The 72,089-nt window shown below is 42.2% G+C and overlaps 1 protein-coding gene, 1 long non-coding RNA gene and 1 pseudogene across 4 annotated transcripts; all 3 read left to right on the top strand.

Annotated features, from left to right (window-relative positions):
* Positions 1 to 15,400: 15,400 nt before the first annotated feature.
* On the top strand, positions 15,401 to 16,581 carry LOC118653310 (annotated as a pseudogene).
* A 12,794-nt stretch (positions 16,582 to 29,375) lies between these two features.
* On the top strand, positions 29,376 to 51,811 carry GEMIN8 (gem nuclear organelle associated protein 8). Of its 3 annotated transcripts, none has more exons than XM_036305720.1 (4): positions 29,376 to 29,473; positions 38,314 to 38,358; positions 38,989 to 39,427; positions 51,400 to 51,811. In XM_036305720.1, the coding sequence occupies exons 2-4, from the start codon at positions 38,347 to 38,349 to the stop codon at positions 51,654 to 51,656; spliced, it is 708 nt and encodes a 235-aa protein (XP_036161613.1). In that variant the 5' UTR covers positions 29,376 to 29,473; positions 38,314 to 38,346; the 3' UTR covers positions 51,657 to 51,811. The 3 variants fall into 3 exon arrangements, with proteins under 3 accessions (XP_036161613.1, XP_036161615.1, XP_036161614.1); XM_036305721.1 differs by lacking the exon at positions 29,376 to 29,473 and adding an exon at positions 35,407 to 36,063; XM_036305722.1 differs by lacking the exon at positions 38,314 to 38,358 and having other exon boundaries at positions 29,399 to 29,473.
* A 483-nt stretch (positions 51,812 to 52,294) lies between these two features.
* On the top strand, positions 52,295 to 53,404 carry LOC118654008. The gene is made up of 2 exons (XR_004966943.1): positions 52,295 to 52,679; positions 52,830 to 53,404. It is a non-coding gene; the product is annotated as an uncharacterized LOC118654008 (long non-coding RNA).
* Positions 53,405 to 72,089: the final 18,685 nt, after the last annotated feature.

Below are 72,089 nucleotides of genomic sequence, written 5' to 3' on the forward strand. Positions count from 1 at the left end.
TCAAGATACCAATGGCATATTTCACAGAATAAAACAAATATTCCAAAAATGTGTATGGAACCACAAAATACCCCAAATAGCCACAGCAATCTTGAGAAAAAATAACAAAGTTTGAGGAATCATGCTACTGATATCGAACTACACTACAAAGCCATAGTAATCAAAGCAGCATGATGTTGGCATAAAAAACAGACATATAGATCATTGGAACAGAATAGAGAGCCCAGAAATAAATCAATGCCTATGGTCAATTAATATTCAACAAAGGAGGCAAGAACATACAATGGGCTAAAGGTGGTCTATTCAATAAATGCTATGGGGAAAATTGGACAGATTGTGCAAAAAAAAACACACTAAGTTAGACCACCTTCTTATACCATACACAAGAATAAACTCAAAATGGATTAAATACTTAAATGTAAGACTCGAAACCATAAAAATCCTAGAAGAAAACATAAGTGATAAAATCTTGGACATTTATCAAAGAAAATTTTTTCCTAATATACCTGCTTGGGCAAGGGGGGGAAAAAGAAAAATTAAACAAATGGCACTACATCAAATTTAAAGGTTTTCTTGCACAGCAAAAGAAGCCATCAACAAAATGAAAACACAGCCCACTGAATGGGAAAACATATTTGCCAATGATACACCAGATATGGGGTTAATATACAAAATATATAAAGAACTTATACAACTTAACACCAAGAATACAATCTGATTCAAAAATGGGCAAAGAGTTGGGCCTTCAAGACTCAGTGGTTGACTGTTGACCTATGAACCAGGAGGTCACGGTTCGATTCCGGGTGAGGGCATATGTCCAGGTTGTGGGCTCAATCCTTGTGATGGGGCTTGCAGGAGGCATCCAATAAATTATTATCTCTCATCACTGATGTTTCTATCTCTCTCTTCCTCTCCCTTCCTCTCTGAAATCCATAAAATATATATTTTAAAAAATAATAAATAAATCAACAGACAAGTATTGGCAAGAATGTGGAAAAAAAGGGAACCCTCATGCCATATTAGTGGGAATGCATATTGGTGCAATCACTGCAGAAAACAGTGTGGAGATTCCTCAAAAAAATTTAACAATGGAAACTGCCGTATGACCCAGCAATTTCACTTCTGGAAATTTATCCAAAGAAACCCAAAACACTAATTTGAAAGAATATATGCACCCTATGTTCATTTAAGCATTATTTACAATAGCCAAAATTTGGAAGCAGCCCAAGTGTCCATCAGTAGAGGAGTGGATAGAAATGTTGTGTGTGGGGAGCTGATATAGGGTTAAGCCTCGGGCTGACCTGTGGGCAAAGTCACAAACAAGTCCCAGCTTAGAGGGCACAGTCCTCTTAGCATAATTAGGCTTGACCTTATAACACTCCCTAGATCTTATCTGGGAAGCTGATGGGCTGAGGCAAGTGCAGGAAGTGGCCAAAACAAGTGAAACTCACAAGAACTGTGTAACTATGGAAACCACTACCTTGTTTACCTCTGACTATAAAATAAAGGCTCAGCTTGCCTTGGCATCTTTTTCTGTGGCCTCAGCCAGGCACAGGGAAGACCCACAGAGACTAAAGAGAGCTATGCTGATCATCTGAACACTGTCTCTGTGTAAATCGTTCTTCGCCGACTCCGCCCACACCTTTGGGAACCCCTGGACCACTGGGGCTGGACCCCGGCAGTTGTGGTACATTTACACAATGGAATACTACTCAACGGTAAAAAAGAAGGAAGTCTTACCATTTGCATCCGCATATATGGACCTGCAGAGTAGTACTGTATGCTAAGTGAAATAAGCCAGTCAGAGGAAGACAAATACCATATGATTTCATTTATATGTGGAGTCTAATGAACAAAATAAACTAACAAACAAATATAAAGACTCATAGATAGAGAACAGACTGACAGCTGTCAGAGGGGAGTGGGATTGTGGGGCTGGGTGAAAAAGGTGAAGGAATTATGTAAAAGAAAACCTCATAGACACTGACAACAGTATGTGGAAGGCAGTGGGGAAGGGGAAGTAGAACAGGATAAAGGCAGGATAAATGGTGACAAAATTTGACTTGACTTTGTGTGGTGATCATGCAATACAGAACATGGAAGATGTATTATAGAATTGTACACCTGAAACCTATATAATTTTATTAACCAATGTCACCCCAATAAATTCAATTAAAAAAATTCAAAGTTACAAAAGTGCATATAGCAAAAAGTCTCCTCTCACCATGTCTCTACCTACCCATTTTCCCTACTTTGAACAACTCCTGCTATGACACTGAATTAAATTTTGAGGCTGAAAGACCTTAATAGTCCCTGATTAAAATAAAGCATTATCACCAAGTGCAAAAAAAGCTAGGGAGATTCCAGTATGTACAATCTATAAATATAAAAGCTTAAGCAACTGTTAAAACTGGATGATCTGACAGTAGCAATGATGCACACTGACCACAAGGAGGCAGAAGCTCAATGCAGGAGCTGCCCCCTGGTGGTCAGTGCGCTGCTATAGCCAACCTACTGTGGTCCCTCTCCCTCACCCCCACTCCACGCCCTGCCGGCCCAATTGGGGATTGGGACTGGACCAGACAGCCCCAATTGGCCCGGGGTTCAAGTATGGATATAAAAAGAGAAGGGAAAAATGGATTCATATTTGCTTAGGTATATAGAAAAAAAAAACATTTGGATGATACACATGTATCTGAATTACATTTTTCTGTTGTAATCACTCTCCAAAGAACTTCACACTCAGATATGAAGCATGCATTATTAATTAAATGACATTCTTATAGCCAGTAATTGAATTACTCCATAGCTCCTGCCTGCAGTAATTAACATCCATCAAAATAAAAGAGGAGGAATTGTGTTACCTTTATTACAAATGGTTTGGTTTCATGGGGTTTTGATCAAATTAAATAGAATCAAACTAACAAGTGGTTAAAGTAAGTGAACATCATCACCCTTATATTGCCCTTATGTATTCCCAGACATGACTGAACATTGAGAGTCCACTTTATAGTCTACATATTTCTCATTAACAAACTCCCTCCTTCTCAATGTAAACCCAGGAATGTGACAGTGTTTTCAAACTGATGAACGGTATTCTCATCAGACTATATTTAGCAGTTGTTTTGCACACAAAAAAACTACTTAAAAGTAAGTTAGGAGCAACCAACTTAAATCTAAAAATGATTCTGCAGCCACTGTGCCAATTATAGGCATAATCAAGGAGCAGTTTGTGTGTAAAAATACTCATAAAATCAGAATGGTGTCAGAGTTGGTCGATAGCTATCAATTTTGATTATTGTAAAGCAAAACAGTAATGCAGGGAAGCACTGGGCAGGGCAAAAACTGAATCAAAGGAAAGTTTTCTCATGAATAGGCAAGCAGGTTGTCTCTCATAAACAGATGCAGAATTGCATGCAGAAAAATCAATAAAGAGAGACAGACCACCCCCAAAATAAAAGAGCTTTCCACCCTGGTGCTCCATCAATATTCAGAGCATCATGAACCACAAAAAAAGTGATGCAATCTATATTTGTAACAATATTTATGAGAGCTGTGGACTTCAACAAAAACATAGACTACTTTTCTTCTTTACTTAAACTCACAAAGACAAAATCTGCCTTAACTGGAACCTCCCTCTTTTTAAACCCCGTTCCTTCACTCCACTCCACTGCACAAACACACATGCACCTGCAGCCAACACGCACAGGTTTGCTAAAAGCAGCTTAGATGAGCTTGTTCTAGTGTAAATAGCCTGAGGTAGTCCCATTTATGTCTGTTATGCTAGCTAAATTAGTAATAGTTCTGTTGTACTTCTCAAAAATGTCCTGATTTGGTAGTTTCTTAACAAGTATTTCTCTCTCAATACATAAATTACAGTCTACTAGATAGAAGAATTCATGGGTGTATAATGCCTTTATTCTGAACTAAAGGCAAGACATCATTGTGGAGCTGAGGTGCTTCCATGAGTAAGACTTCCTAATAATAAAAGTAAGTTGTCCCTGAAGAAAAACAAGTTTCACACATACAAACAGCTCTTTAATTTCATCAAAGATAATAGAAAAATCGAACTCTAGAAATATCAATTATGGAGCAGTAGGATCAGGTGGATGGAAGAACATTCTAGAAGTCAATAACCTAGCTTTGTCCTCAATCTGGCTTTTACCTGCCTCAAAAGGATCTTCTAAGCAATCGTCCATCAAGATGATAAAGTACTTAAAGAGGCTGGCTAACAGAAGTGGTGGAGGCTCTATACCTAGAGATATAGCAGAAGAAAATTAATAACCACCTCTCCTTAGTGCCATGTACATAAATCTTTTGGACCAGCTGATTTTTCAACTTACTTTCCAGTCATACAAATCTATGATTCGTTAGAACTTTGAAATTATCTGTAGGCAATATGCTTATGCAAATGTTATAGCATTAAGTACATCCAGGGAAAAGGTGATCTTGTGTAGATGTATATTTGTAAATAGGCAAATTAGAAAAATAGTTTACCAGCTCAAACAATAAAATTATTTTTAAAAAATAAATTCTGGTTACTCAAGAAAAACGTGTTCATTGAGGAAAACCTGCAAAACATAGATATAGCAAGAAACTAAAATCACTCAATTCAACGTGGTTAACATTTTAGCTTATGTCTTATGTACAACTAGATAAATCATGATGAATGTATATACCCATGCAACCTCAAATCAAATCAAGAAGTACAACATTTCCATCTTCCCCAGAAGCTCACATATAAGTTCTTTGGTTAATCTCTTGCCATCTTGCCCCCGCTCCATCCCTCTGAAATATGTAAGTCTGTTGCATGCTTCAATGTCTCTGGATCTATTTTGTTTGTCCTGTTAGTTTGTTCATTAGATTCTACATATTAGTGAGATCATGTGATACTTGTGGGACTACATCAAATTAAAAAGCTTCTGCACAGCAAAATAAACCAGCATCAAAATGAAAAGGGAACCCATGCCCTATTGATGTGATTCAGTGATTGAGTGTTTACCCATGAACCAGAAGGTCACAGTTTGATTCCCAGTCAGGGCACATGCCTGGATTGTGGACTCTTTCCCCAATAGGGGCCATGCAGGAGGCAACCAACTGATTATTCTCTCTCATCATTGATGTTTCTATCTCTCTCTCCCTCTTCCTTCCTCTCCCTGAAATCAATTTTTTTTAAATGAAAAGGAAACCCACTGCATGGGAGAACGTATTTGCCAATGATACATCTGATAAGGGGTTAATTTCCAAAATATATCAAGTACTCATACAACTCAACAAAAGGAAGATGAACAACCCAATTAAAAATTGTCAGAGACCCTGAATAATAAGACATTGGGGGATAGGGGAGGCTAGGGGACTGTCTAGGGCGGGGGGATAAAATGGACACATATGTAATACCCTTTGTAATACTTTAAGCAATAAAAAAAAAAAAAAATTGTCAGAGACCCTGAATAGATAATTCTCCAAAGAGGACATACAAATGGCTATGAGAAATATGAAAAAAATACTCAATGTCACTAATTATTAGAGAGATGCAAATTAAAACAACAATGAGGTACCACCTCATAGCTGCCAGAATGGCTACCATCAATAAATTAAGTAATATATTTGATAAATTATGCCACGGTACTTACACAGAGCTGTTTTAATAAGAAACATATTTCTAAAGGCAAAAGGCGGGTTTATCTTTATTTCAATCAAACATTTTCTATGGTCACAAATGCTGCTGATTGTCCACTACCCAGAGGTAAGGTAGCTGATTGCAGGTGAGATAGTTATTTTGTTTTGTTTTGTTTAGGGATGAATAAAACACTTAATTTGAATCATGAAACTTAAAGTTATCCCATCATCTGTGAGGAAAAGCAGACATCTGTCTGGTGACCTCTAGTGTAACCTGCACTGTCTGAATTTTTCAGGCGTTTTGACAACCCTATAATTCTCAGAATTTTCCCAGCCTACTCTGAGGAAGAGGTTTGATTGTTACGTACAAGAATGTTCTTTAAGTACTCAACTCAGCAACAAGAAGCAGGCTGAAATAAATAAGAGAGATGAAAAGGATACAAATAACATATTTCAGCCAAAGAATGATGTTCTGAATAGGCAATTAGTGACATTTGAAAAGCAGCAGTAATGAACAAGGATTGGAAATGAAGACCACTACAGGAGAGGCAAGGACAACTTGTTGGGTAAACAAGACCCTCATCTCAGTAAAATGAGGTGAAAGTTGGGCTCATCAATGCAATAATCCCACATGAGTTATAAGAGAGAGAGAAAAATCTGAGACGGTTGTGGATAAAGATGGAAGACAAACCTGGACATTAAACAGCAGCTCAATATAAGTGCTGCACTGCCATAAAATAGTTTGCATTGGTTTGGGGTACTTAAAAGTGATAGCCATATGTAATTGAGAGAAGGAGCAGAGGGAAAGACCTCATATATTCCCAGGAAGTTTCTGTGTGGATCGACAATGTAAAGTGATATAGCTATCAAGTAAGGGTCTGAAAGAGTCCCTTCCTAAAAAGAAAGGAGTACGGCATTGAAGAAATGCTTAGCTTCACTTTTTTTCCACTCAATTTTCTTTTTAAAACAAATGCATTATATTTAGAAAATGATGCTTAACTGTCATTTAAGCTCTTCTTTATGTGCAATGCACGAACTAAGCACTTTAGACATTATCTCATTTTATCTTCACAACAACCCTTCAAGTGGGTATCATTATCCCTAATTTCCTAGTACATATAATACAAATATTAGCTAGAATGACCCTTCCTTTTGAGATATACAGGGTGTCCCAAAAAAATGTATACACACTTTAACAGCTGAGAGCTCAATTAATGTTTCTTTCTTTTCAGATTTAACCCACTGGAATTAAAAATGGCAGCCAAAGTGTGTATACATTTGGGGGGGCACCCTATATGGGTGTTAACTTCTTGGTGTTAACTTCTACTTACTGAAAAAACAATGCTAGTCTCATGATCCCTAAACTTCTTAGGGGCTTACCTTCTCATGGTTTCCCCTGCCTCTGAGCTCCTGCTTTTGCTAAATGAGTTTAGCTTAGTAATTGCCTGATCATCCCATCTTTTTATCTTTTCCATTCAGTTCTACTCTAAACATTGAGCCCCTCCCTTATTTAATTCACACACAATCACACTAACATGCATCCACATAAACAAACACACACAAATCCAACCAAGCTAGTTGTGCTTGGAGCAACTTTTATCAAAGATCTGGAAAGATAGAAAAGGTCTACAACACAGTAACAGAAGTAACTTCGAAGTCATATTAGCTCTCCCTGTTCCTAGAGTCCACTTGGCCACCCCAACATTCCATGTAGGCCCAACCTTTCTTACTGGCTCTTCTTTCACTTCTCATCAGGGCCAACAAGAGATGAATCGTTTCTCCCATGTTCTTATAGAAAATGCCTGGCCCTTCCTGTAGTCTGCATTCCCTTTCCAGACCCTTCTCTGAGACCTATACAGTAGGTCCTGCGGTTACGTCGGAGATCCGTTCCTACAGCGCGACATAACTCGATTTTCGCCGTAAGTCTGAACCCACCTACATAAGCTCCTATGTCACTCACATGGAGCACATACACAGCAGTAATGAAGTGAAACAGTAAAAAAAAATTTAAAAGAAAGATAACAATTCCTGACCTTTACTTGTGGTAAGTAAATAATAAAAAACATAAAGCACATATGTACACACGTCAAAATGACAGAACTTTTTTTTATAAATAAATGGGAGATGGCGACGTAATCACAAAATGATGTACGTCAAGTCCGACGTAACCCGAAGACTGCCTGTATTTTCATAGCCAAATTATCCACCAAGGCATTTTCCCAAACAGAGTTCTCTCCCTAAGAGGATTTAGATATCAGCAAATAAGAAATACAGGCAAGGGAACCGAAGCCTGAAGAGATTTAGAAATTTGCCCCCAGGTTAAGGGTGCAGGAAGTAGTAAGTGGCAGAGTCTAGATTCATTCTCTAGAACTGCACCATCCAATGTGGAAGCCACTCATATCATGTTGCTACTGATATTGAAATTGTACTTAATTGAAATGAATTAAAATTTCAGTCCCTCACTCTCACTACCCATACCTCAAGTGCTGAGGAGCTCATGTGGCTCGTGGCTATTGTACCGAGTAGCTCAGATATAGAACAGCTCCATCATTCAAGAAAGTTCTATGGGACAGTGCTCTGCAGACTGTATAGTTCCCAGACTTTGCTGTCTCTGGCCTAGCTGCCACATTGGAGATGGTCACAGATTCATCTCATTCTTTTTATGTTGGACTGCCATCTGCTGTGCTATTTACAAATTCAAAGAAACACAGAGCATAGATCCAAGTACAGAGTCTGCAGAAAATCAGCTGAGTTTGTCTGTCATCTGTGTGAAGGCCACTTCTCTGCACAGGTGTCCAGCCTTTCAGTGACGAAATCACCAGACCGTGCTCTTGCCATGCTTCTGCTGGCCTTGGAAGACTGTTGAGACTGCTTATCTTCTGGAAACAAAGGCCTCACTTCATAATCAAGGCGCTGGCTGCTTTATGAACCTTACAGAAAGAGCAGGACTTTTAAGGAGGGGCTGTGTTTCCAGCCCCTCATCCCCTTAGATCAGTGGTTCTCAACCTTCCTAATGCCGCGACCCTTTAATACAGTTCCTCATGTTGTGGTGACCCGCAACCATAAAATTATTTTCATTGCTACTTCATAACTGTAATTTTGCTACTGTTATGAATCGTCATGTAAATATCTGATATGCAGGATATATTTTCATTGTTACAAATTGAATATCATTAAAGCATAGTGATTAATCACAAAATACAATATGTAATTATATATGTGTTTTCCGATGGTCTTAGGCGACCCCTGTGAAAGGGTTCTTTGACCCCCAAAGGGATCGCGACCCACAGGTTGGGAACCGCTGCCTTAGATGATAAAGTGCAGCTGCCTCTGGGAGAAAGTGCTCTTAGTGGTGCTGTATTGATAATGATGTGCCTACTCCCTCTGCACCCGCCCACTCTGAGTCCTTTCTCCTGTTCTCTCAGTTCTCTTGAATTATCCGGTTCAATTACTCAAACTGCCACCATTTCTTCACTTTGAGCTTTGATAGCAAGAGCAACAATTCATCAGGATTGAATGCCTTTATTTTTTTTAAGTGATACAAATGTTGCCAATGCATTTTTTTAAAATCCTCACCTGAGGATATTTTTCCCATTGCTTTTCAGAGAGCGTAGGAGAGAGGGAGGGAGGGAGGGAAAGAGAGAGAGAGAGAGAGAGGTGACACATTGACTGGTTGCCTCACCCACACCTAACAGGGGTTGGGGAGTGAACCTCCAACCCAGGTACCTGCCCCTGACCAGGAATCAAATCCGTGACCCTTGGGTCCTGGGTTGATGCTCTAACCATTTAGCAACACAGGCCAGGGCTGGATTGGATGCATTTAAATCAGTGGTTCTCAACTTGGCTGCTCACTGCAATTACCAGGAGAGCTTGGAAAAATCCCGGTCCTCAGGTCCTCAGAAGATCAATGACAGAATCTTGAAGGATAGGTCCCAGGCATCCACTTCATTAATAGTCCCCACATGGTTCTGATATGCAGCCTGGTGGTCTGGCACCACTGAGTTGCATGCAATGACTGTAGAGGTTCCCAAACTTGGATGTGCATGAGCATTGCCCCGGAAGCTTTGTAACAATACAGATTCCCAGGCTTCTCACCCACCAACTGAGTCACAATCTTAGAGCCTGGGATCAAGCTACCTGTATTTTTCTAAACAGGCACCAGAGAGTTCAATAAAAGATAGCTTTGCAAACACTTGCCTAGGGGCAATTGCTACTCTATAGGGCCAGGGCCAAATTGCTCCGTATCAGTAGGCCTCTCTCTCCTGCACTTTGCACCCTCTGACAGGCTTCCATCCCCCCGACCACCGCCCCCCACCACCACCCCCGCCAGTACTACAAACACCTCAGCTCCACACCTGCAGTCCTGCTGGTCAAAAAACCCCAGGGCCCCTCCTGCCTCCATCAGGTTTGGTTATCTCTGCTTTCTAAAAGAAGAAAACAGAAGGGGAAAAACAAAAATTTGACTCTTAAAAATAAAGATTAAAAAAATAAAAAGGAAACTGAAATAAAACTGGCATCTAGAAAATGCTCAGAGAATCCCTTCGCAATGGACCTTTCTGCATTCATCATATAACTTTCTGCCTCAAGATTAGTCTTGTTTCTCCCTAGCACCCAACCCATTTTGCAATTGAGTCCATAGTCCAGCACCTTGCCTTATGTGCAGTAGGTACTCAATAAATGTTTGAATATATATGATTGGGCAGAAGTTCTCTGTATTCATAATTTAACATTCATTTTTTTTTAAGGTCTGGGTTGTTTCTTTTTACAGTCAAAAAAACAAGTCCCTTTTGTAACAATCAAATTCGTTCAGTGGCATATCTGCACCCAGAAGTGGTAAAGCAGAATTTAGGGAAATAATTTAAATTAGCAGAAGATAGACCCTGCAAGCTGTCTAATTAATGCGTTGGGAATTAATGTCACTCTAATTTTAAGTCAATTTTCTGAAGTAAGTGGAAGAGACCACTCAAACTTTCCCCACCTATTTGTATGAATTTTGCTCTTAAATGTATATAAATGAACCAGAAGACCAAAGAAAATAGAAACAAATGTAATCTCCTTGGAGAAACCCCAGCAGTTTCAGAGTCCAGGGGCTGCTGGGCATTTATTAAATCTGCTTATAGGTGGTTTTTCTTGGGCTCAACCACTGCAGGTAGTTCAGGCCTGCTAATGACTCAAAGATGTTCATCTAGGAACCCTGTAGAAAGAGGCAATGATTATTGCCAGGGAAGGAGAGAGTTTTCCTTCCTTCCTTTTGCTTATATTTTGTTTTTTATACAATAAAAATCTATTTTAGGTAATAATAAATTTAAGTGTCCCAGCTCAATAGTGAACGTTGGGAGTTTCATTTTTATTCAGGTAGCAGTTAGAGAGGACCTTTCCATCTCTGTTTGAAGATGAATTAGGTGGCCAAGCTTGTGTTCATTACTTGGTTGGAATCCTCTTTATTGGGAGCTTTCTGCCAGTTTAAACCTTTGATGATAAAGATTAATCCATTCGAGAATATTTTTCTCCATCACACAATGTTTCCCAGTTGCATATTTCTTCATGCATTCTTCATGGATAAAGACCAAAGTGGATCTTGAAAGCAGCGTAAGAAAATAATCCAAACATTAGAAAATCTGTATGCAGGAAAATCTATAATTGTAAAAATTAGTAAACAAGTGTCCCTAGATAGAAGAATGGTCTAGAAAATTATAATATAGCTATTTGAAAGAATATTTCTAATCCATTTGAAATATTGATTATGAAAGATAGCAACCTGGAAATACATATCAAATAACATTAATATATATCAACACCACAATGATATGCCCCTTCATACTCACTAAGATGGTTAGCATAAAAAAGATAGGTAATAAAAAGTGTTGGTAAGGATGTGGAGAAATTTCAAAACTCATACATTACTGATGGGAATGTAAAATGGCATGACCTCCTTGGAAAGCATACTTGCACTTCCTCCAAAGGTTAAACACTGACTTACCATATGACCAAGCAATTTCACTCCTATATATATACCCTCCAAAACTGAAAACAGATGTTCAAACAAATACTTGTACACAAATGTTCATAGCAGCACTATTCACGGTATCCCAAAGGTGGAAACAACCCAATATCCATAATCTAATGAATAGATAAACAAAATGTGCTATATCCATACAATGGGATATTATCCAGCCATAAAAAGGAATGAACGATTGCCTGGCTGGCATGGCTTAGTGGTTGAGCGTCAACCTATGAACCAGGAAGTTAGGGTTCAATTTCCAGTCAGGGCACATGCCTGGGTTGCGGGCTCCATCCCCAGTAAGGAGCGTGCAGGAGGCAGCCAATTGATTCTCTCTCATCATTGATGTTTCTATCTCTCTCTCCCTCTCTCTTCCTCTCTTAAATCAATAAAAATATACCCCCCAAAAAAGGAATGAACTACTGATACATGCTACAATGTGGATAAACTTTGAAAATATTATGCTAAGTGAAAGAAGCCAGACACAAACGACATTATAAATTAATTATTTATATGAAATGTCCAGAACAGGCAAATCTATAGAGACAGAAAGTATCTGGGGCTTGGAAGGTTGGAGTAAATGGGGAGTGACTACTAATGGGTACAGGGTTTCTTTTGGGTGTGATGAAAATGTTCTAAAGTTGATTGTGGTAATGATTGCACAACTCTGTGAATATACTAAAAACCATTGAATTATATACCTTGAGTGGGTGAATTGTATGGTTTGTGAATTATATCTCAATGAACTGTTATAAAAACATACCTAGTTATAAGCACACTATGACTAGAGAAAAGCATATGCATGGATAAAAAATTCAAATTTTAAATATTTTAATATGATATAATTATAATGACAAAATTAAAAATGAATCCAATTAATGTAGAGCTATCAGTACAGGGATTTCCAAGCTATTTTTGTGAGTATCCCATACTGTCTTCAGAAAAGATTCACTTTATTTACTTATAGCACTTGGTGACTCTCCCTAAAAAAGAAATGTAGTATTCTAGATTAGAAAGGTGACTGACAGGTGCACAGTAGATCTGCAATAAATATTAGCCAAGTAGGTATTTCTTGGGCTATAACCTGAGCCCCCTTCTACCTACACCCTCTCTCTCACTTTTATTCTCTCCCAGAACTTTGACTTCTTCTGCAATAATCCCCAAATGTATTTCCAGCACGGAACTCTTTCCCAAGTTTCAGACCCCTGTAGTTAACAGCCCCATGTTAATAATAAATATAAAAAGTTTATTAATAAACTGTTCATTGCTATTAAGCCCTCTTCCCTTAGAATCAACACTTATAAAAATATTTTTGACTTTTTAAAAATATTTTTATTGATTTCAGAGAGGAAGGGAGAGGGAGGAAGAGATAGAAACATCAATGATGAGAGAGAATCATTGATTAGCTGCCTCCTGCATGCCCCACACTGGGAATGGAGCCCACAACCTGAGCATGTGCCCTGACTGGGAATCGAATTGTGACCTCCTGGTTCCTAGGTCAATGCTCAACCACTGAGCCACACTGGTTGGGCTATTCTTTACTTTTTATTTGAACCAATACAAGCTTGTTTATTTGAACACTCCACCTCAACACAAGTGTTAAGCTCTAGTAGTAAGCCGGGAAAGGAACATGAAAGGTGGGAGAAGGAAATTAACAGTGTCTGTAGGGCTGTCTCCTCTGAATTTCCTCTTAGAATCCAAAGCAGGTGCATTTTCAAAGATAACTCCACCCTTCAACCCCTAGCCCCCTCCTATCACTTAGTTATGAAATACTAACACTGAGATTGTTGAGAGTAGGGTCAAACATGTGATCTCAAGGACCCTAACAAGAGGCTATAAATGCTCCAGAATGGGAGACATATTTTGATGATAGCTATCTGACACTGTGTTAAGGCTCCACATGCATAAACCCATTTAAACCTCACATCAACTCCAAGGTGAATGCTAATAATAGCTACATTTTCAGATGGATTCAGGCTGAAATAATAAGTTGCTCAAGGTTACACAGCTAGGAAGTAGAGGAATGAGACTATGAATACATACAGTCAGACTGTTGATCAAGGTTCCTTTATCCCAGCACTAGTGTCATTTGGCACCAGATGATTGTGTGCTATGGAGACTGTTCTGTGCACTGTAGGATGTTTAGCAACATTACTGGCCTCTACCCACTAGATGTCAAAAGCAACCTCTGAGTGGCGATGATCAAAAATGTCTCCAACATTGCCAACTGTCTCCTAGGGGGTAAAATTATCTCCAGTTGAGAATCACTGCTATAGATGGGGGACCTAGTTTAGAGGCTAAATAAATTGCCAGTCAATGATAGCTAGCAAATAGCCCAACTTGGATTCAAACCTAGGATGACCTAATGCCATACATTATGCTATATTGATCAATATGGCAGAGAAACCAAAGAGCCAAAAGATAAAAGGAGGAATAAAAGAAAGCAAATAAGATTATTCTTTTAAAATGATTTGCTTTTGTTCAAAGCAAAAGAAACATAACAGAAATGGTTCCTATAGACTCTTAAAGAAATAGACTCTTAAAGATTGTTAGAGTCCCTAATGCACTTAAATTTAAGAGTAAACGGATATTCTATAAAGCAGTGTTTCCAAGACTCAGCTACATATTAGAATCACCCAGTGAACTTTAAAAATACTGATATCTGAGTCCCAGCCCCAGGATATTCTAATGTAATTGGTCTAGGATGTGGCCTGGGTTTAGGGTTTTAAAAGCTTTCCAAGTGTTGCTAGTATGAATCCAAAGCTAAGAATCATGACTATAAACAATTAAACTAGCCTTATCAATTATATATTAAATTGTTGCATTTGTTTAGCTTAATAGAAAACCAAATGGTTACCTAATAAACTTAGTACATACATTATTCTCAACATTCATTGAACTAATGATAATCACATTTACATATGTTCATAGCATTGTATAGCCAGAATGGAAAGTATTCTCTAGTTCCTAACCCTTGGTCCATCTTGTCTCCCATCATCAGTTACAGTAGAAAATGAGCAAAAATGGTGGAAAGGATATTGGTTATTTCATAATTTTTCATAACACTGTAAAACGAATTTTTTAACTTATAGGGTAAAATGTGGCTTGAAATGGTTTCAGGGCTCTAAACACTTTCATTTGGATTATTACTTCAATATGTTTAAGTGGTTTCTCTAAAAGTTAACCTTGTCTCTACTATCATGAATAATCTAGAATTTATTTGATGCATCACTTTCTAATATGTGATTTATTCAGCTGACAATAGGACATTGTAGGTGTTTATTAAGATAGCCTTCAAACTATGGAAAAGATAGCCATGTTCTCAACTAGCTTCCTTTCAAAAGGACCAGCAAAACTTGTGCAATATGGACAGAACACTGCTGTTCACTGCAAATATACTCCCTTTCCTTCCCTGAACAGTCTACACACACCTGCATGTAAGCAGTAAACAGTGTGGACTTTCTGATCATTTAACCAATACCAGAGGCCATTTCTAATCATACTGAACAAAAATGTTTGCAGGGGATAGGATGGTGGGTGGGGTGGGGTTCTTCCTCTGGAGGAAGAACCAGAAGGGGGTGGGACGGCAGTGCCTCGGTTCCTCCCTCGGAGCCATTTTGTGAATGTGAGACCCACAAATAAAGGGGAGAATCAGACCAGACTGGCGGTTGCACGATCGAGTGGGCGGTTTCACCCGCCCTGGGTGGCGAACCGGCAGCGCGGCCTCGGCCTCTGTGACTGGGCTGCATTTGTGGGACCTCTGTCTGGAGGGGACTCAAGATGACCACCGAGGAACCTCTCCCCAAAAAGGTTCAACTGAGTGAGACAGACTTTAAAGTTATGGCACGAGATGAGTTGATTTTAAGATGGAAAGAGTATGAAGCATATGTGCAAACTTTGGAGGACAAGTACACAGATCTGAACTTTAAGGTAACTGGCTTAAGGGAGTCAGCAGAAAAACTAAAGCAACAACAGGAAGTGTCTGCACGCAGAAAAGACATCCTTATCATGCGACTAGCAACCAAGGAGCAAGAGGTCCAAGAGTATACTGCTCAAATCCAGTACCTCCAGCAGGTCCAGCAGCCTAATGCTCCCCAGCCGACATCAACAGCGGTGGACCCCGCGATCAACTTCCTTTTCCTAAAACTGAGAGGTGAGCTGGAAGAGACTAAAGACAAACTGGAACAAACTCAGAGTGAACTGGGTGCCTGGAAGTTTACTCCTGATAGCCGAACCGGCAAAGACGTCATGGTGAAATGTCGAAGGCTTCTCCAGGAGAATCAGCAGCTTGGAAGGCAGGTGAACCGGGAACTTATTGCGCAGCTTGAAGCAGAGTTGGCTTTACAGAAGAAATACAGTGAGGAGCTTAAACGCAGCCGGAGTGAACTGAATGACTTCATCATTCAGCTGGAGGAAGAAGTAGAGGGTATGCAGAGTACCATTCTGGTTCTACAGCAGCAACTGGAGGAGACGCGCCAGCAGTTGGCTCAGTACCAACAGCAGCAGGCTCAAGCCCCAACCCCAGGTACCAGCAGGACTACATCTGAGCCTGTGGGACAGGCAGAGGCCCCAGGTAAAGACTGCAGTCGGCTGACCAATGGACCAAGCAACGGCAGTTCCTCCCGGCTGAGGACGTCTGGGCCTGGAGGTCACAGGGACGGGGACACGACCGAAAATGGCTTTCCTTCTTCTCCAGTGACTGGTAATAAGGCCTCCAACAGCTCAGAGGAGAGAACTGGCAAAGGAGGTAGTAGTTACATAAACCAACTCAGTGGGGGGATATGGAAGTATAGTCTCTCCCAGAGCGGTGAACTCTCTCACACAGTGAAACGACACAGACTCCAGTCGTGACCCTCAAAAGGAAAAAAACAGTGAGTGGGAAAGGTAACCGAACTGTTGGTTCCTGCCACGTTCAGAATGGCTTGGACTCACGTGTAAATGTACAGTGTTCAGTTTTATAATATTTTTCCAGCAACTTTTTATGCAGGGTTATTTAATTTGGAGAGGATACTATCCACAAAATTAATGCATACTTTTGTCACAATTTACCTTGTGTGTGTGTGTGTGTGTGTGTGTGTGTGTGTGTGTGTTTTCCCCCTTTTTTCTTCTTCTTTGCTTCAATATCTCTGCCACTTTGGAAATTCTAACAGTTAATTACTTTGTTGCTAAAACGTCATTTAGGGTCAGGTTACTTTATAAGAGTCAATGTGATGTTGTAAATGGAAATCTTTCCTTAAAGTATAAGGCAATGGTGGCTGTATAAATCTGGGTCTGTCTAGCACCTGTGGTGTGTAGGGCATTCCTGCTGGTGCTTTTACTATGCTTATGCACCATTCAGACTTGGTGGAGTAGATGTGGTTTTATGACTGCCAAGTTTCTCAGTGTAGTAGTTTTCACTAAAAGTTAGATTTGTTGCCGAGACCGGTTTGGCTCAGTGGATAGAGCGTCGGCTTGCGGACTGAAGGGTCCCAGGTTCGATTCCGGTCGGGGGCATGTACCTGGGTTGCGGGCACATCCCCAGTGGGGGGTGTGCAGGAGGCGGCTGATCGATGTTTCTCTCTCATCGATGTTTCTGACTCTCTATCTCTCTCCCTTCCTCTCTGTAAAAAATCAATAAAATATATTTAAAAAAAAAAAAGTTAGATTTGTTGATGGAGCCCTGTAGTAGTTTCAGTGTTAGTTTTCCCCCCATGCATCTGTGCACTTTATATCTAGGTGACTGAATGTTTGAGAAATTTGTGTGCATAGTTACTCAGTTTTTATGAACTGTTGTATCCTGTTAATGCACATTGTTCTGTGACTCCAGTATTTCTTACCTGTACTGACCAAATTTAAATAAAGATTTTTCTTGTTAAAAACATTGCCTAGCAGTTTGCATTGATTCTTAGAAGATGGTTATTTCTCATACATGAATCTAAGTGAAGGTCATTTCTCACACACTGATCCATGGAATCTGTAAGGTTTCTTCAGAATTAAACAAAAGAAACCAAAAATTATGTCCCATTACAAGCTGTCTTTCAATCACTGCTCTGAACATTAAGGGATAGATTTGCTTATTTTATTTTATAGTTATTACCCATTTTGTTGGGTATTTTTTGGAGTAAAGAGAAGGCTGGGAAGTATAAAAACTTTTCCTAAGCCCTGGAAGTGCATAAATACCTTCAAGGGTGGGGTGGAGTTCAATAAATTATGGTAGAAATGCTCTTCAAAAAAGTGCCTATACATCTATAGTGGATAACATTGAACTGGAGTCTTACTTTAGACACCAGAACGAAAAGAAAATAGCAGTGACTCTGGGTAACAGCAATATCTGAATTTACTTAACATCTAGATTCCCAGAGAGTTATGAATTATTTAATCTAATTACATTTAATTCTATTTTAATTGCACAAATGGTCCACTTTACTCTTGCAATTAATTCTTTTATTAAAAAGTGCCCTAACCGATTTGGCTCAATGGATAAAGCATCAGCCTGCGGACTGAAGGGTCCCAGGTTCAATTCCGGTCAAGGGCATGTACCTTGGTTGCAGGCACATCCCCAGTAGGGGGTGTGCAGGAGGCAGCTGATCGATGTTTCTCTCTCACCGATGTTTCTAACTCTCTAACCCTCTCCCTTCTTCTCTGTAAAAAATCGATAAAATATATATTTTTTTAAAAAAAAAGTAAGGGTAGGGCTCTGACCAGTGTGACTCAATGGTAGAGCATCAGCCCGCACACTAAAGGGTCACAGGTACAGTTCCCAGTCAAGGGCATGTTTCTGGGTTGCAGGTTTGAGTCTCCATGGCATCTAGCAATCTGTTTTCTATGTTTTAAATATGCCCTGTATGTTTAAAAGATGGGCTATTTATTGGTTGGCTAAAGGAAATGAGCCTTGCATAACATAAATTATTAGTCCCTAATGAATTTTGTATAATTTCTGCTGATCCTTGTTCAGTTGCCCCTTTCTAAACTAGAGATAAATTTGCACCAGGATGAATGGAAAGGACGAAGTGACAAGGAAAAAGAACGGAGCAGATGCAAGCATGAGGTTTTTGATGACTACTGATTGCTTGGCTCTGCTGTCAGTTTCCATGGATTTGTTGAGGTTGACTGGATTTACTACTACTATCTTTGTTTCTGAGAGCCAGTATTTCATTTTCCCTGCAGCAGATGTAGCTTGTGCATAGGTCATTTCCCTGAGACCTCAGCGTATCCAGGAAACAGTCAGGAGCTAAGAAATAAGTCAAAACACCTCTGAGCAACCAACATAGATATGGCCGTTTCCCCACTGTCTAAACACGTACATAAAGTGGAAAGCCCTTTGGAGCTCTCTGCACAACATAATTCTAGTAAACTCAACTGGGTGATTTTCCAGGAAGGCATATTAGAAGCAGCAAATTTGTTAGGAGGTCAGAAAAAAATAAGGCTTCCACAGAGAGACTGCTAACTCTCTGACACTGGCAACCACAAAAATAACGCCTAAGAGACTACAAGAGAGAAAAAGACCAAACAACAACAAAAAAGAAAACCTGTAAGAACAAGATTCAAGGAATCAAAACTCAGGAGATTTGATCATGCCTTGTAGAGGCAAATAACCTTATAGTTCAGGGGTGGGGAACTTCCAGTCACAGGCTGTATAAAGCCCACAAAATCATTTAGTCTGGCCCTCAAGGCATTAGGGGTGAGCTAATTAAATGTTTGACCAAATATAGCAGGCTAATTTTTAATTTGATAATTTTGTATGGCCCACAAATGATGTTATAAATATCCAAATGGCCTTTGTCAGAAAAAAGGGTCCCCACCCCTGCTCTAGTTGAACTGCACATGAGGACAACACTGTAATCTGTGTGGAAGAGAAATTGACAGTCTCATGGCAAGCCTGAGATCGGAAAGAGTAAGATATGCCCAGGAAACTGTTGGAGGAAACAGGAAAGTATGTAGTATATTTAAGAAAGAGTTCTAGCCAAAATGGTTCTGCTGCTGTTGTTTTGTGTGTTTAAATGAGTAAAGATCAGAAAAAAATGATCTCTTAATTTTTAATATTTTAATCAGTTAAAAATTTTAACAGAAAAAAAAATAGTCTTATTTAAATGACATAGTTAAGTAAGTCATTTAAATATGCCACTTCTTCCCTAACATTCTGGATACTTTAGGCATTATTGTTTTTCAAACAAAGTATGAAAATCTCTTTAGAAGTGTCATGTTCTGCAAGTATCATTATAACAGCAATAATGTGATTTAGGGAGGAGAGATGCAGAAAAAGAGAGAGAGAGACACAGAAAGATAGAGACCACTAACTGTCTGGCATGTCAGGGGTTATTACCATTCCATCTTTCTTGCCTTTATTTCCCAGCCACACATGCTTTCAATTTTTACATAATTATTAACATGAAACATAATTCATTCTGCTCTTATTTGACTTACCACTCATCAGATTTACTTTTTATGTAACTATAATAATCATAATTTTAATTTTTATGACTGCCATGTTCCTAAATTGCTTCCAAGTTCACTAATTATCCATAAACAACACTGTAATAAATAAACATCTATGCATATATAGCTATTATGTCCTTTTGTAGTCTTGAATTACTGTCAAAGGATAAATTCCCCAAAATGAAATTAGGCATGTATCTAAAGTAAAGTAAGAAACATAACTGAAGCGTGACCAGCTTTACCAGCTGGTAAAAATAAGGTCTGAATACTAATCAAATCCCTCCTCCCCAGATTAGCAGAAAACTAATTCCTGGACACGTCTTCCTTCCACTGCTCTGAATTGCCCAAGAACCTGGAGATTCATTCAAATTCTTCACAGAAAACTAGAGACTGACCACCATCCAGTGGGCACTTCATGACATTGCTTCAGTGAATTCTGTACTGTGACACAAATGACCCCATGCATCTGATGGGCAATGTCCATGGCTCTTACACTGAGAGCACACATCACCCATCTATGAAGGGGGCCCAGTGGGCATTATCATCCCTCTATTAACAGATGAAAAAAGAGAGGCTCTGAAAAGTAGTTACTTGACCAAAGTGTCAAAATCAGTAAGGTACAAAGCCAGATCTTTCATGCCCTAGAACAGGCCTTTGTCCATTTCACCATATGAGCTCATTATGTGCAATATTCATGCCAACCAAAATCTGAAAACAATGGGAGGGCACTATTAACCTGATTTTTACAAAACTATGAGGGGAATACTGTGCAGTATCTGTAGGTATGTTTTTCTATCATGCCCTATAAAATATCTCGTGAGACTAGAAAACATACCGTAAGTGCAACTGTGCTCTAAAATACCCTTACACATTATGGGGCTCAAATGATTTTAGGCAGTTGAAATTAACAGTATTCTTTAGAGATTAACTTAATCCTGAGCTTGTTGAAGATATAACATTAAAAAATGTAAAAGAATAGAGTTGGAAATGCAGTCTACAAACAACACATTATTAAACTTCAGATGTATAGTTACACCCATTTACATGTGATAACATGTCACTAGCGTATGGCTGTGAGATTATGCATTTGTATTTGCTTTTAAAAGTATTTCTCCATCAATAACTATGTACAGCTGTGCCCTCTGCTGGATGAAAATGGGTGTTATTTTAGGAAGCTATACATGGACAAAATATAGTGCGTTATCACATCTATTTAAACGGAACTTTTCATTACTTGAATTCTGAGTAATATTTCATAAATTAGTTGAATCCATCCCACACCAATCCCCTAATCCTCTTTATAAATTACTGCTAAATAATCTCATCTACTGAAAATTCAAAACACTGTTAAAAATTAGCTCAGTACCGTTTATCAGCTGATAGTGACTTGTTACTTCCAAAAAATGTAGTCATAATTTAATATAATAACATAAATATAGATTAATCTTTTTGGAGTTCCCCACATCTCAAGAAGCCTTTCATTAGAGTATTTTAAGTTTGCCAATATCCAAATAACCACAATTATTGTCCCATTTAGTTTCACAGTCGTTTAACCAGTGTTTATTACCATGTGGTATGCTCCGTTTTAATGACACAGAACCAAGTGAGGCATGCCCCAATTCTCAGGGGTTTTATCATTGAGTGGAAGATGCTGAGAAGCAAATTAACAATTCTGGAGTAGCATGTGTCATGAACACTGGGATGGCCCAGAACTCCCTTCAATGAAGGACATATTGCTCCAGCCTCAGATAGCCACCTCACCCCAACACCATGCTCCCTCTCAGAGGCCCATGTCCAATGACTTCTCCATATGAAAGATAAAGGCCCTGATAGCTCAGCCTGATTATCACAACCCAGAAGGGCCATTTTAGCTCCTGAGATGCCTGTGGAGTCCACAAAGACTGTTGTTAGGCCACATCCAAGTTCAACTCTTCTCTTTACCCCATTGCTTCCCAACTGGGGGCGATTCCCCCCCACACACACACTCCAATATTTGGCAATGTGGAAACATTTTTAGTTGTCACAATTGTGGGGAGGAGAGGTATGTGTATATCATTGAATCAGCTTTCTGGGGAACAGCTATAATCAGATCTACAACAATAAACCATTTGGTTTTTATATGAGGGTGTATAAGAAAGAGAGTGGTGTGTGTGTGTGTGCGTGTGTGTGTGTTTAAATGTATTAGTATACAACAAACTTGGAAGAACATACACTAAATATAAAGAGTGGTTATTTTTAAAGTAATGGGAGTATTTCTTGTTTTCCTTTGTGCTTAAGTGCCTGTTTTCCAAGATTTGTGTTTTTGTTCTTATGTTTTTCTTCTTGTGTTTTGTTCTGTGCTTGAAACACATGTAACTTTTTCAGTTTGGGGAGGGAAAATATGGTAATTGCAAGGAAAGAGGGCATGGTCAATAGTATCAAACACTGCAGAGAGGCCAAGTAATACTGGATAGTAGATAGAAAGAAGTCAGCAGAGAGCCTCGGTGAGACGGCTGTGTTATAGTGGACGTGCTAGAAGAGAAATGGCAGTGGGTTGAGAGAAAAGGTGAGAGAATCACAGGAGGCCACTTTTTACATGTTAGAGCACAGAGAGAAGTTGAAAAAATAGACAGTAAGGAGTGGGAGGTGAAAAATCAAACCAAACTACTGTGAAGATCAGAAAGCTTAAGCAAGACTGATGAAAAGGGCGCGGGGGGGGGGGGGGGAAGAGAGAGAGAGAGAGAGAGAGAGAGAGAGAGAGAGAGAGAGAGAGAAGACATAATTGAAGGGGCAAGGTGCTTGTGAGACCGTGGGTTTGGATGCAAAGAACACAAGAATGGATTGGCCTAAGAGGAAACCAAGAGACCTCTTATTCTAAGGCAAGAGGCAGAGTGAGTACAGAGTTCAGACAATTTGAAGTGATAAAATGTGCACCTGGTCATCTTTATTTTTCAGTAGGAGGTGAGGTCATCACCTGAAATAGAGTATCTGCATGCTGGGACAGGAGCTTGCCAGGGAGGTGAACCTGAAGGGAAATTGGCGAGGCCTGAAGGTGGCTCACTGTGGGGTGGGGGTGGGGGGGCGGAATACTCCTAGGAAACTGACATTTCCTTTACCCGGTTTCAAAGTAACATCTTAGGAGTGTTAGCACCACCTACATGACTGAGGCAAGGGGACTGGCTCCCAACCAACTTCTCCACAACACTCAGGTAGCAGAGGGGTGCCAGAGGGGTCTAAAAAGCCCCATAAAATTAGCTATGGCTTCCCACACCTGGCAGGATCATCCACACCTACACATCTCGGAGGGGAATTTGGGGGCCCACTATCACAGTCTGGGATTATTCTGTGCTCCTTCGTGCTTTAGGTAATGGCTTCTGTAGATTGCCTTGCCCTGGGGTTTACTAGTAAATAAACTGCATCCTCACAGGGTCTTCGAGCATACCTCGGTCAATCTGATCGCCAGCTGCTGGGACAAGCAGAAGCAGAGTTCTCCAAAATATAAAAAAGAGGACATGCCATGCTACAGCTGGAGCTTCGTTTTCTCCAAGCTCTGACTACCCGCCCCCGCCCCCCCCACACACACACACACATGCCTCTCCCACCCCCAGGATACATTGATATGAGTTTACTGTGGCATATGGCCTTAACAGACCGTGAAATTTTTAGGAGCTCCGTTAAAAGGAATGGTTCTCAACTGGGAGCAATGTTGCCTCCCTGCCCAAGGGAGATTTGTCAATTTTGGCTAAACATCCTACAATGCACAGGGAAGCCCCCACAACAAAGGATTATGCTGCTCCAGATGTCCTAGTGCTGAGGGTGAGAAGCCCTCCTTTTTTTGAGGTTATCTTTGAAAAGTTTTATTAAATTTTTATTATAAGTAATTGTATTCAAAACAAAAATAAGTGCAGATAATACAGAAGAGCATAAAATACAAAGTAAAAGATCTTCCCACCCACTTCCAATCACCAGAGGTAATGCTGTCAACAATACCTACTTGTTAAAACCAACATGGTGCTCTAGAGCAGCAGTCACCAACATTTCGGACCTCACGGGCCACAGTGGTCCGTGGACCATCGGTTGGCGACCGCTGTTCTAGAGAAATCCTACTTTAAAGAGTTACTCGTCTGGAAGGACCTTTTAAATTCTTGCTAAAATCCATATAAGGGTTATTAATAATTTTTTATTTTTATTGATTTCAGAGAGGGAGAGAGAGATAGAAACATCAATGATGAGAGAGACTCATTGATTGGCCACCTTCTACAACCCAGGCATGTTTCCTGACTGGGAATCGAACCATGACCTCCTGGTTCATAGGTCGATGCTCAACCATCGAGCCATGCCAACTGGGCGGGTTATTACTAATTTGAGGTTATTGCTTTAAAAAAATCAAAGAAAGTGCCAGACAACAGGGTAACAAGTGGTAGGATTTATAAATTGCTAAAGGATGACACTAAAACTCATGTGAACTCCAACCTCCTTCAGCCTCCATTGCAGAATCAGTTTCTCACTCACCCTGGTCAGCTCTCTGGAGTAACAAATGCCCATCCTTTTCAAAAGGGATTGTCCCTTGTTCGTGCTTAGTGTTCCCCATCACCAATATTTCCATGCAAGTGAATTTAAATGATTAATGACTAAAACTTAGCCGGGAAGGTAAAAGCACAGGGCCACCTTCTCAGTCAGCTACAGAATTTCCACTCCCTGTAGCAATGGGGATGTGGAACAATCTGCTAGCTTCCTTCCTTCTTCTTTAGTTAACTTTTAGCTGGGAATCTGGCTAGGAGACAATTCCAAGACTCCACTACCCTTAGGATGGTCCAGTGATGAAGCTCTGGCCATTAGTGGGATTTAAGCAGAAGTGTGACTGGAGACTTAAAGTAGCCTTAAAGCTGTGGTTCTCAACTGGGGGTAGCTTTGGTACTAGGGGACATTTGGCATTGTCTGGGACATTTTTAATTGTCACAGCTGGGGGATGCTAGTAGCATCTACTGAGTAGAGCCCAGGAATGCTGCTAAACATCCTACAATGCACAAGAGAGCCCCCAAAACCAGAATTGCCCAGCTTCAAATTGAATTGTGCCAAGGTGGAGAAACACTACCTTAGAGAGATGGGGCTTGCCAGGGCTTCCCATATCTCTCTTCCCGCTGGCTGAAAGTAAGGCACAGTGGTGTGCCATCTTGTGCCATGTGAGCCAGGGCAACAAACCAGGGAGCATCAAGCAACAAAATAGGTGGAATTTGAGTCTCTGGCCAGGTGGGTCTACCTCACCACTCTGAGCACCTTCCACCCAGAGACAGAATATATACACACACTCATAGTACTATATACTCATAGCACGTCAGTAACTGCTCTACCTGACACGTATCTACATGTATCTACTCTAGGCCTGCTTGGTTCTGCCTTTCCCAGGGTTACTTCAGCTCTTTCTCCCTCTATCTTCTCCCTCTTCTTCTCTCTTTCTTTCCTCCCCTGATGCAGTTTCTTCCATAAGGCGGAGATTTAGCCAGGCCCCAATTAATTTATCAGCCTCAATCCACACCTGAATTTTCCCAGAAGACATATAATTCCTATCATTCCCTACCCCCATTTCCCATCCATAGATATCCCATTTCATCCCACATCCATTTTCTAAACAGTAGAGAAAGTATCTTGTCTAAAGTAATCTCCCTCAATATAGAAACACTTTCTGGCCTTTACCTGCTAGATTTTCTTCATATAACTTACCATCATATACAATTATATTATCTGTTTATTGTCTATGCTCTACTCAACAGTGTTAATTTTGTAAGGTCAAAAAACGTCTTGTTCACCACTGTATATTGGGTAAATAGAATACCACTGTCTGATAGGCATTTATAAATACACTAGAGGCCCGGTGCACAAAAATTTGTGCACTCGGGCGGGGGGGTCCCTCAGCCTGGCCTGTGCCCTCTCGCAGTCTGGGACCCCTCGGGAGATAACGACCTGCTGGCTTAGGCCTGCTCCCAGGTGGCAGAGGGCAGGCCCAATCCCTAGGTGCAGCCCCTGGTCGGGCTCAGAGCAGGGCTGATTGGGGAGTTGGGGCGCCACCCCCTGTCACGCACAGAGCAGGGCCAATCAGGGGGTTGGGGCACTGCCCCCTGTCACTCACAGAGCAGGGCCCATCAGGGGGGTTGGGGCTCTGTACCCTGTCATGCACAGAGCAGGGTCAATCAGGAGGTTGGGGAGCTCCCTTCTGTCACGCACAGAGCAGGGTCCATCAGGGGGTTGGGGCACCACCCTCTATCACCCACAAAGCAGGGCTGATCAGAGGGTTGGGGCGCCGCCACTCTCACACTCAGGGCAGGGCCGATGGGGAGGTTATGGCTCTACCCCGTCACACACAGAGCAGGGCCCGTGGGGGGGGGGGGATGCCACACCCTGTCACACACAGAGCAGGGCCGATCAGGGGTTGGGGCGCCGCACCCTGTCACACACAGAGCCGCAGGACGATCAGGGAGTTGGGGAGCTCCCCCCTATCAGGCACAGAGCAGGGCTGATCAGGGGGTTGGGGCGCCTTCCCCTGTCACGAACAGAGCAGGGTGGATAGGGAGATTGTGGCCCCACCCCCTGTCACACACAGAGCCGCAGGCCGATCAGGGGGTTTGGGCGCTGCCCCCTCTCATGCTGATCCCGGTGCCAGGAGGCCTCTCGGCTCCACTGATCCCCGTGCTGGGAGGCATATTACCCTTTTACTATATAGGGTAGAGGCCTGGTGCACGGGTGGGTGCTGGCTGGTTTGCCCTGAAGGGTGTCCTGGATCAGGGTGGGGGTCCCCACTGGGGTGCCTGGCCAGCCTGGGTGAGGGGCTGATGGCTGTTTGCAGCTGGTCACAAACCCTTCAGGGTGGGGGTCCCCACTGGGGTGCCTGGCAGTCTGGGTGAGGGGCTGAGGGCTGTTTTCAGGCTGGGGGTGACTGAAGCTCCCAACCGCTCCTTTTTTTCTTTTTTTCTTTTTTATTCTGGGCCAGCTTTAGCTTTGAGGCTTGGCTCCAGCTCTTAGGCCTCCGCTGCTGAAAGTAGGTTTCTGGCCTTTGCTTACAATGTTGCGATCCTGCTGGCTGAAGCCAGGCGGACTAAAGCAGGTTTCTGGGGTTTTGTTTAGCTTCTATATTTGTTACATAGTTGCTTAGAGTTGCAGCTCAGAGGCCTGCAGCGGCAGGCGGGGAACGTTGGTTTCCTCCATCACTGAAGCAAGCAAGCCTCATGTTAGTTTCAAGCTGCCTGGCTGCCAGCCGCCATCTTGGCTGGCAGTTAATTTGCATATCTCACTGATTAGCCAATGGGAAGGATAGCAGTCGTACGCCAATTACCATGTTTCTCTTTTATTAGATAGGATAATGCATGCCACATATATAATTTTAAATGTCTTACTAGCCATATTAAAGTGATAGTGGGGAAGGGCACATAGTAAGAATAGAGCCACAGTTGTTTGATAATCATTCACCTTAACTAACTATAGATGAGAAGTTTTCTTACAAACCCTGGGAAGCTGGAGGATGAAACAAGGCTGTAAAAAGATACTAGTAAGATGCCTGGATGGTTCCATTACTCAGAAAAGAAATACATTTTGAGAACTGTGCCGAGACTCTGACCCCCTCTGGTTGTTTTTCTCAGGAAGGTTGTTTTTCTCTACCCCGCCCCCTCAGGCTGAGCCATTTGTGACATCATAGATTAGCTACCTTGTGATGGGATTTTGAGCTCCTGCAGGCCGGACTGCAGACCCTATCCTCCCCTTTCCATGTTACACTTGCAGTTGCAGGTAGCTATCTTCTCCCTCCTGTGTATATAACCAGCCAACTGGTGTGTGTGGGGTGGGGGCTCTGAGCAGAATTTCCAGGGTGACCGACCGCTCTCCCATACTGCCAGCATTATTGGAATAAACGCTCATATATGATTCAACCCTGTCTGTTTAATTTGGCTCAAGTAGTGACAGATGGCCTGGGACCGATTGTGTCCAGTTTCAAAAGTAAAAAGATCATTTAATTTTTATCTTATAATTTATTTTACCTAAATAGTCCTTCCCTAACATGCTCTATTAAAAAAAATGAGATTTTTTTTAGCCTTGGCCCGTGTTCCTCATTGGTTAGAGTGTTGCCCTATGCACCTAAAGGTTGCTGGTTCGATTCCCAGTAATGAGCACAAGCCTAGCTTGCAGGTTCTATCCCCAGCCCCAGTCTGAGGCAACCAATAGAGTGTCTCTCTTACACGGATGTTTCTCTCTACCCGCCCCTTCTACCCTCTCTTTCACTCTCTCTAAAAATCAATGAAAAAAATAACCTCAGGTGAGGATTAACAAAAGAATTGAGGTTTTTCTATTTTCTTATACTAATTCTTCAAAACCCTCTGTACGTTACTCTTACAGCACATCTCAATTCAGCTACCACATTCCAAGCTGTGAATAGCCACAGGTGTTGAGTGGCTACAGTGGACAGTGGAGATGCAAAATAATACTTGAAAATAACTGTAGTAGGCACGCAGTACATCTTTGTTAAAGTTAATATTCTTCTGTGCTGTGATTCTTCTCTAGTCCAAGAACAGCATGGTAATAATGTCCACGCCGTTCATTTGGCCTGACTTAGCCACCTCCTTTTATTAGGCACTTGTTTCCAGTGTTCTTCTTAAAATAATTCTGCAACGAGCACCCAGTTTACATCTGTTTTCCCTTGGAATAAATTCCCAGATGTGAAAATTCTAGGACTTAAAGTATGCTCCCTTTTAGAGCTCTTGCCACATTTTGCCAAGTTACCCCAGAAAAAAATACGCCTCTTACACTTCGAGTGGTTTATCTTGGTTATTAATGATTTCTCTGCGATACTAACACGGCAAGTACTGCTGATAAAGACTGTGATGATAAAAAGTAATGTTAATAGGCACCACTTGTGTGTTTGCTCTAACGCACCAGGCGCTGTGCACTAGGTATTTTTCACACACATTATGGGAGAGGACCTGAGGCACGGGAAAGGCAATAGACGACGCGCTAGAATGACGCTCAAACTCAGATCCGGATGACTATTTCCAAAGCCAGGCGGTTTTCCCCGGGCCGCGACCACCCTCCCTTGAGAAGAGCGAAATATCAAAGGCCGAGGAGCTATGGTGGGGTCGGGGGCCGCGCAGAAACCACCTTCGTGGCCGCAGCGGTCCGGGTCCTCGCCGTAGCGCCGCGACCAGTGTCGCCCGCGACTCCTGTGCTCACCTCCCCTCCAGCCGCTCCCACGTTCAACTCGAGGGGTGGACCCTTCTCCGGCGCCCGCCCCCAGCGTCGTGGTGCCGAACGCGCCGCGGACGTGGCGTCACCGCGGTGAGGGCGGGACTTCCGGCGCTCGGTGTGGCGAATCGGAAGTTCACGTCTAGTCGCCGTGGCGATAGCTCCGCCCACTCCCCCGCCACGGAGAAGTAGGTCCCTGCGTCCCGCCGCCCAGGATCTGGAAGCTGGGAGCCCGAGGTGACTCCGGGGACGGCTGGGTGTTCTTTGGGAGGTGAAGCGAAGCCTGGCTTCCTCGGAGGCCCTGAGAGCCAAGGGCTTGGCTGTCACGTTGTCGTAGAAATTACCATCTCGCGGTAAAAGGTGGAGCCAGAGGCCCAAGAGATGCCTAACTCCTTGCTGGTTTTTTGTGACAAGGGCCTAGTGCAGTCTTCTCCGCTCGCACGTGCGTCAGAATCACTGGGCCCCCATTTCAGGGCAATTAAATTCGAATCCCTAGAAGTAGGGCCCAGGCATCGGTATTTTTATTAAAGTCCCCCATTGTGATTCTGGTGTGCCAGGGGCATTGTGATAAGCTAGATGTGGAAGGTGAATTCGGCCTGCCCATCCAGCCCAGTCTCTAAACAAGATCGCCCAGGGCAGCCTTCTTTTTGGAGGGACGTCTAGGATATTGATCCGTCTTCTAAAAAATTGGGTTTTCTTTCTTTTCCCCTCGCACTTTGACCTGTGTGGGAAGTCGGGGGTGGAAGTGGAAGTTATCTGGAGAACATTTGTATGCACCTTACCCGTGGAGATGGGGAATGCCTTTGCCCTTTTTTTCTTACTCAGTAGTTAAACCAGTAGCCAAACAATACCCATTAGCTTTGAAATCCAGAGAGTACAAACCAGTGGGTTCTGAACAATTTCTTTATCAGAAATTATTTTTAAAGTTATTTCACAGGCTAGGTTCTGTATTCAGCTGTCTTGAACCTGAAGTCAGAACAGCATTACTCGAAAGTCCAGACTAAAGATTAATAACACAAATGAGACTTCTGGGGGTATTTACTTTCAACATACAATGTATGCTTATATGGTTTATAAAATTAACAGTTCCTTTGGGATGGTAATGCAAACAGAAAATTGTGTATTTTTTTAAAATATATTTTATTGATTTTTTACAGAGAGGAAGGGAGAGAGATAGAGAGTCAGAAACATCGATGAGAGAGAAACATCGACCAGCCGCCTCCTGCACATCCCCCACTGGGGATGTGCCCGCAACCCAGGTACATGCCCTTGACGGGAATCGAACCCGGGACCTTTCAGTCCGCAGGCCGACGCTCTATCCACTGAGCCAAACCGGTTTCGGCAAAATTGTGTATTTTGAAAGATTGTTAGTAACCTTGGATAGGTATAACTGAAGGCAAGTTCACTGTAAGGTGTGCACGTCTGTGTGTGCTCATTGCTCTGCTGGGAAAGTATATAAACTAAAGCTCCAGAGAGAAATTTTCATTCTAAAACTTTTACAGAGGGTGAAAGATTGTTGTATCTTTTAGGGTCCACCATTGAAGGATATAATGTGAGATGAGAGGGGTGGGGAAAATGGAACATGTAGGCTGGAGTTTGGAGAGTTTTCAGACTAGCTACAGAGCTCCTGGAACCACTGATCTACAATAGGAAATCCAGTTGCAGGACAGAGAAAAAAGTGAACAACTGAAGAACGTATAACTATAGTTCAGGGGTCCTCAAACTTTTTAAACAGGGGGCCAGTTCGCTGTCCCTCAGACTGTTGGAGGGCCGGACTATAGTTTTAAAAAAAACTATGAACAAATTCCTATGCACACTGCACATATCTTACTTTGAAGTAAAAAAACAAAACGGGAACAAATACAATATTTGTATTTGTATGTGGCCCGCGGGCCGTAGTTTGAGGACCCCTGCTATAGTTGGTCATATACATTGAAAATATCTTTGAAAACATTAGTTAAATAACTTATGCTTTCTGAAAAAAATTTGGAGCTTTATAATAAAGTCAGAGTTATTTGAGTGATAGCTACTCAGTGATTTTAGAGAGGGTAGAGGTAGGAGGAGAATGTGTTACCAGGAAACAACAATCCCAATAGCGTCCAAGGAAAGGAAATATTAGCTATGATTTTTATGCTGGAAGAAAAATGGGAAATTTAAAAGAAGTAGACTGCCAAATCCATGCCTACAGATAATTGATTAAACACCCAAATGAGTGAGGCATAATGAATGCTGTATCCATTCAGAAAAGAGAGATTAACATGAAATTACCATGTATGTATTTATAGAAGTAAAATTTGAAATAAGGCTCCTGAAATCTACTGATGCTCTTAACCACTTTTAAACTAGCCATGGGTTTTGCTGGTAGGTGCTTAACTTGTATTACCTGACTGTTCACTTATTTCTTTATGATCACACTAGATTTTTTACTGCATGAAGGATATACTTACAGTGAAGAGATCTTACTGTCTCTTCTTGTGAGTTATTTTATTATTATGTCCTCAGTTATTCCAGTTTTCAACTATCCTATTGCCTGTTGTGTTTATGAGTCTGAGGGTGACTTCTTTTTGGGTGTCCTCATATTTCACTTCTGATTCTGACGTTAGTCACATGGGCATTTGGTGAACTTTTAAAGAAATCCATTCACAAGTCCATCACTCTTGCTGACAAATTAAACAGTGCCATTCTGTGGGTAGACTGTTATCCATGTTAAAAAGAATTAACTACATCTTTTCAGTCTATCTCCTTCCCTCAGGCTATGTTTCTTTGTGCCATTACTTACTGCAACATCCGGAAGACTGTAAACTGGGGTTTGGGGGTGAGGGAATAAGGAAATAAAAATGCTTGTGGGCTCCCTTGCCTATGGTGGCTGTTAGAGACGGAAAGGTGTGGTCTTGCTGAACATGGAAGCCTGTACACTTGTGGGAGGCCTGTGTCTGGGAGGTGGAGCTTGGGCTGTTGAGGGTAGAAGACCATTCAGACTTGATGTCCAAAACACTGAGCAGGGACCATGCAAAGCCACAGGAGGGAGCCAGATGAACTTACCAGCCTTCTTAGCTGCTGGGGGTGAGGACAGGAAACAGTGCTCTCAAAAAAACCTCATTTTATTATTTCTCTTAGGTGAGGAGGTTCCTACCAGTGTGTGTTATTGGAAGTCATCCACTCCGGTAGGGTTATTAGAACCGCATGACTCCATTTATGTAATTCAGATTTCTCACCGTATCTTATTATGAACAATCTCCAGCAGACCCTCCTCCTCCTTCCTTTTACCTTAAAACATTGTAATGAAGGCCTAATTAGATCCTGAAATTATTTCATTGGCTCAGAGAATCAAATCGGTGGGAGTTTTATAGGAATGGTACGACTTTCAGGGCTTTAACCAGCATAACTTACTTAATGACTTTTTGTGTGTTCCTACGCAAAAATCAAAGCAGGTGAGTTTTCGTTTATTTAATTGTCAGAATTCTAGTGGAAAAGGAAGATAGGAAAATCCAGTTACAGATTTATCGTTTTGAGGGAAATTTGTGCTTTTATTTTATTTATCTGACTGCTATGACACACCCTAGATCCTATATTTAAGAATATAAATGCTGTATACAATGAAAAGAAGATGTACAATGCCACATTACTTATTTGTGAAATTTTCAAAATAACTTGATGGAAGTAGTCACAGTGTGTCCATTGAAAACTACAAAGCTCTTGTCTGTTGTTATTCATGTATATTTATGCATTTAAAAATGTCTTTTCCAGGATAAGCAGATTCAATGAAGAATGAGCGCATTTTTCAAGCAAGGCTTTATAGGGAAATATATTGTTGAAGACTCAGAGGCGCTGTCTTGTCTGTGGGTCTCGGCAGTGTTCAGTGAATGACCTCAATGCTGTTTTTATTCCTTCCTTCTCTAATGATTGAGGACAGACAATGAATTCGGTCTCTGTACTTGCCAGGGCTCAGCTGGGTAGTGACTATTATGCCATTGTACTCACGGGGGAAGGGCTGCCCGGTTGGTAGTGCTGTGGCTCCCAGCCTGCCCTGACATTGCCAATCTCTTTTCTTTCAGCCGCATCATCCCATCAGCCCACAAAATGTGCTCTAATAGAGTAGGAGACACTCCTAGGGAGGTAGGGAATGAAAGATAAAATTAAAGACCACTGAAAAGGCATCTAAGTCTGCGGCAACCATAAGCTTTCTTTGCTTTGAAATGATAGTGGTGTCTGATGGTGGTGCTGTCATAATGTCTAGAATTATTTTAATGTAGGCCTTTCAGAAACCCAGGTGTTTTTATTAAGTTCTTAAGCATTGTGTGTAGAAAGAATCACCAGCTTTGAACAGGACCCTTCCCTTGGGAGCTACCTGGTGCAACTAGTGGGGAAGGATGTGTATTCCTTCTCCTGGTGATAAGACTGGGAACTCTCCCCGCTTCCCGTCCTTGTTGGGTCACTGTCTCGCTCACGGCAGCTGGTAGAGCAGTGGTTCTCAACCTTCTGGCCCTTTAAACACAGTTCCTCATGTTGTGACCTAACCATAAAATTATTTTCGTTGCTACTTCATAACTGTAATGTTGCTACTGTTATGAATCGTCATGTAAATATCTGATATGGAGGATGGTCTTAGGTGACCCCTGTGAAAGGGTCGTTCGACCCCCAAGGGGGTCGCGACCCACAGGCTGAGAACCGCTGTGGTAGCGTGTTCATCAGAAATCATGGCACTGCATGTGCATTCTTAAGTCCTGTCGATTGATACTGTTTTGCAGGAGTTTAAGGTCTTTTTTTCTTAATTAAGTCTTTAAATGTCTATGTAGATCTTTAAGAAGTGATTCAATTTGCTTACTTAGTCATGGAGAGGATTCTTTTGTCCCAAATATTAGGAACTTGTCACCAACATTGGGGTTGGTCATAATCCCAGTTCTCTTGCTTCCACTCGTCTTAGTCCAAGTTTAAGGGTGAGAATCTAAAGTTTTTCCAGTGATTTCCAAGTGGAAAGTGAGGACCAATTAGGATGCTCAGCATATTGAGGGCAGTGTCTGTACAGCTTAATGATGTATGCACGTAAAACGGGTGGGCAAATGATGGCCCGCAGCTTTTCTGTTGTACTACACGGGAGCTAAAGATGGTGTTTACATTTTTAAAGGGTTGTTTTTTTCAATTGAAAAAAGAGACTGTATGTAGCCAATAAGCCCAAAATATTTACTGTTTGACACTTTACAGAAAATAATTGCAGGCATAAAATACCAAGAGTAATACTGGAAGTAGCAAGCTGATCCTATATAACAAAGAGCTAATATGCTAATTAGACCGAACAGCAGAAGGACCGTCCAGACAACCGTCTGGATGATCTTCCTGACGAAGCTGGGGCTGTGAGGGGCTTCGAGGGCCAGCCGAGGCAGCCGGGGCTTGCAAGGGCTGAGCCCCTTACACGAATTTCATGCATCGGGCCTCTAGTAATAATAATAAAACTCTATGGAAGCTGGTATTCCTTTTTATGTGTTTTTCTATACTTTATCTGATTTAATTTTTCAGAGATTGGTTAATTTGTCATTTCAGGAACTATTTTTAAGCAACTATCTGTAGGATTTTAGAAATCTTAAAAATAAGAAAATGTAAGAGGATATGATACATAGGTTTTGGAATTGGGGGGGGGGATAATAAAGCCAAGGATGAAATTGGCATATTTGACATATAGCCCCAGGCCTCTGAACTTGCTAGAGGATGGCTGCAGATGTGATTGTGAAGTCCTAGTGTCTGTCCATACCAATGCAGAAAGCACAGACTAAAATTGAGGACAAAGTTGCCTGTATTCCATCATTATTATAAATTCCTCTTTCCTTAATGGCCTCGGTCTTAAAAGAGTCCAGCCGTGGGCAAACTACGGCCCGCCGTTTGAAATGAATAAAACTAAAAAAAAAAAGACCGTACCCTTTTATGTAATGATGTTTACTTGGAATTTATATTAGTTCACACAAACACTCCATCCATGCTTTTGTTCCGGCCCTCCGGTCCAGTTTAAGAACCCATTGTGGCCCTCGAGTCAAAAAGTTTGCCCACCCCTGGTACTAGTCCTTTAGCTGATTAGTTGGTGTGCTTTGTAAATAGGCAGCACACTGGGCTGAATCAGAGCCGCTTCTGCTTCAAATGCTGAAATTGGCTTTCTTCGCTCATCTCAGCTCATTATCCTGGTGTCTTTCTTGCAAACTTGCATGATCTCTAAAGCAGTGTACCATGGCAGCCCTTCTCTCAAGTTATTTATTGAATTAAAGGCATAAATAAGTAATCTCTCCTCAAATTAGTGCTTCCCCCTTCTTTTTAATCACAGCCATTGACATTTAGCAGCCTGGTGAACATGATGGATGACACTTGAACTTCTTAAACAGTTGCCTACTTTATCACATCTGCCTACACTTCCCACTCTGCAAAGTGGAGCCTCTCAGACACCATCTCATGCATTTGCAGAATATTGGTGCTGCTTCTTTAAAGCCAGGCTGGATTGTCCCAATTCTAAATAAAAGCGGGCCTTTCTGAGGTCTATAGTTGTGTTCAGTGACAATCATGTTGATTACATATTCGAGGCTGTCAGTTTGGGATAAGTACTATTCACATTAATCTGGTTCTAAGTATGTTTTTTAAGGCTAGAAGGCTGGATTCAAAACTCTTCATCTTCAGAAGACATGCAGATATTTCCTCGACTTTTCTAATTTAATTCCTAGGCTACTTGTGAATCTCTAAAACAAATTTGATTAAGACACACATGGAGTTCACTTTAATGTCATTAGGTGCTGCAGGCTCTCAGAAATCGATTCGGGAATCGGTGATAGACAGATGAAAACTGGCTGCAGGTAATTAGCACTGAAAGGCTGCACCTTACAGTTTAGCACTCAAGTGTGTGCTGATTTCTGCCATAATTTCATTTTGGGTTCGTTTCACTTCTCTGGGTGGTTAGCCCCTGAATTATATTGACTATTTTAGATTTCTTCAGTGGCCTGTAAAGCACAAAGCAGTTAACCAGGTTTTCAGATAATGGCTCATGTTTTAAACCTTTAAATTATACTTTAACTGGTTAACTGCCACGATACTTTGAATTTAATTTTAAAAGGTCCGCCGCTTACGTCTATAGACACTTATGGCGTACAAATGGTTAAGAATAATGTGGACTGAATGTGCACTTACATTTTCACTGCATCTGTTAACCTTTTTCCAGTTTACGTTCACTGCATATGTGTATTTCTGAATTTAGAACAGTGAACAGGAAGTGTGGGTTATATTTAAGATAAATTTACAGAAGTTCATGTCAGCCCTCTTGGAAATACCCTATTTGAAAGCTTATTATATTTAAAAAGAAAGCAAATGATTCTCTTTTAGGTTAAATCTTAAAAGAAGTGGTCATTTTAACGTCTCAACATTACCCATAGTGAAACATCTGATCAAGATTACAAAATAAGTCAAGTTTCTTTCTTAAGGCGTGGAGATTTTTAAATTCTATTCTGTGATTGAGTGAAGTTAGGAAAAATAGGACTCTTTCAGTATCTGATTTCTGAAGTTTCAAATCCTAAGCAACTGCTCAGCAACACATTGTGTTAGTGGCTTCGTCTAACACAGCGGTTCTGAACCTGTGGGTCGCGATCCCTTTGGGGGTCGAACGACCCTTTCACAGGGGTCGCCTAATACCATCAGTAAACACATATATAATTACATATTGTTTTTGTGATTCATCACTGTGCTTTAATGATGTTCAATTTGTAACAATGAAAATACATCCTGCATATCAGATATTTACATGACAATTCATAACAGTAGCAACATTACAGTGATGAAGTAGCAACGAAAATAATTTTATGGTTCGGGGTCACCACAACATGAGGAACTGTATTAAAGGGTCGCGGCATTAGGAAGGTTGAGAACCACTGGTCTAACAGATGCTTAAATTCTCATGCATTTTAGGGTATTATTTTTTGTTTAACTTCTTAGAGTACATTCTGATATAGATTGTCATTTTAGTAGCTCTGAGCTCCTGAACAGAAGGAAAAATATTAAGTCGGTTTTAAATGGGTTGTAAAAGGTGCAGATTGGACTTTACCTTTAGGTATTTCCTGTCATATCAGTAAGTCACACGCACTTAGGTAGCGGGGAAAGGCGCAGATATGGGCATAGCAAGGCTGTTGGGCACAGGCATCCTGCATGGTGGCTCCATGAAGTGCCTCCATGGAAGTTTCTCCTCCTGCAAAGGGGCAGCGTGGTTAGACAGGGAGAGCGTGGTGTCACCCGCTGGCTGAGAGGTGCTTATCACAACCCAAACCAAAATAAGGTCCATTGAGTGGCCTTAAAGTGCAGGGCACCAGCCAGTCTGGAAGATGTCTTATTTAGAGGGGCATCCCCAAGGCCCAACAAAGGTTTCTGGTGAGTTGGCATGATGAACACTATTCTATTCAAGCCTCAGGGACATGCAGTTTAATTTAAATAGACATTGGCATGAGTTAAGGATTGGTACATAAAATAATAGTTGTCAATTTTAGTTCATACTCTCTATATTATTTTTATATATATACTAACTACTAACTATTTATATAGTTATTTTCAATAGGGAAACAAGTTCTGTTGTTAAATCTCTATATGTCGTTGCACTTTAAGGTAGTGACCTTTATGCTGCTGGGGGCATCTTGAATGTCTTTCAGTAGTGCTGATGTAGAGTACAGCTTAGGGAATACTGTCAATAATACTGTGGGCACTGGAAATCTCAGGGGGAACACTTTGTAAAGTATATAATTGTCTAACCACTATGCATACACCTGAAACCAATACCAAAAAATATTGAAAAGTAAACTGTAATTGAAAAACAAAAATTAGGGAAACCAGTACTTGAAAAGTGGAGTGTCCTTTGAGCCACTTGATCATACCTAAGCGGATCCCTCCTTTTCAGACCACAAGGTCATGCCCAGGTGCCAGGGTCCCGTAGTAGTAAGTTGCATGAAGACTAGGCATGGTACTGGCAAGAGGCACCCTATGAGAAGCTGCTTGGCAAACTACAAAATAGCCATGAATGCCACATACCTATACTGACCAGATGTTGCACTGTGGTTGGTCTTTCCTAGTTCCCGTGCCCATTTGGACTTTCACAATCAGAGATGGCAGCAAAGGTAAGATTTTTGTTGTAACTTATAAGAGAAAAAGGTAAATTTTAGTCTTTAAAGTCTTGGTGTTCTCATTCCATGATGGAGAAGACCAAAGAAATACATCAGAAACGAAAAGTAAAAGCACCACTGGGTGCGTTGCTCAACATCTTTTGTACGTGGGACTGAGGAATAGGCTGGGCCAGCAGGCATTTAGGGGGCAGAGAGGGAGGGACCAGAAAACATGCCATTCATTAGTCCATGTGGTTCTTGGCAGGCCGTTTCAAACTGGGAACTAGTTGCCTAATTACAGTGGATAGAAAGGGCCAAGGTGATAGATGTCCAGTCCTTATCTCTCCCTGCATCCTACCTAAAAATGATCATTACTAGCTTCTGTCCCACTTTTTTATGGCCATAACGTTAAGCTAATTATCCTGTGCGTACCTCACGTACACATACTTCAGAGCGGGTGTGCATAACTCAGTTTCCATTGTGGGCATGGACCTGTCATGTCCTCTTTGGCCCGCAGCATCCTACAGTAGAGTAGGTTGTTAGTAGATACTCAGTAAATATGTGTTGATAAGTTGATGAAACATTTAGGGATTTATCTTGAGGATGAATTGCAGTGTCGAGCCTACACCTCCCTTTATTTTGTAGATGACATCATCGGAAACTACCACGCCTTGGTCTTGTCATCCAGTATATGCAAGATACTGGCAACATTATTATCAAGCAATGGCTTGGATGCGAAGCCACCAGAATGCCTATCGGAGGGCCATGGAGTCTTATTTCTGTTCCCCCTGGTACTTCACTCCAGGAGGTCTTCCCCAGAGCTTTTATGCTAAGAAAGGTAGATCTTTTCAGCCCTTCTATGACCATCACCTGTCCTCCAAGGACTCCCACTGTGATTATTCACATTCTCCAAGGTCTGGGCAGCGTCCTCCTGACACCACAAGCGAAGACCAATCTTGGACCACAGAAGAGGAGGCGGAGACCGACTCAGATGATGAGGTGGAGTGCGACCTGAGCAACATGGAGATCACAGAGGAGCTCCGCCAGTACTTTGCAGAGACCGAGAGGCACAGGGAGGAGCGGCGTAAGTGCAGAGCTGCCTTCACAAGCTTGCTTTCCTTGCCCTGCATTCTGCAGCTTTCTCTCCCCCAATCCGTAAATTTACTTTCTCCTCAACTGGGCACAGATACTATTCCAAATCCAGTCACAGGCCTGGAAAAGCCATGGTGACATGGCACCTCAATTATATTAGTTTCCAGAGCTATTTTTATATAGGACTTTCTTTTTAGTTCTAGAACAAATCTTCACCCAATAGGATCTCTAACATTTATGGAATATTAGAGACTCCACCAGATGGAGAGTGTGCATGTGTGCGCATACATGTGTGCACACATGTGTTCCCTAATCTACACAATAGTCCCTCGAGGTATTAAACCCATTTTACAAATGAGGAAAGTGAGCCTTTAGAAGGTTATTTGACTTATTCCATGGTACACAACTAATAATTTGCTGTCAGGAATCAAACCAAGGTCTGCCTGACTCCAATTCCTGTGCTCCTTCCTCATGCACAAACTTAGGGATTGGGTTTTGTACCGAAGACAACTAGGTTCCTAAAATACTGTTGCCAACTCATTGGTACATAGCTCTGGGCCTTCCCTGGTACTGCAGACCTGCCATTTCTTAAACATTAAGCTCCCTGCCCTCAAAGTAGAGATCAGTCTGAACCTAAACAGAATAACAAAATGCCTAGTACTTACTTACATTTTCCGATTTGATCCTGCATTGAGACTGTCTTCCCAGGGGTTAGAGAGTTGTGATAATGGTCTTATATCTTCAGTCAGAAAGCAGGAATTTTCTTTTTTTAATTTTTGACTACAAAGAACTAGAACTGCTTTTGGTGCTGTTCTTACTATTGAAGTTATCAGATCATTTACATTTTAAGTGTCTCTAATAAATATACAAATATCTATTTTTTTCTCTCTATTATAACCAGTAGCCAGTCTCAATATTGTTTGTATTGAGTTCTAATTATATGACAGTTTACCTACCATTTTTAGTAAACAGAAACATGGAAGCCTGGGAAGAGTTTTATTTCCATTTTGAATGATCATATTTTCATAATGATGGCCTAGCATTTATTGATCCCGCTGGGTGTCAGGAACTGAGCAGTGGGCTTGGTATAAAGCATCACGCCCTTTAGTGTCTTGGCCCATCATTCTTCCTTCACTAAACTACTCATTCAGTTTCAGTGTTTTTTTTTTTAATTTTCCTTCTTTCAATTAAACTGTTGACTTCTTTGGTGTTCATTAGAAAGTATATCCAAACAAGTATTTTTACAACAGCACTTACATTACACATAGAATACATTTCTTTCCTTGAGCTCCAGGAAGGAAGTCTACCTTTTTTCAAAATACATACAAAATAACCATTTGACATGTTGAGGGAGAGTAGGCATTGGCCCGTGTCCACATTTGGTTGGAATGCTGTTTGTTACTTTTGAAAAAGAAAATAATGATGATGATGGGGCTTATTTCTGTTGTCCTTACCAGAAGATGTTTTTCCCCTGAGAGATTGATAATTCTACGATCAAAGTTGTAATTAAGAATGGGAGAAAACCCAGTCATCAGAGAGGCCATTTTGACTTATCTGTTAATCTATATAATAAAGAGCCAGGGTCCTAACCACCAAAGGCTTGACCAGACCGGAAGTCAGCTGGGTTGCCATGGCAACCCAGCACTGACTGCCTAGGGGTCTGCAGATCAGGCCCTGAGAGAGGCCTACAGAGAGAGAAGCAGGGTCTGATCCGTAGCCTCTGTGGAAGTCATTGATCAGAACTTGCCTCTCTTTCTCTTGGCCTCACCAACAGCCACGCCTCCATTTCTCTCCAGGCCTCCACAGGGGCTGCTGATCAGCCCTGCCTTTCTGATCGGGCCCCATTGATAGGCCCAGAGATGCTGACTGGCATAGAAACTGACTGATCAGAACCAAATCTGGGTGAATATAAGGAGCCAATGGCTGCCTAGGAGGCAGAGCTTTTGACATTGACTAGCATAGAAACTGACCAGTCAGAACCAAATCTGGGTCAACTGTGAGGAGCCAATGGCTGCCTAGGAGGTGGGGCTTTTGATGCTGACTGGCATAGAAACTGACCAATCAGAACTAAATTGGCTGACAGAGGAGGGCAATTGGGGGCGAGATCAGGCTGGCAGGGAAGGGCAGTTAGGGGTGATCAGGCAGGCAGGCACAGTTTGGGGTGATCAGGCAGGCAGGCAGAGACAGTTAGGGGCGATCAGGCAGGCAGGCAGGCAGAGGTTAGGGGTGATCAGGCAGGCAGGCAGGTGAGTAGTTAGGAGCCAGCAGTCCTAGATTGTGAGGGATTGGACCTAAACCGGCGGTCGGACATCCCCCAAGGGGTCCCCAATTGGAGTGGGTACAGGCTGGGCTGAGGGAACCCCCCCTCCATGAACAAATTTCATGCACCAGCCTCTAGTATAAAATAAACCTGATACAGTTACTCAATAAAAAATAGATATGAATGGAATGAACAGAAAATAATGAAATGTGTTCTTCCAGGGTGAGCATTTCAGTTACAGATATGGTTAAGAACTATCCCTGTTCCTTCCTCTTGCCTTTGTCAGTTAGAATCCTAGGTAGGTTAAAAAATCATGAAAATTATTTGCTACATTGTGCCTGGCACTTAGTATTATTTTAAATGAATGAGTAAAGTATTTTGTTATTATGAGCCTTAAATCATGAGGTTTTGAAATCTTACCCCACAAAGTGCTAAACTTGCTATGGTTCTGTGAGACATTTTACAAAGTGAGTTAGGCTTGGAATGCTGTATGAACTTGATGAACTTCATATTTTGGTTGATGGTATTCCTAAGTCATCTTTGTTTACTTCAAGGCTCCAAATTGCACTGCTATCATTGCTGTTATGGCTTGAGTTGTGTCCCTTAAAAAAGATATATTGGAATCTCAACCCCCACCTCCCTTAACCCTGGACCTCAGGATGGAACCTTATTTGGAGATAGGGCCTTTATAGAAGTAATCAAGTTCAAATGAGGTCATTAGATGGGCCCTGACCCAATGTGACTGATGTATTTATAAAAAGGGGACCCTTGGACACAGACACACCCAGGGAGAACGCCATGTGGAGACTGGAGTTGTGCTGCCACCAGGCAAGGAACTACCAGGAACTAGGAGAGAGGCTGGAACAGATCCTTCGAGAGCACCTTCCCTGCCGAGGGAGCACAGCCCTCCCCGCCCTTGAGCTGGGCCTTCTGACCTCCAGAACTGAGACAGAACATTCCCATTGTGCTAAGCCACCCAGGTTTTGTGCTTTGTGACGGCAGCCCTGGGAAACTGTACAGTCACCCTGCAAGAATTGTCTTTGTTCCCAAATGCAGTCAGGAGTGGGATATAAAGGGAACTGGAGAAAGGTCTTACCATCTCTATGAAGAAAATGTGATGTATATTTGTTTTCCCATGATCTAGAGCGCAAACCAACAAAAAGGGGAGCTTTGGCCGGCTGGAGTGGCTCAGTGATTGAATGTCGACCTATGAATCAGGAGGTCTGGGTTCGACTCCCAGTCAGGGCACATGCCCAGGTTGCGGGCTCAATCCCCGGTGTGGGGTATGCAGGAGGCAGCCGATCAATGATTCTCTCTCATCATTGATGTTTCTCTCTCTCCCTTCCTCTCTGAAATCAATAAAAATATATTTTAAAAAGGGAGTTCTTGAAAACCCTTATGACCTTCATCCTTAACCTTACTTCCCAGTATTTACATTATTATTAGTAACACTAGAGGCCCGATGTATGAAATTTGTGCAAGAATAGGCCTTCGCAGCCGCGGCAGCTGCCTTGATCCCTTCCTCGCAGCCACGGCAGCTGCCTCAATTTCACAGCCGCCTTGATTTCACGGCTGCAGCCCCGGCTTTGTCCGGAAGGTCGTTCTGCTGTTCGGCTGGTCAGTCAATTTGCATATTACGCTTTTATTATTTTAAATTATACAGAGGCAGCTTCGGCAGAACCACTCAAGTCACGGGGTTCCACCACATAGTAGCTAGAGGTTCTTAACCTCTTGGGGGCCATCTGCCCTAACCTTTCTGTGCCTCAGTCTCCTCGCCTGTGAAATGGGGACCCTAATTAATGGGGTGGTAATTATGAAGATGAAATGAGATAAGAGAAAAGTTAGAGAACAGTGCTTGGGACAAACCCAGTGCCCAAGAAATGTTACTTGTCATGGTTAGTTGCTAATAACTCATCCTTGATTGTGGATTATTAACTATAAACTGGTTTTATTCTGGTAACTGTCCTACTTAGTGCTTGATTCAGATTCTGTACATTTTTTATAAAGAAGCTCTATGACTTCCAAAAAAGTCATATATTTCTGCTCTAGGCAGCACTTAGCCAAACTCTTAAATTGATCGAAATATTCAATAATTAAATATTCAAAACATAAAAGAAATAAATTTTGGTCATTCACACAATTTAGTCATTAACACAATTTAGTCCATGTAGTCCTTAACACAACTTTGAGTTCTGTTTCCAGGACATTCTTGCTTGACATAACTTACCAAAGTGAAATACTTGGGCCAGAAAAACGAACCCACCCCCCCCTTACTAATAACAGCACTGAACACATTGGGCTGCCACTTCTTTGTGCTTTTTAAAACGTGTACTTGTAGCAAAATTCAGAACTACTTGCCCAAGAGTCTCTGCTCTGCTTTTGTGTCCTGCAGTCTGCCCTGAAAGCATTATGCAGCCCCTGGGAGGCGTGAGAATTGTCTGGCGAGGGTGAGAATCTTACTGCTAAAGACTGGGTCTCTATTAGAAGTAGCTGCCAGGGCTTGGCCCTGCGCCTCCAATAACAAAATAATGGGCAGTGGTTCACCGGCATTATTTTTTTTCACCAGCACTTTTGGTGAAATATGCATATAGGATGAATACGCATTCCTTGGAGCAGTAATGAATGATGGAATTCAGATGGAAGTGATTTGAATGCCCAGGGTGCTTTCCAGTCCATTGCCTTTACTAGAAACGGTGGAGGTTTAGTTCTGTACACAGTCGGGAAATGCTTCATAAAGCGGTAAGGGACCTGAGTAGTATGACTACTTAACCCTTTGCGGTCGTATTAAATTTGGACATGGGTGTCATACTGGTCGGAATTAATTTCCATTGAAAGAGCAGTGATACATAACATGCGAGATTATGAAGGATAAACAAGATTTATTAATTCTTTTTTGGAACTACATCACTACTAGTAGAATCACTACAAACGTTATCACTTTCTACGTCAGAGTCAGTATTCAAGGTGCCAAAATAAAACTCATCGTTACTTTCAGATTCGCAGTACACTTCTTTCGGTAACTTTCTTTTTGCCATTTTGGAGTATTATTTTGAAATATCTTAGCAAGCGAGAATGCCTAATTACAGTTAAACGTAATTTGTAAAGCTTTATTTGAAATTCTGCGAAGTATCTCCGAAGCTTGTCGATTTCTTCACTCTCAAAAGGCGACGGACTCGCCACGGTGTTTTGCATGGCGAGTGCGGAATGACCACGTTTGTTTATATTGAGTTTCGATATCTCCGATTTGTCGGGGCAATGTTTTGGTTCGTGACAAGGTCACTTAGACACTTAAGAGCTTTCAGAGAAATTATGAACTGATACATGAATGAATAGAGTTAAGATTCGTACGGTTCCTTGTTGTGGTGGCTGAGAGCAGACATACGACGGGAACGGTAAAAAAGCTTTGGTGGCTGAGAGTAGACAAACGACCGCAAAGGGTTAAAGTTGTTTCGTTTTGCTCTTTGAACCACTAGAAGCTACTTCATCATTAAGGGCAAATTCAACTCTGAATATGAATCATATAGAGAACACAGAATTTTATAAACTCTTACCAGCCAGGGAAAACATAGCTAAACTTGATTTAGCTTTTCATCTGCTGAATCTTGTTTAATATTTTCTTAGGATAAAATCCTTCAGACGAGATAGCATGTTCTTGCCTGTGGTTACTACTCTTCCAGCTAGTCTCTAATTTAACATGTTTCGATGATAAGAGAAAAAAAAAGGGACAAAAAGGAAGGATAAAGAACTTTTGTGCAGTGGGAACAGGCATGCTTTTGATTATGTTATGTCCTCATTTCCAACTGAGATGTTTCCATTATCTAAAACTTCAGTGGTAACATTACTTACAGGAAACTAGACAGTTGTGAAGTTTGAAAGGTCAGCTGTGTTTTCACCTACTTCTTAGGGAAAATCTTTATTGTTAGGTTAAGAAAAGTATCATTTTTTTAGGCATAAATAACCATCGATTGCGACTGCAAGGTTATAGTCCTGACTCTTAGAGGGAAAATGCGTGCCAGTTATCGTTCCCCATAGAGAAGAAAGCCCTCGGAAACAAACACTGCCCCTGTTGTCTCCGGCTTCAGCCAGTCAGATGGTTATCACGTGTTTTGGGGCTAGTTGGTGGGTCAAAGCAGGGACATGTTCGCAAAGAGCGAACCCAGATGGGAAGAGGAGATAAATCAAATTAAAAACGACACCTACAAGAGCCATCTATGGTGTGGTCCATGGTTACTTTTGCAAATGAGGGTAGAGCCAGTGAACTTGGTGGTCAGAGGAGGAGCTCCACAGGCTAATTGTGGAGAACTGGAATGTGCTTCAGGCTTTGAGGGATGGGGTCAATTGGGAATGAGAGAAAGGAAAAGAAGGTAAGGCCACCGCCAGTTAACACTCAATGGTGTTATTCTTATCAAAGGGCCCAGATGTGTTCTTCATACATTTGATGGGAGACATCTGCTCCATTGTGTTGTGTCCACCTGAGTAAGGAGGTTTAGACTCTGTCAGTTGGCTGGAACCCTACCTGGTTGGTCCTGCTTCAGTCCACCCTGTATGGAAAACCTGAAGGATACAGCGAAGGTTACAGCCCAGTATTTAGTGAGCCATTTTGGTTTAATCAGTGATACTCAAGTGTGGAATAATACTGATTGAGCATAATCCCGCCACATGTGTGTTTCATCTAGTCCAGCTGTTCAGACATGCATAAAGCCAATCGGTGAGAAAAAAAACATGCAAAAGGCTGTCGAAAAGTGGAAGGGAGGGATGGAAATGCACTTTTATTCTAAAAGCAGAAATGGTGGTTGTCCACTGGCTTGTATTTGTCATGGAGTGAGGGATGTAGGGTGAGGATGGCAGACCCATCAGAAATGGCTCCAGATCTGCACCTGTGTCCTGGGTGTGTTGCTGACAAGTCAGAAATGAGGCATTCATGATATAAAACAAGTCTGTGCTTTCACTCGGTTGTGCTAGAAGATCATTAATTCTAGCAACGTAGCAGAGAATATAATCAGAAAGACATGCTAATGCTGAAAAAATGAGGGAAAATAACATTCTTGAGCACTCATTTGTCTTAGTGCTTTGTCCTCCAAAATATTCTGCCTATGGGCTAATTATTTGTGGAATAATGAATGCTTATTTCCCTGTTCCATGGGCTTCTCTAGGGTCCAAGTCATTTCCCATTATTTTTTTTTCCTTTATGGACATAAGTCTCTATTGGCAATATCATGTAAATCTTTGGACTCAAGCAAAAAAAAATATCAAGGTTCTATATCCTAAATCCAGATGAATCCAGTACAGTTTCTCCTTAATAGTATAATACTGACTGTTTTTCTTGTTTTAACCCTATGTATGTATTACCCCTGCATCAGTTTCCCAGGACTGCTAACAGATTACCACCAACTGGATGGCTTAGAACAACAGAAATTTATTCCCACAGTTCTAAAGCCCAGAAGTGCAAGATCAGGGTGTTGGCAGGACCACATTCCCTCTAAAGTCTTCTGGGCTTTGTTTCTTCCAGCTTCTTCTGGCTCCTGGCGTTTGGTGGCTTGTGGCAGCATAGTTCCAACCTGTGCCTCCACGTGTACATGGTTTTATCCCTGTGTCTCTATGTGTCCTTCTCTATTTCACCCTCATTGGATAGGGTCCACCCTAATCCAGTATGATCTCATCTCCACCCTTCCCTTAAACACATCTGCAAAGATGCTATTCTATATATATAAAAGCCTAATATGCAAATTGTCCCCTCAGGAGTTCGACTAGGAGTTCAATTGCTCGCTATGATGTGCACTGACCATCAGGGGGTGGCACGGAGCAAAGGAAGGCCCCAGCTGGCAGCCGGAAGGCCCCGATTGGCCCTGATCACCAGCCAGGCCTAGGGACCCTACCCATGCACGAATTTCATGCACTGGGCCTCTAGTTTCCAAATAAGATCATATTCACATGAACCTCCTTGGAGGTTCCAAGGAGATGTGAATTTTGAGAGGACGTTAGTCAACCCACTACAACCCTGTTTTAAAACTGGAATATAAAAAGAGTATGATTTGTATCAAAACAAATTCCCATGTCCAAATATCCTACAAGAAAAAACCTCTTGTAACATCAAGTCCCACAGCTGTTTTCAGTAAAAATGACCCACCTCTCCGCAACAAGGCACCTGTTCAGTTATGTCTGAGGTGTGACGTTCCCTTCTCTGCTTCAGTCATCTGATTCTCCATCTGGTTGGATGAGCCCTCACCTTGTTTTGACAGGAAGAAAAACTGCCAGTGACTGAGAATCCTTCTCAGTGGGAGGAAGGAAGCAACAAATAGAAAACGGAATAAGAATAAGGCTTGCTTGGTCCCCTAGGTCAGTATACAGGAAAGCACTTTCAGCCAGTCTGAGGGTATTTGGTTTAAGCTGGCTGGTTTTCAAATCCGAAGTCCAGCCTTGGAACATATTTTTTCATTGTGTGAGTAAGTGGAGGTGAAGTGACTCAAATGTAAGGAAACAAGATCAGACCCCAACCCTGGCTCTGCCCCCATCCTCTCCCCGTGGAGGCTCTGAGGAACCTATTGTAGGGGAGCTCCACCCCAGCACCTTTTGTGATTTCAGCATCTGTTTCTCTCTCTTTCTCTGGGTTGTCATCATTTTTCTTCAACAGCATTTGGAAGAAACAGTTGTTTACAAAAAAATAATGTATGGCCTTTGTCCACACTTTCTCTACGATCATTTCCTGAGCACTGACTTTGTGTCAGGCATTGTGTCCTCCTGGGACTGGGGGTAGGGGTGAAAAAAGGCAACAGGGACCCTCCCCCTTCCTGCCCCTTAAATCCATGCAGGAAACCCGGAAACTTCCAGACTTCTTGTGGGCAGGGAGGGGACGGAGTTGAGCCTTAAGTTCTCATGAGGAAGGCTGGGTGGGAAGGAGATACAAGTAGAGGACAGAGCAGAGGACTGTCTTTTATTCTTGCAATGTATGAACTAACTTTGTTAAGAACTAAAACCCCATGGTGGCAACCCATGAGCCGAGTTCAAACTTGGAAAGTTGCACAGGCTTCATAGACTGCCAGCTAAGGTTGCTTTGTGTTAACAGTATTTCATCAACAGTTAAGAAAATGTCTCTCGAGTCCTAGCCACTTTGGCGTGTCAGCCTGCAGACTGAAGGGTCCCGGGTTCAATTCCAGTCAAGAGCACATGCCCAGGTTGCAGGCTCGATCCCCAGTAGGGGACGTGCAGGAGGCAGCCGATCCATGATTCTCTCTCATCATGGATGTTTCTATCTCTCTCTCCCTCTTCCTTCTTCTCTGAAATCAATAAAAATATATTTATTTTTTTAAAAGAAAATGTTTCAACATAGAATTATGACACCAGTTTAATATTGGTAAGAGTTTTTGTCAGAAGAGTAGCAGAAAGAAGCATAATTATAACCATGCTAAATTATAAGGAAAAGAAAACTATAGATGCAAAAGTAAAAAGATTAAATTCACATATTCTAACAGCAGAGAGCAACACTTACTAAGACAGCGAAGATTCCAGTGTTTACTCAAACTTCTAAACTCAGAGACTCGGATTTAGACAGGAAGTGGAACATCTGTTGTGTCACTTAATCTGTCGAGAAGGCTGATGATAGTCTTGGGACAAACTTGAGAGTGAAAGGACTGTGGCCTGGGAATCTCTGCCCTCTAGATGCAGAGGCTCGGAGGCCCCAGCAGACACACACATGGGATTGTGTCCTGCAGGCCAACAACAAAAGGAGACCCCAAGAATGGGTAATGGGGCCAAGGCGCTCCTAGGTGGGCCTCTCTTCCCTGGCTAATGGGGAAATACCAGGCCTTCCGAGGAGTAGTCCTTGAGGGGCGGGGTAGGGAATAGAATTTAAACACCCATGAGGACTAACAACTTACATCCTAATGTTTCAAACTTGTCAGAAAGATTGAGAATGAAAAACAAATGCTTGTTGACCTCCCATTCATTTCCATATTAGGTCAATATTTTGGTTTAGGTCTGCGTTTCCCAGTAAGTCAATTCTATCTTTTCCCTAGATAAGGTAACAGGGATATGGTCTTCATTTTGCCAGTCATTTGGCATATCAGGGCATTGCTTCCTTGTGTGAAAATGAACTGCAGATGTGCTGAGACAGAAATGGCCACATTTTTAATGTTTCCAAGTTTATAAAACTCCTTCCCGCCTAGTCCAAGGTGTCATTTATGAAGAACAGGATTTATGAGAGGGATTGTGCATAGCCACATAAATATCTTTCTGTGCACACTTGGTTCCTTCACTTTTGTGGTTTCTTCCATACTAACCTTTCTTTCTGCTGCTTTTAACCAGGAAAGAATGATTTATAGTGTTGTTTTATCCCCTACAACCATCTTCACTCCTTACTTGGTAGCATTTCTCTTGGTAGCAACAGTAGCTACAGATGGATGCATTCGGCTATCAATTTCTGTTCTTGACAGTCGCTTACAAAAATCTATGTAATAGGCTAGAGTTTACCTTCCACAGCATTGTTTTGCTGATATTTTATGTTCTTATTTACATAAGAATAAAAGTTATATTAGTGCTTTTTATAATAGAAAATAGAGAAGGGGAGAATAAATTGAATAAATAGTTCTTGCTTTATAAGAATCCATTTATTCATTCATCCATTTATTTATTTACTTTAAATCTTCACCCAAGGATGTGTTTATTGATTTTAGAGGAACTGGGAGAGAGAGACAGAGAGGCAGACAGACATCAGTGTGAGGGAGAAACATCAATCGGTTGCCTCCCATACACGCCCGGACCGGGGATCGAACCCACAACCTGGGTATGTACCCCAACTGGGGATTGAACCTGCAACCATTTTGGTGTACGGGATGATGCTCCAACCAGCTGAGTCACCCAGCCGGGGCAAGAATCCATTTAAATTAATAGGATTGAAAGCATATAACGATGGCACTTGAAATGGAGCCTAAGCCAACCTGAGAAGTGAAAAGTCAGATCCCATAGCGAGGACATAGACACCCAGCCCGGTGTTGCTCAGTGGCTAGAGCATCAGCCTGCGCACTGAAGTTATCTCTTTACCTCCTTACCTCTTTAGCTTGGTTAATGTAGCAGGAAGATTAGACCACAGAGGTTTCCCACCCATTCGCTGAATTGCCCTTGTTTGGCCCTCGTACCTTCGGCAAGTGTTCAATCACTTGACCTCCTGTTGCCTGGTACAGTGTGTGTTTTAGATGCCTGAAAGGATCAGGTCATGGTGGCCATTGCTCTTTCTGGATTACCTAAATTCAGTTTTTCTGCCACCACCTCTTCTGTGCTGGGGAGTACTTCTTGCAACACTGGTCTTTCCCTGCGGGCCTGGGTGGGTGTTTAAAACCCAGTGAGCCCCACCTGCCCTTCCTGGTTGGGCAAGATGTGAGCTGGCTGCTGGGTGAGGAGAGGAGGCCAGTTGCTGTCAATTTCTCCTTTATTTTCAGGGCTGCTGCCAGATGTTGGGTAGTTTGGGGTAGCACCTTTCCTTGTGGCTTGTTGCTATTTCTCCCAGCGTATAGCCCCCTGATAAGTGAGCAAGGAGCTTCCAAACTTCGTAGTGCCTTAGAATCCAGAGAACATCTCAGCCAGCACAGCTGGGCGTGGCTTCACAGTGTGAAAGGGAAAGCTAAGGGACTTGGGGGATGCGCGCCCCCCCTCCCCCTGCACGTCTGGCAACCGTGAATTCACCCCAGTTGACTGTGTTGGCTTGTTCTCAGGGCGGCAGCAGCAGCTGGACGCAAAGCGCCTGGAAGACTATGTGAATGCCGACCACGACCTGTATTACAAGACGAGCCGCTCCATGGAGCCCCCCTCCGAGAGCCCCAGCGAGCGGCGCCAGGCCGAGATGAAGCGCTTGTACGGGGACAGCGCCGCCAAGATCCAGGCCATGGAGGCTGCCGTGCAGCTGAGCTTTAACAAGCACTTTGACCGAAAGCGGCCCAAGTACTGGCCGGTCATTCCGCTGAAGTTCTGAGTCCTGGGCCCCCAGCCATCACCCCCTTCCTCTGGGATTTGCTCCTTCATCTGCTTCTGTGCGTTTTCTCAAGGAAAGGGGACGTTGTCCTGAGAAATCAGCATGTTCACCAAAGTGCCAGTGGGCCTGTCATGTGTGGGGTGGGAGGGAAGAGAGGAGGGGGTGAGGGTGGGGGAGGGGCTGCAAGGGCCGAGCCCCTTGCATGAATTTCGCGTCATGTATCAGCCTTTTTTAAGCAGCAGGGCATGTACTTGTTGCCTGCTTGCGGGGTTTCTCTTTTGACATAAAATGATCATTTCATATGCGTTACACTGTTCAGTTCATTGAAGTCCTCACTTAGGGATACTGCCTAGGTCAGTGGTCGGCAAACTCATGAGTCAGCAGAGCCAAATATCAACAGTACAATGATTGAAATTTCTTTGGAGAGCCAACTTTTTTAAACTTAAACTATATAGGTAGGTACATTGTTATTCACTTAATTAGGGTACTCCTAAGCTGGCCTTTGCTAAAAACGTCCTCAATCTGAGGGGTCGACCTCAGCGAACGTACCCCCACTTCTTCTAATGCCACTTCTTCAAAATAGACTCGCCCAGGCCGAAAACGGACTTCTGCGCATGGGCCATGAAGTTTCAATCGCACTGTACATGTGCGCCCGCACGTGGTATTTTGTGGAAGAGCCACACTCAAGGGGCCAAAGAGCCGCATGTGGCTCGCGAGCCGCGGTTTGCCGACCACTGCCCTAGGTTTTTGTCTTTTTCTGCTTGCTTCTATCTTGAACCCAGCTGAACTAGGCAGATGCTTTAAATGTGGCAGACGTGGTCTCCTGCTGGAACTCCTCCGCCCCCACCGAGAATGGGCCAAGCATGCAGCCAGACAGCGACTTCTCTCCCTGCGAGGTCAGCACGCATGTGCTGCCAAGGGCCAGAGAATTCATACTTTTGGCTTTCAGACTGCAGGCCTGTGTCCTGACTTCTCAGTTGTGCCCTTGCCACCTGAGAGCAGCCATAGACAATAAGTATACAAGTGAGTGTGACTGTGTTCCAATAAAACTTTATTTATAAAAATAGGCGTGGGCCAGATTTGGCCTGTGGGCAGTAGTTTGTGGACTGCCGCTCTAATAATAGAGGAAACTACCTGTCTGACATTCTTTTTGTTATCTCTTTACCTCTGCAGAGTTTGAATGTCAGAACTGAGCACAGAGCTGTAATGCCCAAAGCTGCTCCCCTCTGCAGTCTCCTCTGCTGTGGAAGAGGTATAATTGAACTCTTACTTTGTATTGCAAAGATCGTTTTGATAAGAGAATACATTTCTCAGACTGAAAACCTAAAAATGGATGAAACAGGCCATTTAAAAGAGCCAGCTGCCTTTTAAATAAGTTATTACAGCGCGTTGCCAGGGTGAGCCTTGTTGACCCGAGAAGATTAGCACATCCATCAAAGGTTGGTGAGAAGATTTAGTATTGACATGTTTTTCCCTAAGAACACTCACTCCACGTCTCAGACCCTGCCCTGTGACACATACATTACTTTCATCCGCCCCAGGTGCTTGTTTTTCCCAGCTCTCATTTTATTACTGGAGTTGCAATTTGAGCCTGGGTATTGTAGACAAAAATCAGAATTAATTTCCCCTGAGGTGACGTGTGACTAAAATTCCAAGTCTTCAGTAGTTCTCTTTTTTATATTTTAAACTCATAAGCCTAAATAGAAAATGGATGTAACTCGGGCACAAATACAGACTAATTCTATTGGCAGCAGGCTCTTAGCTATTTGAAAGTGAAATGTTTCTCTTTACAAAGGACTCTCCTTCCTTTCCCCAAAGAAACCACCATCCCAGTGCCACCCCTGCTGGCTTTGTGACTGCAGACCCAGTTACTTTCACCTCTCAGTGCTTCGTGTTCCTCGCCCTTCAAGTGGGTGTTAACTCCCCCACATGGAGTCCTTGTGAGGACCGCATTGAGTTAGTACTTGGAAAACATAGTGCTGGCTGCACGGTAAATACTCAATACATGTTGACACTTATTTATTCTCTGTCTTTAAAAATTGCCAAAGAGCCCTGGCTGGTGTGTTAAGTGGTTAGAGCATCAGCCTGCTCACTGAAGGGTCTCTGGCTCAATTCCTGGTCAACAGCAGGTACCTGGGTTGCAGGTTCAATCCCCAGCCTGGTCCTGGCATATGTGGGAAGCAACCAATCCATGTGTCTCTCTCACGTTGATCTCTCTCTCTCTCTCTCTCTCTCTCTCTCTCTCTCTCTCTCTCTTTCTCTCTCTTTCCCTCCCTCCCTCCCTTCCTCCTTCCCTCCCTGAATCCCTTCCACTCTGTAAAAATCAATGGGAAAAATATTCCACTCTGTAAAAATCAATGGAAAAAATATCCTCAGGTTAGGATTAACAACAACAACAACAAAAATGCCAGAGAGAGCCGGTGGAAATCCTGGGTGTGAAATTTCTTCCTAATATGGAGAAATGTTTCCCTGTCAGCTCTTCAGATGGATGCATTGGCTTCTTACATCTCATTCCCACTGGTCCATCTTCCCATATGCCTCCTGGATAAATTGTGATAGAAGAGGCCTGTGACGTGTTCATTCATTTATTCAGCAAATATTTTTAGTCCTTTCCATTCCAGGTAGTCAAACCATAGCCTCTTTCCTCAGGGAACTTGCATTTTAGGAGGAGAAGCAGACAGGTGTGCAGTGATAACAGATGCAATGTGTGCACTGCTGTACGCATGCGTGCAGGAGCTGCAGGAGCATAGGAAAGAGAGGGATGAGGGCAGGGCTTCTCAACCTCAGCACTATTGACATTTGGGACCGATTATTGTTTGTTGTTTTTTAAAAAATATATACTGTGGCCCTGGCCAGTGTTCTCAGTGGTTAGAGCATCAGCTCTCACACAGAAGGGTCACCGGTTTGATTCCAGTCTAGGTCAAGTACCTGAGTTGCAGGTTTGACCCGCCCACGAGTGGGAGGCAACCAATCGATGTGTCTCTCTCACATTGATGTTTCTCTCCATCTGTCCCCCCTTTCACCCTCCCTTCCACTCTCTCTGAAAATCAATGTAAAAAGTGTCCTCCGGTGAGGATTTAAAAAAAATACATACTGTGGACACATATGTACTAATATCAAGAAACTTGCGTGCACAGTATTCATATACACCAGCTTCAGAATAGTGGATAGTTCTGAGCAGGGAAGGAATTGGAGTGCCATTCAAAAAGAGGGGATTTTCTATCTCTGATGTTTAATTTTTATATAACAGAAAAGCTATGGTAGGAACTCAGTTTTGATAGAGGCCTCCAAATTCATCAAGCTATTCTGACACAAAATATTATATTTCGCTTTATCAAACACTTATATAGGGCTTACTATGAGCCACATACTCTTCTAATTACTTTTCAAATATTAATTTCTTTAGTAATCAACCTATGATGACCTATTACAGGTATACAACCTGTTTTCCAAAACTTCTAGGTCAGGCATGTTTCAGAATTCAGATTTTGTTGTGCTTTCAGTTTTATTCAGGTCAGGCATTGTCATCAGATCCTTACAGTTAAGTCAGATTTGGCTGCCAAATTATTTTTTTTAAAAACAACAACAAAAGACCAACTTGTAGTTTCCAGAGCTTTGGGGGTTTCAGAAAAGGGGTGAAGGAATATTCCCATTTGTAGATTAGGAACCTGAAGCACAGAGAAATTAACCAGCTGAATCGGGTTTACTGTCAGTGGTGCAAGTGGCTGTCAAACCCAGGTATTCTGACTCCTAAGCTCCCCACTTTTAGCTGCTTCGCCCTGCTGAATGCGGTCTCTACAGCCATACGTCAATATATGTAAGGCACACTGTATCCAAAGCATCACAAAGAATCTGGAGCCACTTACAGCCCTCAGCAGGATTCCAGTACATTCCATGCTGAAGCACCAGGTTAGGTTCTAGCCCTAGCACTGCTTGGGAATGTGTGACTCTGGATAATGCATTTGCACTTTTTGTCTGAATTTTAGAACTGACACTATTAGCAGCAAGAAGAAGAGGGGATACGCTTGTGATATTGAGGAAATAGACCAGTGATGGCGAACCTATGACACGCGTGTCAGAGGTGACACGTGAACTCATTTTTTGGTTGATTTTTCTTTGTTAAATGGCATTTTAATATATAAAATAAATTTCAAAAATATAAATCTTTGTTTTACTGTGGTTGCAAAGATCAAAAAATTTCGATATGTGACACGGCACCAGAGTTAAGTTAGGGTTTTTCAAAATGCTGACACGCTGAGCTCAAAAGGTTCGCCATCACTAAAATAGACGTTCCATGGGTTGGTGATTTGGGGCAGGCGAGAAAAGGTCTAGGATGGCTCAGGTTTCTGTCTTGGATGGTGGTTCTAGTTATTGAAGTAAAGGAAACAATGAGAAACCGGTTTGGGAACAAAGATAATTAATTCTATTTGGAACATAGTGAGTTTGAAGGGCTCACAGGACATCCAGTGACATCCTGCCAGTCACAGGATATTTGGGTTTAGAACTCAGTGGAGAGGGTCTGCATTAAAAAGACTTAAGAATATGGAAAAGGGCACCATATATAGACTGGGAGGAATGGACCAGTGACAATAGGCCCTGAAGAACAACGACGTCAAAACATAAGTAAAGTGGAGTCTGTGATGGGAACAGAGAAGAAATGACAAAGACAAAGAAGAGAAAAACCAGGAGCTAGAGGTATCTTGAAAGGGAAAATTGTAAGTGGGACAAGCAGACAATGTGGCTCCTGCTGGGATGCCTTAGGAAGTTGATATCACCACCAATAAAGTATTTTTGCAAAAAAAAAAAATACATATATATATATATATATATATATGCCTATATCTCAAATATATTGCAAATATTTTTGTAAATATATATGTGTATATATAACACAATCTAATTAAGACTCTACATCTAAGTACTAATTTACAGGAAGTTCAGGGAGTAGACTGACATTTTAAACACACTGAAGATACAATCAGCTAAATCTAAAATGAGGGAAATTTGATAGGACAGAAAACCTAGTTTCTTCAACAAATGGACTTTTAAAAAGTGTGCGTTGGAGAAGAGGTGATAGCAGGGGGAGGAACTGTTCTAAGATGTAATGTGTCAACTTTGTATGGATCCTAATTTGAAAAAAATTCATTATTAAAACTTTGGGGGGAATTTGAATATGGACTGAGTGTTAGAGGATAGTAAAGAGTTATTAAATTTGTTAGGTGTAATAATTGTTTTGTGGTTATGTTTTTTTTTAAGTTCTTATCTGAATCCTTTACAGCTGAATACATATGCTGTCTTGGATTTCCTTGAAAGTATTCCAGGGGCAGAGCATGGGAGAAGTGACAGTTGAAACAAGATCAGCAAAATGTTGAGAATTGTTGAAATTGGGACATGGATGCATGGAGACTTATTATGCTCTTTTCTCTGGCTTTGCTTATGTTTGAAAATTTCATAGTATATTTTTAGAAAATGAAATGGAATTGGAAGGAAAGAGATTAATAGTATTGCCACAGAAAGGTCAACTAAGAACAGAAAAGTAGACTTTGGCCTGACATTCTAGAAACCATTGTAATGTAAAGACTCTTAAAGCAATCTCTGGATAGAAGGGAAAGAAAACCAAATTTTACATCAAAAGCTAAGATACCTCAACAATAAAAATAATTTTTTTTTTAAAGCTAAGGTACTGCCAGGCTGGGGGTGGAGGGGGGGTATGTCAGAGGGACACAGGAACCAATCTGAAAGAACTCCCAGTGGCCAAACAGGAACAATTTTAACAAACTATATACTATATAACGTAGTATCAGATTATAACCCAAAGTATAAGAGAAATATACATGAGTCCATGCTAATAAATAATTGAATAATAAATAGGGAGAAGAGACAAATTTTCCTTACACAAGAATTCCAAATAATATTTATAGATAGTGCTCCCTCTCCCACTGAGTAGGAGCTAATGAGTGACTCACTTCCAAAGTACAGAAAGGGGAAAATAACTTTCAGTGGAAAAACCTGGCAGACATCACATCATTTAAGTGCTCAAGGTCAACATCGCCAGTGATAAATTCTGTGGGTACAGTGTGCTACCTGATGTGATCTGATGTGATGAGAAGGGCACTTCACTTCCCGTAGTCTCAGAACCCATCACCCCAGTCTACTCGAGAGAAACATCAGATAAACCTGAACGGAGGAACATTCTAGAAAATAGCTGACCAGTACTCTATAAAATCCTCCAGGCCATGATAAGGAAGACAGATATTGTTACAGAAGAGACTAAGGAGACATGATGACTAATTTCGATGTGGGAATCATGGATTGGATCCTGGAACAGAAACAGGATATTAGTGAAAAAAACTGATGAAATCCAAATAAAGTCCATAGTTTCATTGAATAGGAATGTGCCAATGTTAATTTCTTAGTTTTGACAAATGTGTCATAGTTATGTCAAATGTTAGCAATATGAGAAAATGGTGAAAGTATACAGGAACTCTATATGATCTTTACAATGTTTCTATAAACCTAAAATAATTCTAAAACAAAGAGTTTTAAAATAAAAATAGAAATTTAATGTTGATTTTTTTTTCTCATTATATGTATGTGTAACTTGTTCCACATAAGTTATTTTTCTAAAGAAAGAATTTACAAAACCCCTTTACTCTTTTGAATGCTATAGAATCTGACACCTCAGACACCAGAATGGCAAGACTGAAGTGTAAGTGAAGTAAGGATCCAACCTGTGCTAGGTACCTAATGTGTATAGTGCTGGACAATTTGTACATGTTACCAGCTTTGTTTCTCCTACCAACACAATGAAGCGTGGTCAAATTTTCTGATGAGCAAATTGTTTCAGAGTAAGAAAAATAACATGCCCAATGGCTGGGGGATGGGTGGAAAATGGGAGTGACTGCTAATGGGTTCAGGATTCCCTTTCAAGGTGATGAAAATGTTTTGGGATATAGAGGTGGTGGTTATATAACGCTGCGAATGTACTAAATGCCACTGAATTGTTCACTTTCAAATGGTTACTTTTGTGTTATATAAATTTCAGCTCCATGAAAGAAAATGTAATAATTTAAAAAGATAGAGAAGCTATGGTCGAGGGCTGGGAGAAAAACCTGGAGAGTGATGGGCAGAAATCATGTGGTGTGTAATCCTCAATTTCTATTTTTCTGGCCTCAATTTCTATTTTGTGGAACAGTTGTTCCACAAAATAGGTATTAGTACAGCCCGGCTGGTGTGGCTCAGTGGTTGAGCATTGACCTAGGAACCAGGAGGTCTCGGTTCGATTCCCAGTCAGGGCGCATGCCCAGGTTGCAGGCTCAATCCCCAGTGGGGGGCGTGCAGGAGACAGCCGATCAACGATTCTCTCTCATCATTGATGTGTGTGTTTTCTTCTGCCCTCTTTTCCTTCTCCTTTTCCTTTCTACTTTGTTCTTCCTCTCATCCTCCCTCCCCAACCCCTATCCTGTTTCTTAATGGAGTGGCTGAAAATTAATCCATTCAATTATGATCAGCCTAGTATGAGCCATGCATATTGAGCATGCAGCCTCATTGGTCCGTGCATTCACAAAATTAAATTCAGACATCACTAGTTCACTGCAAATTGCGATAAGTGATGTGAAATTAAATGACAAGGAGCCATGAGTGTGAACAATAAGGGAGCTAATTTCCATACTGAGCTCACGGAAGGGGATGTCATTGGCATTTGGTTTTCTGCCATCCAGCATGTTTTTATTGCCTCTTTAGGGTAACTGTCTTCTCTTTGCATTGGGGGCAACCACCCTCTTCCATTGTTTGCAGCATCATCATTGATGTTTTTCTCTCTCCCTCTCCCTTCCTCTCTGAAATCAATTAAAAATATATTTTTAAAGATAGATATTAGTACATGATAGAATACTAATACTCCATAGGACACAGTTTCAGAAACACATTTGCATTGAAGGAGGCCTCATTTTAACAAAGAACAATCTAGGAGTCTTATTTGGCTATGGGTGTTATAGAAGCCACACATGTGGCTTCAGGAAACAGAAAAGGATCAGAGACAAGTTTGAAGAGAAGCTGTATTTGGGCTCAGTCTATTCATAGATTTGGCAGTATGCAGATGGCATGGACACGCACTCCAGGTAGAGCTACTAGCAAAAGGCAGAATATATGGTTTTATATGAGAAACAATGTACATCCATCTACCAGACTCCCACGGTTCTCAAACATGGCTACACATGAGAATCACTTGGATCCTTCTCTAGCCAATTAAATCAAAATCTTTGGTAGTGAGGGCCCAGAAACTGCTGGGGTTTTTTGTAAAGCTCTCCAGGTAATCCAATGTGCAGCCAGGGTTGAGCTGTGCTCAAATGTGGTATAGGGATGTGCTGATGTTCAATTTGGAGTGTGGTGTCATCCACTACATCTCAAACTTTAGCATGTGTAACAGTTACCTGGGGAGCTCGTTAAAATACAGATTCCTGGGCCCTATTATAAGATTCAATATTGTGGGGTGTGGCTCATGAAGCTGCCTTACTATTAAGCTCCCAGGTGATGCTAACGCTGTGGTTCATGGGTTTTACATTGAGTAGCACTAATGTCAGCATGTGATAACAATAAAGGGACAGAAAAGGAAGGTTTGCAAATAGTTTGCTTTCTTAAAGTATAATCCACAAAAGTGAATTCAGGTGTCTGAATGGGAGACAACGTGGTGGTGTTAGGGCAGCCATGTCAGTTCTTGCAAATATCCCAGCTTTTCATCCTCCATAGCGTGTACATGGTGATGGGGAGAAGGTTGTGAAGCCCCGGGCTAGAGTAATGGGTTCGTGAAGGAGAGTGATGACACAGAAGTATGGGAACGGGCCATTTTATGAAGAGTCTTCCCTGCTGGACTATGAACTCTAAGCAAGTGCAAGGTCTTTACAAAAGCCTGGACTGAACAAAGCCATTTTTCAAAAAGACATTTGCAGTATCTGTTCAAAGGTGACTACAGTAATGAGAATTAATGGAGCTTGACTAGAGAAGTGGCAGTGGAACTGGAGAGAGAAGATAGATGTGAGAGATGGGGCAGAAATAGCAACTCCATCCTCCCAGGTGCTCAAGCAACTCTCCTCTTTCACTCCCCCAACCAATCCATTAGAAACCCAGTTGGCACTACCTACTTCTCACATTCCTGCTGCTGCCTCCATGTCCAAAGCACCACCCTCTCTCACCTGGATTTGTTCAATGGTTTCCTAACTGCCTTTGCTCTCCTACAATCTATTCTCAGCACAGCACCTACAGAGATGCTTCTAAAACATAACATAAGCCAGCCAGATCACATCACTGCTCCCATCTCAGAATAACAGCGTAGGTCCTTACAGTGGCCTTAAGGCATAGCAAGACCTGGTTCTTGTCCCTGTTATCTTTCTGATTTACTTGCCCACTGTCTTATTTTCCTCCAGCCTTGTTGGTCCAACTGTAATACCTCACTCAAAGCAGCAAAGTGGTCCCTAGACCAACATCAGCATCAACTAGGAGCTCATTAGAAATACAGTGTCTGGAATTCCACCGCAGTCCTCCTGAGTCAGTATCTGCAGGTCTGTTTGCTTTTTTGTTTGTTTGTTAATTCTCACCCAATCCATTGATTTTTAGAGAGTGGAAGGGACAGATGGGATTGGGGGTGGGGGAGAGAAAGAGAGAAACATCAATGTGAGAGAGACACATTGATTGACTCCTCCTCCCCCCCCCCCCCCGCAAAGCCCCGACTGGGGTGGGGAATGAACCTGCAACCCAGGCACGTGCTCTTGACTGGAACCAAACCTGAGACCCTTCAGTGCTCGGCAGATGTTCTACCACTGAGCAACACCGGCCAAGGCAGGATCTGCATTTTAACAAGAGCATCATGGGATTCCTCTGCATGAATAGGATGGGAAGCAGTGTTCCAGAAGAGCTAGCACACTGCTGCCCCCAGGATTTTGCATTTGTCATTTCTCTAACCCAGTGGTCGGCAAACTCATTAGTTAACAGAGCCAAATATCAACAGTACAACAATTGAATTTATTTTGTGAGCCAAATTTTTTAAACTTAAACTATATAGGTAGGTACATTGTTATTAACTTAATTAGGGTACTCCTAAGGGTTAGGAAGAGCCACACTCAAGGGGCCAAAGAGCCGCATGTGGCTCACGAGCCGCAGTTTGTTGACCACGGCTCTAACCAGACAGCTTGTGATCTAGGTAGCCACAGGAATCATTCTCTCCCTCCTTTATTTTTTATTTTTGCTGCAAAAAGCTTTATTGTTTCATTTGGTCCAATGAACGGGAGAGAGATCCAGGGTGGTTAAAAGAATGGCTAGTAGTTTCCAGGAGAGGCTCAGGCAAAAACCAGACACCAGGGGAATGCAGAGGGGCCTCTCAAAGGCCTCAGGGTTCCACAGGCTCCTGGTCAGCTTGATGGTGAGCCTTTCAGAGATACTCAGCCCAGCCTGGGGGCCGGCAGCCTGTGGAGGTGAGTCAGGTGTCCGCCATCTTCTTAATGAGTTTCACCTGCTTACCCGAAAGTGGTTCTCTAGGAAGCTGAGGGTCTGTGCAGGTAGAACCCAGGGCCTGCCGATCCCAAAGGGCCTGGTTCAGTTTCCTCTCCAAGGCCATGGCAGCTTCCATGGTGTCCTGAGTTTTGCCCACTGATCTTGGGAAGGCTTCAGCACGTCCTGGAGAGAATGTGACCACCACTCTGGTTTTGCAAGTTTAAGACATGCTCAGCGCCTTCGAGATTCTTCTCCACCAACTCGAGGAAGAAGTGGCCCCCACCCTCCAGAGCTACATTGTCACCGTGGAAACAGAAGCCCAGAGAGAGGTAGGTATGGGAGGCCCGCAGATGCAGGTTGACCAGGCGCTTGACAGGGCCTATACCTCAATTGAATAATTCTGACGAATTTCGGAGCTCATCATTGTTCAGCAATAAAAAATTAAGGTAGAAAAAACAACAGTGTGTTGGCTAGTCTAGAAGGTGGTTCTGAAGGTGGTGACTGGATAAGATGCTGGAGAGTGGTTGGAGGCTGGAAGAAGGGGTATTTCTGGGTCTGTTCTATCCAAACGCTGTTGAAGCAAGAGACAGATCCGGGACACCGAGGGCGCTATGACTCTTATTCACATTCCACCTTCTCAATGTTCTATTTTAAATGACACTCCCTCCACCAGGAAGGCACTCATTAACTCTTCTGCTGCCTTTATTTTCCCCATAGTACAGTGGGGCCTTGACTTGCGAGTTGAATTCGTTCCGAGACCGAGCTCGTTAAGGAGCTCATTAACTCAAATTACTCCATCAACTCAATGCAAAAAATTGGCGGAGAGACAGCTGGTATCTCAAAAAACTCGTTAGTCGGGACTCTCGTAAGCCAAGGCCCCACTGTACTTATCACCTGAAAATAGTGGTCTCTGGGAAGTGCAATCAGGTATGGCATGATGGGGTATGGCCTATGGCTTTTTTTGACCCTAAATCTTGCAGGATTATTTGACTTCTAAGTATGTGCATGTATACCTTCCATTTGTTTGTTGAGATTAAAAACTGCCAGAATCTAGTTCCACATGTTAAGGAGCTTAGCAGTCAAAACATGGAAAAAAAACCTATGTGCCCATCACCAGATGAATGAATAAAAAAAAAGTCATATAAACATACAATGGAATACAATGGGGCCTTGACTTACGAGTGTCCCGACTAACGAGTTTTTTGAGATACCAGCTGTCTCTCCGCCAATTTTTTGCATTGAGTTGATAGAGTAATTTGAGTTAATGAGCTCCTTAACGAGCTCAGTCTCGGAAGGAATTAAACTCATAAGTCAAGGCCCCACTGTATTATTCAGCCACAAAAAGAAGGAAATCCTGTCATTTGCAACAGAATGGATGGACCTTGAAGGCATTATGATAACTGAAATAAGTCAGAGAAAGACAAATACCATATGATCTCACTTATATGTGAAATGCAACATAAATTCCACAAAATATAGACACAAGGAGCTGATTGGTATTTGCAAAGATGGGGAGGGAGCAGCCAGGCTGGTGTCTGAGAGAAGAGTCTTTCAGGCAAGTGAAACGGCCAATGCAAAGGCCCTGAGGCAGCTTCACTGGCAGATGGAAAGGCTAGCAAGGAGGCCAGTGTGGCTGGAGCGGATGTATAGGGCAACACGGATGGGTGGAGAGCAGGCAGCTTGTGCCACTGGGCTTTGTCCATTCTGCTAAAGACACTGCCTTAATGAGACAGGAAACTATTGGAGAACATTGGAATCGAAGAGTGAAACTTGCTCTTACTTGTTTTTGAATTGCACGTATTTTAAACTTTATTTACTACTTTTTAAATAACTGTTAAATATTGCTGGCTTCTTTATGTCCAGAGTTTTCTAATGTGTGAGGTTACACATTAAGCAATCACACCTTTATGGGCGTAAGTAAACCAGGGACTGAAAACTCAGTTGCCAATTATTGAAAAAAACCTGTTCAGAATTAACTGCGGTCCCTGGTTGCTGTCAGTGAATGCTCCTTGACTACAGCCTTTATTAATCGGGAGAAATAGCTCGTGCCGGTGTGGATAGTGGATCACAAGGCTGACCAGAGGCTGGAAACCTGGCTGGTGGCTGCATGTCAAGTTCATGATCTAGGGTAGAACAGCGGCTGGAAAAGTCTAGAGACAGAATGGTTATTTCACTCCTTAAACCCTTTTCCCCAAACCATCTCCTAGATCAGTGATGGCGAACCTGTGACACGCGTGTCAGAAGTGACGCGCGAACTCATTTTTTTGGTTGATTTTTCTTTGTTAAATGGCATTTAAATATATAAAATACATATCAAAAATATAAGTCTTTGTTTTACTATGGTTGCAAAGATCAAAAAATTTCTATATGTGACACGGCACCAGAGTTAAGTTAGGGTTTTTCAAAATGCTGACACGCCGAGCTCAAAAGGTTCGCCATCACTGGCCTAGATGCTTTCCTCAAACAGGGCGCTCTTACATTTTAAGAGTATCCCTCTGGCTGCTGTGCAGAGAACAAGCTTCAGGGAATCAAAAGTAGAAGCAGGGAGGCCAGTGCCAGAATGATTATGTTACTCCTCACTTCACTCCCTGAAGCATATTCTTAGAGCTATTCAAAGTAGATGCATGTGAAGAACCTACATTTAACACATAAGGAAAGTCTTTAAAAGCTCATTTCTTTCTGATCATAATAATAATACGTACTCACTGTAGAATACTTGATAAAGAATAGAAAAATATGCAGGAGAAAAAATATTTGCCAGTATGATACCTGCTGGATGCAACTACTATTGCTATTTTGGTGTGTTACCCCCGCATCCATGTGATTTTACATAGTGAGATTCATAACATGCATGTACATTGGTATTCTGCTTGATCTCTGAACCTAATAGAATACACATTTTACCACTAAAAGAATTATGTATTCTACTGGAAGCATAATATTCTATTTTATGATCATATAAAATTTACCCCAACCAGTCTACTAAGTAATGCATCAATGAAGATTTTTATGCATAAATGTTGGTCTGCATTTTTTATTTGCTTTCCACAGAACAGACTAAAAGTGGAATTCACAATTCTAACAGAATCTATTTAAGGCTTTTAATACTCATTGTCAAATTTCTCTCCAAAATGGTTGTGCCTATATAAATTCCCATAAGTTTACTAAAGTCATAAACAACCTTCATTAACATAATCTCCTTAAAGAAAATTTCTTTTTAAAATGAGACAGTATCAGAATTTCACACATCATATGCACAGCAGAGGGTGAAAAACAAGATTCTGAGTATAAAAGAATCATTAGAGTTTTTAGACCAAAGCTGAAGCTAAATTATGATCTAGCTCAAGTAGTACATATGAAACCAAGTGCATGCTGTGTGTGCTTTATAGGCATAGAAGTAGTCATCACTAAATATATGTGGTTGCTAGGTAACTAAAATGGGGACTAAAAATTTCATTTAACACATTCTCCTCAAATTGAGTTATTCCAGGACTAACCTTCTTTCTAAATGGTATAACATGGAGTAATTTATGACAGATTGATGTTCAGCCAGAAGGAAAGAAATATGTAGAAAGATGAGGTAAAGAGCCCTGGCTGGTGGTCTCCATGGTTAGAGCTTTGGCCTTCACACCTAAGGGTCTTTCTTGAGTTTGATTCCCAGTCGAAGGCATGTACCTGGGTTGCAAGTTTGATCCCCAGCCCCAGTCAGGGTGCATGTGGGAGACAATCAATTGACGTGTCTCTCTCACATCAATTGTTTCTCTCTCTCTCTCTCTCTCTCTCTCTCTCTCTCTCTCTCTCTCTCTCTCCCTCTCTCCCTCCCTCCCTCCCTCCCTCCCTCTCTCTCTCTCTCCCTCTCCCTCTCCCTTCTCTCTCCCTCTCCCTCCCCCTCTTCCCTTTCTTCCCTCCTTCCCTCTCTCTCTAAAAATTAATGGAAAAAATATCCTCAGGTGAGGATTAACAACAACAAAAAAGATGAAATAAGGAGTAGGAAGATGTAGGTTCTAGAACAACTCATTACTTCCTTACTCCAGGTCAATCTCATTTGACCAGCGGTTCTCAACCTGTGGGTTGCGACCCCTTTGGCGGTCGAATGACCCTTTCACAGGGGTCACCTAAATACATCCTGCATATCAGATATTTACATTACAATTCATAACAGTAGCAAAATTACAGTTATGAAGTAGCAATGAAAATAATTTTATGGTTGGGGGTCACCACAACATGAACTGTATTAAAGGGTTGCAGCATTAGGAAGGTTGAGAACCACTGCATTTGACCCTTTGAGTCAAGTAAAGTGGAACTAATATTGCCTGTCTTGTCTCATCTAGCTTAAACCTCAAGGCTGAACACATCTGCAGAAAGTCTCTTGTTCTTGCACACTCTCACTCCCTGTTTCCTTGCCTTCTCACTCTTTCTTCTTTGCAATGATTCTGCTACTTTCCAGCCTATCAGGCAAAAACTCAGATCCTGGTGGTTCAAAATTGAAGTGATCTGGGATCTTTAAAGCCCAGGACATAGTGGTGCAAATCGGACTATGAAAGGATGAGACAAAGCCATTGGATTCCCTTTCCTACTTTAGCTTGTGTTATGTGGGTACACTTGTTGATGGGATGGGACAGAAGAAGCCTAGAGAAAATACCGATATACTGGGATTTGCCAGACCTTCATCAAGTTTCACTCTTGGAATCAGGCACAGACCAGGTGGGATACCATCTGACTCCAACATGGTGAATGCCACATAACTATCCTAAGATTCTGTGAACTAGAAAGTTCCTGCTTTTTTATCCTAAGGAGCCATGACTCTTGGGTTGGGGTTCAGTGTGGACTGAGGTGTCTATGTATCAGTGACACAAAAGCTCTCTATATAAATGATCATCCTTGCAAGAGGTGAGTTGATCGCAGTCCTTCTTCAAAAGTCAACCTCTGACTGTAAGTTCCCAGAGGGCTGGGTTCCTGTGTCCCAGCTTTCATTGCTCCTCATAGAGAGATGGTCTCCAAGCAGATGCTCAATATGTGTTCATAAAACAAGTGCTCCCAGCTCCTCTATATTTCAATAAACCACCAAAGCCCCATAATTTGCTTATTCACAACATCAGAAATGGTTATTCTAGAGCAGTGGTTCTCAACCTGGGGGTCGTGACCCCTTTGGGGGTCGAACAACCCTTTCACAGGGGTTGCCTAAGCCCATCGGAAAACACATATATAATTACATATTGTTTTTTGTGATTAATCACTATGCTTTCATTATATTCAATTTGTAACAATGAAATTGGGGGTCACCACAACATGAGGAACTATATTAAAGGGTCGCGGCATCAGGAAGGTTGAGAACCACTGTTCTAGAGACACATAAGCCCTGAGATTTCTTCCATTGGCCCTCTTAGAGCTGAAATAGCATGGGCACCTCCCTGGTGCCATGTTGCTCTGGGGCGGGACTGTGATCTCTTGGGGCATATTGATGAGCCAGGAGGTCACAGAAGACTTGGGGCTGCTGACCCCCAGAATTCCTACACTGATCATCTCCCTGACAACCAGTATGTCAGTAGGATTATGATGAACATTACATCTAAAGCTCTGAGCTCAACAATTCTCCCAGAGTTGCATTATCCTGGAAGTGGATTCAACTGGTACTTCACTCGACTTTGATTGTTACAATCAGAGCCTCAACCATCATGAGATGAAAGAAGTGAAGATCCAGTCAGATCATATTTTTCAGAAAACATCAAACAGAAAAATTGTGCTATGCCTTTTATATCAGTGTCTTATTTCCATATTTCTTTTTATCATTTATTACATGATATAACCAAGATCTTTATGCTAAAAGAAAGGGTTACAAAAGAATGCTGTTTCTACTGACTTTGAAAGTGAAAGAAGTTAATCCTAAGTCTTCTGCTGGAAGGAAGCCCTGTTTCTATTTTCATTGGAAGGTTCTCAAAGCAAGATAATGAGGATTTCTCAGGGTCATCATGTTCGCCTGCTTGCCCTCCATAAAATCAGCTGAGTCTCACACAGATATATTTCATGTAATTTCTTGAAACAGATACATTTTATGGAACCTTTTCCTACAGCACCATTTCTTGCAAGTTCTGGAACATGCCATTCCCCTGACAGATACTGGTAACATGACTTTTAATTATACTGGACAGCCTGACTCAAAGCCACGTGTGCCAGGGCAGAGCCATGAGAGCACCAGTAGACGCCTCTTGGCATCCACACTCATTTCTGAATTGGATATTGCAATAGCTTTTCACCTACCAATTTATGTTTTGGGGTTGGATTTAGTTTTTAATCATCTGCCAGAAAAAGAAGCCAGCATTTCTGCAGGGTAGGAGGCTATGGAGTTTTAGGAAACTCTGCCATGGTGAGTTTTAGGAAAACTGTCAGAGCAATGCATTGTTTATTTTTTCTGTCTGATTCTGAATTCCCAGATTTTAGACTATTGAATCAGCCTAAATTAAACAGAGATCTATATAGGTTTGCAGACATTGCTAATTGTGATAGTAGGACATTTACCAAACATCCTTTTCTTATGAATCATGCATTCATATGCATAAAAATCTCACCCAGAGGCAAGGCCAAGAGCTCTGGATAGGAAGTCAAGACACCCAGGTTCTAGCTTTGACCTACCACTCTCTGCTGGGCTACTTGAGGCATACATTTTTCTGAACCTCCTTTTTTCTTTTTAAATCTGTTTTTGTTTTGAGAGAGAGAAAGAGGAAGGGAGAGAGGGAGAAATACTAATTGGCTGCCTCCTGCACACCCGCTACTGGAGATGGAGCGCACATCTCGGGCATGTGCCTGACAGGGAATGGAACCTCTAGGTGCATGGGACAATGTTTAAGCAACTGAGCTGCACCATCCAGGGCCTTTTTTTTTTAACATTCTCAGGATCTCCCTTTCTTTATTGTAAAGTTATAGAGTACATGATCTATCTCAAGTCCCTGCCACCATCTGAATAGATACAAATGTCTAGAAAAGATGAAAGAGTCTGGGTATCTAGCTAACATTTTTTAAAACATTTATTCGCAAAGATTTATGCACACGTATGTTCATTGCAGCCTTAATCATGGTGGCCAAGACATGGAAACAATCAAAATGTCCTTTGCTAGATTATTGGATACAGATATGATGCATATATACAATGAAATACTACCATTTATGACAACATGTATGGACCTTGAAAATATCATGCTTCCTGACTGGTTTGGCTCAGTGGATAGAGCGTCGGCCTGCGGACTGAAAGGTCCCAGGTTCGATTCCAGTCAAGGGCATGTATCTTGGTTGCGGGCCCATCTCCAGTAGGGAGTGTGCAGGAGGCAGCTGATCGATGTTTCTCTCTCATTGATGTTTCTAACTCTCTATCCCTCTCCCTTCCTCTCTGTAAAAAAATCAATTATATATATATATATATATATATATATATATATATATCCTATCTAATAATAGACAAACATGGTAATTAACTATACCTCCGCTATGCTTCCCATTGGCTAATCAGGGTGATATGCAAATTAACTGCCAACCAAGATGGCGGCTGGAAGCCACGCAGCTGAAGCGAACATGAGGCTTGGTTGCCCCGGCGATGGAGGAAGCCAAGGTTCCCAGCCTGCTGCGCCAGGCTCTGAGCCTGAAAGCAACAGCTCCAAAATGCAACTATGTTTCAATTATAGAAGCGAAACAAACCCCAGAGACCTGCTTTCAGACAGCCGGCTTCGGAGCTGGAGCTGCAACAAAGTTTCAATTACAGAAGGTAAATAAATCCCAGAATAAAAAAAAAATAAAAAAAGGAGAGACTGGGAGCTTCAGTTGCAGGCTTGGCCCACCTGAAAACAGCCCTCAGCCCCTCATCCAGGCTGGCCAGGCACCCCAGTGGGACCCCCACCCTGAAGGGGGTATGGGCAGCCTGAAAACAGCCCTCAGCCCCTCATCCAGGCTGGCCAGGCACCCCAGCGGGGACCCCCATCCTGAAGGGGTTGCGGGCAGCCTGAAAAAAGCCCTCAGCCCCTCATCCAGGCTGGCCAGGCAACCAAACAGGACCCTCACCCTGATCCAGGACACCATTCAGGGCAAACCAGCCGGCCCCCACCCGTGCACCAGGCCTCTATCCTATATAGCAAAAGGGTAATATGCAAACTGACCCTAACAGCAGAAAGATTGGGAATAACTGGTCACTATGACACACACTGACCAACAGGGGGCAGACGCTCAATGCAGGAGCTGCCCCCTGGTGGTCAGTGCACTCCCACATGGAGGAGCCACAAGCCAGGCTGATGGCTGCCAGTACAGCCGTGGTGGTGGGAGCCTCTCCTGCCTCCTCAGCAGCGTTAAGGATGTCCGACTGCAGCTTAGGTCTGCTCCCCCTGGCAAGTGGACATCCCCCGAGGGCTGCTGGGCTGCCAGAGGAATGTCTGATTGCCAGCTTAGGCCCAATCCCCTGGGGAGCAGGCCTCAGCCAGCAGATGGTCATCCCTGAGGGGTCCCAGACTATGAGAGGGCACAGGCCGGGCTGAGGGACCCCCCCCCCCCCACGAGTGCACAAATTTTTGTGCGCCAGGCCTCTAGTATATATATAAAAGAAAATATCATGCTAAGTGACATAAGTTAGATGAAGTTAAGAATCATGTGATTTCACTCACATGTGGGATATAGAAACTGAAAGTAACAAATGAACAAATAACCTTATTAACCAATGTTGCCCCAATAAATTTAATTTTAAAATAAAGATGAAAGAAAGAAGAGTAAAGATGTAAAAGAACCAAAAATAATAATGCAGGCTTCCTTCCTTTTGCTATTCTTTGAGTTCTATGACCATTGTTTTTCTCTCGTCATTTGGTGGGAAGGATAGAAAATTCAAAAAATAAAAATAAAAAAGGACACACATGGAAAGCAGAGGCTCAGGAAGGAAAGAGGCAGAGAGGAAGAGCCAAACAGTGTGGTGACAGAAGCATCGCCCCCGGGCCTGCTGTCACCCTCTTCTGCCAGTAGCCTTTGTGAACTGTGGCAAAGCACAACCACTGAGATGGTGTGAGCCAACCCAGCAGCATTTCCCATTCTTAGAGGCCATATCACTTACTTCAACAAACACTTACAGAATCCCTTCTTTTATGTGAGGTGCGACATCCTCAGCCCTAGGAACTTGCAGGGAGATGGGGTAGACAAGATGTTAACAGAGAAAATAATCTCAGGAAGCAGAAAATTAAGTCCAAAGTTGTGTGGGAGGGCAACATGCCCTAGCGGCAGTCAGAGAGTCAGGGGACCTGTGTGGGTTGATGGGAGTCAGGAGGATCCAGAGGAGATGTGGGACTTGATTACTGGTAAACTTGAAGGTTGGGTGGCAGGGATGTGGGCAGACAGCAAAGAAGGGGAAGCACCTTCTAGGCCAGTGATGGTGAACGTATGACACGCGTGTCAGAGGTGACACGCGAACTCATTTTTTTGGTTGATTTCTCTTTGTTAAATGGCATTTAAATATATAAAATAAATATCAAAAATATACGTCTTTGTTTTACTATGGTTGCAAAGATCAAAAAATTTCTATATGTGACACGGCGCCAGAGTTAAGTTAGGATTTTTCAAAATGCTGACACGCCGAGCTCAAAAGGTTCGCCATCACTGTGCTAGATCCATCCTTTCTTTTTCCTGACACTGCTCCAGTATGTGTCAGGGGCCTTTGGGCTACAGTGTCCCTACTTGTCTTCAGATGCTCAACTATTTTTTTAAATAAGCCTTCATACATGTGTTCTTAGTGAACGAATCAGCAATTTTCTTCAGAAAGGACTGTTTGTCCAACACATTGAACATTCCTATTTCCTGTCAATGTGGAGCTAATTTCCTGAAAAATTTTATTAGCCTTTTCCATTAAGACTTCTTTTGCAGTGAATTTCACCAAGGTCAGTATATGGGCTCATTCTCTCATTTGGAGTATTACATTGTTACTTGCAAGAT

The sequence above is a fragment of the Myotis myotis genome, unplaced genomic scaffold (genome assembly GCF_014108235.1).
Source record: "Myotis myotis isolate mMyoMyo1 unplaced genomic scaffold, mMyoMyo1.p scaffold_m19_p_4, whole genome shotgun sequence".
NCBI classification, from domain to species: Eukaryota; Metazoa; Chordata; class Mammalia; order Chiroptera; family Vespertilionidae; genus Myotis; species Myotis myotis.

What these genes read in the sequence shown, in the direction of transcription:
- GEMIN8 (XM_036305720.1), top strand. An exon ending in GAGGCACAGGGAGGAGCGGC is followed by an intron (nt 39,428 to 51,399) that starts GTAAGTGCAGAG and finishes GCTTGTTCTCAG; the next exon opens with GGCGGCAGCAGCAGCTGGAC.